We start from the raw sequence: 72089 nt of genomic DNA, 5'->3' as shown, positions 1-72089 counted from the left end.
TCAAAGAGCTCCTAGACTTCACAGCTTTCAACTTTCTTGCTCGGAAGTAAAATCCTCTAGAAAAATTCCTCTCTGGCAAACTGGAAATGGTAGCAGTGCATTTTCTCTGAACCAGGAAAAGTTGTAGGCAGGTAGAAACCAGATTTCTTTGCCAGCAGAAATGTAAGGACCACCCCCATGTTCGGTACCAGGTCCAGGTTGCCACGTCTCTGTTGCAAAGTGCACATGGAGGTGAGATCTAACCCTAGGATATGATCACTTGTTTTGTTTAAGGAAGTGTAAAGAGACATGTAATTTCAACACACAATTTTAACATGTAATTTCATTATGAGTATTAGTTTTAAAACTACTGATATTATTTATAATCATCATATTTTATATGCCAATTTGTTTTAAACTTTTGATTTTATCAGTATTTCAATGCTCTATTTTATCAGTATTACAATGCTCTATTTGATCTGTATTTTAAATCTATCTCTTATATACATTTGAAATCTGTATTTCACCTGTATTTTTAATAATATTTTTATGTAAACCAGTTTGCCAATTAAGCGATCTATAAATCCATTGGGCAAGCTGAAACAGACAGGACTATTGGAAGCGTTGAATTCCTCCCTAAGTGTTGAAAATTGTAGTATTCTGAATTGTTTGTGCACAGCTTGTGTTGAGCTGGAGTCTTTAAAATTGGTGGGTCAGAAGAAGTACTGGGGAGTTTCCATGATGCTCTGATGGTGCCTCCTTCATCACTCACTGTCCCACTGATATGAAGCGGTGTGATCAATGGAAATCATGCCTCCTGTTTGAAAGGAAGCTTACCCAGGTGAGAAGAAGAGACCCAGAAGATGACCTCCTGGAAGGACAAGTAACTCTGTCGCATTTCTGCATTGGATTGAATCATCTAAGAAAGGCTTCACTTCACTTTTGACTCTTGAAGGTGTCTGCCCATCCATTTATGGGCGAGAGTCGCCCCCTCCCCAGTTTTCACTAATCCCAAAGACCCATCAGCAGTAATTCATCCTTGGCTGCTAGATTTTATATGTGGCTTTAGCCAGAAGAGACCCAAAGAACAAGGCATGAAAGGTTAATAAGAAGGCAGAAAGCTTCCTCGAGTAATCATGAAGGAAAGCTAAGCAGCACTCGAGGCAGATGCTCGTTCGGAAGTGACACTGAACCCCCTCTGGAAGACTCGGCACTGTATCATGCAAAACAGAACACCCTTAATTTAGGATTTAATAGCTCCAAATCTCTGGTGGGTTGAGAGAGGGATATTAATGCTGCCACAATATTGGATTAGAGTGGAGGCAATGGAAATTTGTCTTACCTGTTGTATTGATTTAACTCGAGCAGATAATGGCCTGACATGAAACAGTGGAAATGAAAAGGAATCCGCCTAAGCCTGCAATCCCAATGCGATTCAGAGGATGTTGCAGCAAGGCTACCTGCAGGTCGGGGCTGGCTGCCGCATTATGGAGAAGTGTGGCCAGCGCCTCTGCAAGCCTGCGCCGGTAAGCTTTGCAATGAGAAGGCTACGTGCATAATTACAGGGATTGGCAGTAGGAGCAGAGTGGCTTCTGTTCTAGCTAAGGTAAAGGGCCATAAGCTAGAACAGAAGCCACTCTGCTTCATGTTAGAGTTGGACTCCTTCAGCGAAGTCCCTCTGTCACGCTACATTATCTTGTAGCGGCATGTTTTTATAGCGAGGGTGGGGCAGATGAAGTGGCCCCTCCCAACGGCAACACTGCCACTCCCTGGGAAATGACGACTTGGGGAACGGGAAGGACCTACATGATCCTTCTCTCTAACAAACATTACTTTTAGAATCATACATTTGGAAGGGACCTCCAAGGCCATCGAGACGAACCTTCTGCTCATGGGTGCCAACTTGAATAAAATATGGGGAGGGGTGGGTAAACCCCACCCCACATAGTCGATCACATGATGTGCTGCACACACCATTTGAATGGCAATGCCCATCAACTTCGGGGGCGGCCCCCTCAAATATTTTAGTGGGGAGGTCGAAGCCCCCTTGGCCCCTAGGAGTTGGCTCCTAGGCCTCTGCTGATGAAGGAACTCACCAATATGGCAAGCATGAGAGAGGGGGTCAACCAGCCTACCCAAAAAACCTCTAATGCGGGGGGGGGGGGTCTGCCACCTTTTGTGATAGTCCTGCTTCTTTGTCTCCTCCTGTTCCCAGATCCCTCCCATCACAGGACACCTCACAAAAGAAGTCCTTGCCCAGCTTCAGCCCTTCTGAGCGCTGCTGAAAAGTGCCATATAAATGTCATTCTCATGTAAATGCATTGTTTTCCGTGACCCGCACCGCTCAATGACTTCTGTTCCTACCAGTTTTACTAGGTGATCTCACATCTACTGCTGAACATGGTCTTTAAAAGGCTACCTCAATTTTAACTGGAGATCGCCTCTTTCCAAAATTCCATGGAGCAAGAGGTGCGGGGGATAAGCAGAGGTTGGCATCATGATTTTCCAGCAGTTTCATAGGGTACAAAAGTACGGCATGTGCGCTGCAAAATCCACACCATCTGCTACAGGGTTAGCCGTTTGGACTGAATGTGTGAAGCTCAGCAGGGAAGATTATACCATATGAGTGAATTGGGGCCACTGCTTCCTCATTTTTGATTTGATATATGGGTATTTATTTGTTTATTGCCTATATATCCCACCTAAGAACATCATAAGAGCCCGATGGATCGGACCAGCGGCCCATCTACCATCCTGTTCTCACACTGGCTAACCAGATGCTTGTGGAAAATCCTCAAGAAGGATTCGAACACAAGAGCCCTCTCTCCACCTGTGGTTTCCGGCAACTGGTATTCAGAAGTGTTGCAGCCTCCAACTTTGGAGACAGAGCATAGCCATCACCCTCCAAAGAGCTCAAGATGGTTCTGTTCCTCTGTGAGGTAGGTTAGGCTGAGAGACTGTGACTGGCCCAAGGTCGCCCAGTGAGTTTCGAGGTTTAACAGGATACGTGGGTTCATATGGGAGAGGGCAGTCCTTCCTAATTACAAGCAATAAGAGACAATTAAAGACCTCATTGTCCATTATCAAGAGTTGGACTAGTCAAAAACATAGAGAGAGGATCCTGTTTTGTATATCCAAAGAGCATGGTTACTACAGAATCCAACACAGAATTTGGAATCCCGAGAATGGGGGCAGTGTTGGTTGGGTTTTTTTTTAAAGGACTGGTTTTTTTAGGCCTTATAGAGAGCTATTTGAACATGATTAGGTGGTCTTGGTGAAACTAGGTAGCCAGTGCAGCTGTGACATATGAGTTACAACCAGGATGACCTGGCAAAATTCATTATTTGAAGTGGAGATTCAATTTCACAGTGGCTTTGATAAGAGGGGCTCCTGTACTCATGCGTCAAAGTCAATAAGACTTTTGTATTGGGTAAGAGAGTCTCATGGGCAACAGTGTCCGGGTCCTCGATTCCATCATCTCCCGTCTCTTTGTCAGATACTGTTCTGCTAAAAAGGCCAATCAGGAAAAGTTCTGCCAGTTTGCTCTAATAGGTTTTTTCCCTCTGATCTAACCTGACACCTTTGATGACAAGAAGGTGAACTGTGAAATGTCTTGAGAGTGCGATGGGATTATACTTCCTCCCACCAATCAAGCCAAAAATCCCCCTCCCCTTTGATGCTCTGATGTAGACTTGCCTGCTTTAATTCACATCTCCGAACCATAGGGAAATGATCCATGGCACAACTAGGTCACGACAAGCACAAGAAGAAATATGAGTGTGCCTGTGGAATTCTGCCAAAGCTGGAACTATTCATTTTGGGTCTGAGCTTTAGAGATGTTCAGCACTGGGTGAGAGATGAAGGTGCTCTCTGGCTTGTATCATCATATACAGGCCGGCTTGGAAAGCCAGCATTGTATAACCCTGGGAGACCAGGGTTCAAGCTATGAAGCTCCCCATGAGCCGCTCTCTCAGCCTAGCATAACTCACAGAATGGTTGTAATGATAAATGAGGAGGGGGAAGAACCATGTATACTATACTACTGTGTGCTCTGTAAAGAAAATGTGGGGTGTATATATTTATATACCTATATCCATATATATGTATTAAAAACTCAATAGTATTTTTCCTTTTGTGGGCAAACAAATTGGGCTTGCAGAGGAAAGCCTCCCAGTGGATTATGTCTCCAAACCAATTAGCATTAAGCTCATAGAGATGAGTGTTATATATATAAAATTACAAAACAGAGGTGTTGCAAACTTAAATGTTTCAGCTGATTGCCAGCCTTTTAACAAATTGATCTAATTTATCACCTCTTTTTATAAAGGAAAAAAGATATTCTGCTTTTTCACCCACTGGGACCTCCATGCAAATAGCAACAATATAAACAAGCCAACACAATTAATAAATAATGTCCCTAAAGGCAGATAGATTATTCAGATCTTTCTCACTGTTAGGCGATTCTGAATGTGCACCCTTGCTTTGTAAATTTAAAACAAGGCATTAGACCATGGGGATTCTAATAAAGAACAAACAAAAGACCCTACAGACCTCAAGACTGAAGTCAACCCATCCTTGGTAGAAAAGGCAAACACCACTCACTCCTCTTGTCAAACACCCAAGTGAAATAAAAACATCTCCATAAATCTTTTTGAAGTGCTGACAAAAAACTGACCTGGGAAATTTTCTGAAACAAGGCACTTCAAAACATGGGAATGGGCACTCTGTCCCACTGTGTCCCCATTTCACCACCTCTTTTTTTTTCCAGGTCCACAATAACTGTCCAAAACCCCATTGCTTTATTCAGGATTTGCCGTCTCATAACCAGTGTTGCTTGGGAATTCTAAGAAAGGTTTGGTCTGCCATCTTCATTCAAAATGGTGCCCAGTTGCATCCAAACAAACAGGAAAACCTGTTCCTTGATCTCAGAAATTTGCATGCAAAATTTTGTTATGAAAACACATAGCGAACAAACAACTTTCCAAAACATAGGCTATATCCTTATCAGTAGTTGTGTGTATGTGATGCTCTTTCAGGAATTAAAAAACACATCTACCCTACAAATATTATTGCATTTCTCTTCCTGTTTCAGGGGCTCTCTTCCAGAGAGGGTAGCACTTTCTTGAGGAATGCATTACGTATATATTGGAGAAATCCATCTGGTTGTGAATTCTCCTCTTGTATCAAACCAAGCGCATGCGTGGAGGGAGATTAAAACATAGCTGTATTTTGGTCTAGGCAACATATTCTCTTTCCATTTGGAAGAACAACAAAGCCAACTGTCAGCTGTGCAAATAATAGGACGTTTATTTTTGCAGCAATAAACATCTGAGAAGTTCTATCCAAGCAACCCAAACAATATTACAATTCAGTGCAAAAATAAGCACCCCACAGCCCTTTCCAGGAGAAAGGAAAATATGCTGATACATCTGCACAAGGGGGAAATTTAGACCGCTGCTTCCCTTTCCATCCACCATGGGCAGATCCCAGGAACAGGGATGTCTCAAGAGATCTGATGCCAGCACCTGAGAGAACAGAACACAGTTTTCCCCCCACCCCTTGTCCAGAGAACACATCTCCCCTGTCTAAACTCCCTTGTCAATTGAGATCACTGGATGGGACCCTGCTAATGATATCATCATCAAAAGAAAGCAGGCAATATCCAAACACCTCCAGGCACCACATTTCTGCTCACGCAGATAGTGCCTTCTTCTTTTGACCACTCCTTGTGCCTCACTAGCTGTCACTCTAGAAGACCCCTGTCTGGGGGAACTTGCTGGAAAGCCACCATATGCAAACCATATGCAAACAGCAAACAACAGTCAACATTTCAGCCAATGGCAGGCAGAAGTGGAGGTTGGGCTTCTTAGCAGCAACACCAAGGCTCAGGATTGAGTGACCAGAGGCAGCATAACATCACTATGATGTATGTGGCCCCCCTGTTTCGCCATACCATCACAAGTCGAAGGATGGATTCAATGATTCTTAGCTGCATTCTGGGATCTTTATGTGTTAATTGTTTCTTGTGGTTAGATTTTTTTAAAAAAAAAGATTTCCAGTTGCTCTAATCGTGACTGTTCTTTTTTTAGAAAAATAAATAAATTATAAGCTGCCTTCAGCTTGTGGGGAGGTAGCTAAATATTACAGTGGTACCTCAGTTTACAGCCACAATTGGTTTCGGAAGTCTGTACTTAAACTGAAGCGTACTTAACCTGAAGCGAACTTTTCCATTGAAAGTAATGGAAAGTGAATTACTCTGTTCCAGATGGGTCCGCGGTGTTTGTAAACTGAGGTGGTTGTAAACCGAGGTATGACTGTAAAAGTAAACAAATCAGTATTTTGTGCTATGCAGATAATGATAGATTTTCCCCATTTTCTTAGCTCATTGGATATTAATCAGGCTTTGATTGGTTCTCAGTCTCCAGGTCCTGTTTCTGATTGGCTGGGAGGACTAAATCGCTTTTCAGCCCAAAGCTTAGGCATGAGTATTTTGTTATCAGTCAATAACCTGTAAGTAAATGGAGACCACATACCAAGGAGCTGAAAACATCTCTGGAAAGCCTGGACCATGGATGGAAGACTTCCTTAGAGACTACATACCAATGAAGTCTTCCATCCATGCCCCAGACTTTCCAGAGACCTTTTCAGCTCCTTAGGTTTTTGTTGTTGTTGTTTTGGCTTTTACATTTGCATGGATACTGAGCCCAATTCAAAGGCATGGATAGTGGTTATTGTATTCCATCCAACATACCAGTCTCAATGACCTCATCCAGGTGAGCGGATGCCAATTGGCAATTGGTGGAACTCAGCCCACTGTGAGAAAGATGGAGGAAAGCAGAGAATGTGGTACACTGAACCAGGAGCAAAGAGGGAGCTTCCGATCAGAAACACCCAAAATGGATTTGGGAGGTGGACTGAAATAATTGTGTGGTGATTCGGTCTCTTGATGGTTTGTTACATTTGTATACCATGCTTCTTGCGATACAGCAGGGGTGGAGAACCTCAAACCCCAGGGGCCAAATGCCATGGCCCCTGGGCCTGTCTCTTTGGTCCTTGGGGGTCTCCCCAGGCAACACCCATCACTAGCATTACTTCACAACCTCCTTGAGTGTTTCTGCTTGTGTCCTTGAACTCTGATAATTATTCTTGCCTGCCTGGGTGGAGCACAGAGGGGTGTGTGTGAATGTCTGTGGAGATTAGCCTACCATGCAAAGCACATTCTATATACCATACAGCACATTCATTGCTCTGTCTGCTTTTGCCTTTGGCCCAATCCATCACTGGGAAGTTTGCCCAGAAAGTTTTCCCACCTCATCTATACACAGTTTTTTTCTGTAGAGGACCTGGTGCTTGTCCGGTGAAAGGAGTAAATCTTCCAGAGCTTTGGGCTCCCCAAAAGGATAAGAATAAATAACTGTGAACTACAACTGCTGAGCAATAGCAATAAAGTGCCTGCTTAGGGGGTCAAACCCTTAATCTGAGCAGAAAACTGATAGTACAGTTGCAATAGGGGTGCATGAAAATATGAGTTGGTTGTCTTAGGGTGTGCGAGTTTCTGTATGCATAACCTGAAATAATGAGCATTTTACATGTTTCTTTTTCATAGAATGGTAGAGTTGGAAAGGATCACAACAGTCATCTAGTTCAACCACTGCAACCTAGGAATCGTTTGCCCAACATGGGGCTCGAACCCACGATTCTGTTATTAATTGTCTCATGCTCCATCGATGATTTTTAACTATCACTAGAACTTGAGAGCAGGGGAAGTTTCCATACAGATTTGGAATTTGGGTATGTTGAAATCAGGGTATCAAAATTTCCTGATACCCTTCAGTTTGAGGAATTCAACAGATGGGGAACGTACGCAAAATTTCAGTTTGGCTCTTCTGCCCCTCACTTCGAAGATGCTTCTTCTTCTTCCACAGCAGTGGGAGGATGAAAAAGGCTGTTTGCTTCCATGCTGGAAAAGCAGGCTCTCAAAACCTGGTCTCTTGAGCCAGCATCCCAGAAGCTGTGCCTGTTCCCTCCCAATAAACCTTCCACAATAAACTGTGTGGGATTGGCTTTCAATTATGTAAGCATCGCCAGCCAAGTCAGCTTGCAGATAAATTATTTATGCCAAGTCGCTGAATGCACGGCTGCATGAACAATGTGTTCGCATTAATAAACCCAACTGCAAACTCAAAACAGATCTGAGGCAGGAAAATTGAAGCAAAAAAAGCCTACATACCACTAGATATAATGCCATCAAATTTCAATGGCATTGACTTTCCGCTTCTTGCATTTTTTCACATTAGTCTCCAGTGTGCTAAAATAAGGACTCATTTTGCTCTGCCTTATCTTTTGTTTGGTTTACAAGGGTTATGCAGAACACCGCAGTGGCTGTCTTCAACCAAGTGCCCTCCAGATGTTTTGAACTACAACTCCCATCAACCCTAGCTATTCTGGCTGGGGCTGATGGGAGTTGTAGTCCAAAATAACTGGATTGTTTTATTTTAATTTATTATTTATATGCTGCCCAGTTATTATTGATATGTTGACCCAGCCACTCTTGGTGGCTCTCAACAGAATATTAAAAACATAATAAAATATCAAACATTAAAAACTTCCTTATGCAGGGATGTCTTATAAAAGTCAGATAGTTGTTTATTTCTGTTTGGAACCAGTTTGGCTAAGACTTCCTTAGAGGAAATGAAGACTGGGGAGGCTGTAAATGTCTGGGATTTTGGTGCAAATACAAAGTTGCTGCTTTCCCCAATCAGTGCCCTGGACATGTTTTTTTTTTAATTTTGTTGTTGTTGTTTAGTCATTTAGTCGTGTCCGACTCTTCGTGACCCCATGGACCAGAGCACGCCAGGCACTCCTGTCTTCCATTGCCTCCCACAGTTTGGTCAAACTCATGTTGGTAGCTTCGAGAACACTGTTCAACCATCTCGTCCTCTGTCGTCCCCTTCTCCTAGTGCCCTCCATCTCTCCCAACATCAGGGTCTTTTCCAGGGAGTCTTCTTTTCTCATGAGGTGGCCAAAGTATTGGTGCCTCAGCTTCACGATCTGTCCTTCCAGGGAGCACTCAGGGCTGATTTCCTTCAGAATGGATAGGTTTGATCTTCTTGCAGTCCAGGGGACTCTCAAGAGTCTCCTCCAGCACCATAATTCAAAAGTATCAATTCTTCGGCGATCAGCCTTCTTTACGGTCCAGCTCTCACTTCCATACATCACTACTGGGAAAACCATAGCTTTAACTATACGGACCTTTGTCGGCAAGGTGATGTCTCTGCTTTTTAAGATGCTGTCTAGGGTTTTTTTATATACATTGTTTATATAATGTAAATAAATAAACATATTTATTTATTTTTAGTGTAGTGTAAATAAATATATTTCTTTATTTTAGTGTAAACTAAAAGAGACAATGAGATTTAAAAATGCAATAATGCCTACTGGTAAGAGCTTGATACTGCTGGTAATGGATATGCTTGTGTTTCTATTTTACTCATGTGCAAACTTGCATCTTACACATGTATTCAAAGAAAGCATGACATTGGGGGATCTCTAATCTAGAGACAGTTGTATGTCCCAGTGATTATTGCACTATGTAGCTACCGACTTAGAAATGCTAGTGTAGTCTTGCTTGCTTGGGAGAATTAGCAAGCACTGATGAATGTTAATATAAACACAGATCTCCAAATTCACAGTTATGCATGAATCTAGGGTGTTCCAGCACTCCAAAGCTCACCCTGGATGTTCCATCAGTTTTCATGGCAAATCAATGAGTGGTGTTTGGCTCTGCATAAAAGGGGATTGTTATTCATAATGTAATGACATAGTGTACGGTATGCTGATGTTACTCCTTCCAAATGACATCCCTGACCTTTAGCTACTATGGCAACATGTGTCATTCGAGGGCACTCTGGGGATGAAATGTTGGCTCCCTCCCTTCTTCTCTCCCCCACCCCTCTATCGTGGCAAATATTCATATTTTTCTATGGGGTGAGGAGGTGAGAAAAATGGGGGAAATCTGCTTTTTTTCCTATGAAAAAAAAACTTCTTTGAAATTTCAGCTGCACTCCATTAGGGACACTTGTCTGTTCGAGATGCTACAGCCCTATTCCTATTGGAAGCATTTGGCATGCTAGGGGATTCTACTGGAAATGGAAATTGGAGCAGAAATTGCTACAATTTGCATGTTCGCCTGAGGTGCAGGACAAAAATCACACAAGCCAATATGTGTGGTATTTTTATTATTATTATTATTATTATTATTATTATTATTATTATTATTAATCTGCAAACATTATGTAAATAATCTCATTGTTTTTTGCATTGTTGTTGACATTTCCCTTCTGCTGAAATGCACTGAAACTAATTCCGTAAGCTGGTAGCAAGACAAATAGTATACCGTATATTTTAGCAGAAACTGAACTGCAGTAGAAGAGAAACAGCGCTGAATGTGACAAAAACAGGATGGGGTGGAAATTGCTGCCTCCTTACATTGCTAGTAAGGATGACACCCCACACATTATGTGTGCCTGCCGCAGAAAGCATACAGATATTGATTCATTCTGAAACAACTGACCTCATAATGTCCTATCCAATGGTGGGCTGTGCACTATGCAGTGCTTTAGTGCTCAAGCATGCGTTATTTTACCTGCACATGAAACTAGAGGAGAGATATGCTGGGGTCTTCCCCTCCCCACCCACCAGATTTAACAAAATTCCAAGAAATGCAAAAAAATGAATTGGATACTTGAAAGTTAACCACTGTAGTTGCAGTGTGTGTGCTCACACTCACACTTTTTTTAAAATGGCAATTCAGAAATATTACCCCACTCAAAGCATCACAGAGCCAATAATTTACCTGGCGACGGGACCAAAAAATTGGGGCTGCCACAAGTGAAACTACCGAACTACAGAGAGCCATTAGAATAACCAGTCTAATAGTCCTGCATAACTGTCTTCCCCAGAGATGATTGCAGCCCACCTTGCTTCATACTGTGCCGTATCCAACTGGGAACATAGGGAGTTACCCTAACAGAATCACTGCATCCCTGTTCAGAGTTACAGCTCAATTTGACTCGGCTTGGGGGTGTCCATTCAGCAGCTATGGAACTAAAAGCCATTGGACATTTGGAAATCATATTCAAGGCAGTCAGGTTTCAAGGTGTTAACTTTACTAGCCATGCAAATCCCAGCATGAGAAATAGCTTCCATGCTTCTTTCCTAATGTGACTTCATTGCACCTGAAATTACATTGCAGAAATAGTATTTTGAACTCCCGTTTCCCAACGGAAAGCTTAGGTCAGGCAAAAGTAGCCTGGAGGGATACATTTGCCTGATTAAATCTGATATATTCTGAGTATCCTGCCTTGCTTTTAGCTTTTTCCTAGTCCATTTATTCTCGGCTAGTAATCAACCTCAGCAGCCACCTATTAGAATGATTACTGCTTTACAATATGTAACGTGTAATGCGTCGAGCTGACTGTTTCTTGCATATGAAATATAAGAGGGGAAACAGAAAGATTTTGACTTTGTCATTTACTGCATCCAATCACATCCAGGAAAATGCATTTTTCCGTGGGGGGAGAACCCCAGCCCACAAAAGTGAGCTGGTGGAGATTTGGGCCTGCAAGACCAGTTGAGCCAGGGATTTGATGGCTGTACACCACAGGCTAATCTTGATGTAACCTGAGTAGTGTCTGTTTCCCTGCCACTGCTTCGCCTGGCCAGGGTGAAGGCGGTCGTCTTCTTATATACCTGCGGGATTGACAAGGCATCTGACCCTCACCTGAATCTCATAACTCTCCTGATAGGTCATTTTCTCTGCAGCCACAGTGTGGAAATAAAGGATGAGATTGCCCACCAGACACCAGGCACTCTACTATTCAAATTAGGCCCCAGTGTTTTTGTTACAATCCCAATCTCAATTAAGTAATCAATTTTAATCTAGAATTTAAATTCTCAAAACTTTCTTATTTGTTAATTCGAGCAAGTATACTACTGCTCTCACTTCATTACAAACAGTATTTCTACCTGCAACACACTTGACCAAACCTGCTTCTCTTCCTTTCACATATATTTTGTTGCCATTTGGTAGCTGCCTCTGATTATCATTTAACTCTTGGGGGAACTAATTAGCACATCATGTGCATGGTAGTTGTTGAACCAATTAACCAACTAGAAGGATTACTTTTAATAGCACCAGTTTTCCTATAACTTGATATTGCTGGATAGTTTTGATGAACTGCAAAAGCATTTTTAGTTTGCCTTCTGGAACTTTTCTTTATTAGTGCCACTTTGACCTGGAGACTCCAATAGAGAGCATTCCATGTCAAGAAGGAGGGCAAGTGGGCACTCTATCAAATGACAGGGCAGGAGTTACAGGGCCTTTTCACTGGTGGTGCCCATTGTATGCCTCGCTTTTCCAAGACCTGTTCTCTTTTGGCCTGTATTTTGGAGCTTTATAATTTAGGAAGACTTTGGAAGAACTGGTTGACAAGTCTTATCAGTCGCTGACGTATGAGCAGATTTTATTTGCTGCTATTCTGGGCTTCTGGTGCATCATGGTTTACACCAGGGGTCCCCAAACTAAGGCCCGGGGGCTGGATGTGGCCCAATCACCTTTTAAATCCGGCCCTCAGAAGGTCCGGGAATCAGCATGTTTTTACATGAGTAGAATGTGTCCTTTTATTTAAAATGCATCTCTGGGTTATTTGTGGGGCCTGCCTGGTGTTTTTACATGAGTAGAATGTGTCCTTTTATTTAAAATGCATCTTGGGGTTATTTGTGGGGCATAGGAATTCGTTCATATTTTTTTCAACATAGAGTCCGGCCCCCCACAAGGTCTGAGGGACAATGGACCGGCCCCCTGCTGAAAAAGTTTGCTGACCCCTGGTTTACACCAGCGTTAATAGAGTTGGCAAGGATGCCAGAAGGGATACAGATTTTGCAGACTTTGGCTATGAACTGGGGTCCTAAAAAAATTAAAAAAATCAAGTTGTGCCCCACTGCTTCAAATTGGGCCCCACTGGCTAGCCCTGAGTCTCATAGTTGGTGGGCTTGAGTTGCCCTGCCCTTGCATGAAGTTTCCATTGGGTTTCCAATTTTGGGAGAGGGGAGACTGCGGCACTGGGGAGCAGGCAGGCTGATGAGGCCCCCTAGATTTAGAGGCCCAAGTATTCAAATTTAATAAATAAATAAATAAAAATATATAAACTGCAGCACAACTAAGGATCTCAGTGAGGATCTTGAACAAAGTAGACCATTTATATTTAATAAAGCATTTGTTGCATGTTAAGTACCCATGGCCTGTAAATAAAGCATCTATTGAAGTCTAATTATCTTAAGAGGTGCATCTAGCTCTTTGTGTAATTAATTGCACATTACACATTCAAATCAATGCATTTGCTAGTGGTAGCTCAGCAGACTGGCGATGAGTATTCTACTTATCAATTAAGTGCCATTGCTGTATCAAATTAATTAGATATCAGCGAATGTGTGAAACAGTTATTCATGTCTTGGGCAATATCAAATAAGTGACATTTTGGCAAGAGGTCCTTATGCTTGCAGCTGATCCAAATAGTATGTTTTTTGAGGGCAATTTCACACACACCCTCCCACAGTCCAAATTTCACACAAGTGCATTACTGTGCAGGTGCCATTATAGCAGGAGTATATGAGGCAGATATGAGGCTACAAGGACACCAGGAGCCCTGTTCAGTCACTGATTACCCGTTGCAATAGGAAGAGTGGCAATGTGCTGGCTGGGCCCATCCCCTCCATTGCATCCTTGAACTCAGCTCCGATGCCCTCTGCACACTGGAGTGCAAACACCCTTAGTAGGAAGCATCCTGACAGAGGTTGTGACAGAGAGGGTATACCCCCTGCTCTCTCACGTGATTCTACTCAGGGCCAGCCCAAGGCATTTTGCTGCCTGAGGGTGCTAAGATTGGTGGAGGTTGCTAAGATGTATAAGAGTAAGACTGAATCAGATAAGTGCTAGAAATGCAATGAGGTCGAGGGTACGTTCTTTCATATGTGATGGACCTGTAAAAGAGTAAAATATAATTGGGAAATAATTTATAATGAACTGGGGAAAAAATGTTTTAAAACACTTAAAAAAAAAAAACCCACCAGAGTCCTTTTTGTTGAGGGTAATTCAGATGGAAATTCTCAGGTGTCAAAGAAAGATTATTTATGTATGCCACTACAGTGATGCGGGTGGCGCTGTGGGTTAAACCACAGAGCCTAGGGCTTGCTGATCAGAAGGTGGTGGTTCAAATCCCTGTGACGGGTTGAGCTCCCGTTGCTCGGTCCCAGCTCCTGCCAACCTAGCAGTTCGAAAGCACATCAAAGTGCAAGTAGATTAATAGGTACTGCTACAGTGGGAAGGTAAACAGTGTTTCCGTGTGCTGCTCTGGTTTGCCAGAAGCGGCTTTGTCATGCTGGCCACATGACCTGGAAGCTGTACGCCGGCTCCCTCGGCCAATAACGTGATATGAGTGCTGCAACCCCAGAGTCGGTCACGACTGGACCTAATGGTCAGGGGTCCCTTTACCTTTACCTACAGTGACCCATGTTTTGTTGGCCCCAAATGGAAAATGAGTGAGGTCCCAACCAAAGAAGAATGACAACTTAAACTGATGGAATATGCGCAGCTTGCGGATCTAACTTATAGAATACGAGAAGAACATTCATTTAAAGAAGATTGGAAAATGTTTATTGAATATCTGGGGGGAAATTGCATACACTTGAACACTTTGGCAGCATTAAGATATCAACAATGGAAATAGGTTTTGATGGAAGTAATAATGGAATACTGAATGGTTTAGTTTATATAAAATACACAGGGATTTATGCTATGCAAAATGAACCATGGAAAGAGAGGAAGGGGAGTCATTGATATTTTAAGATTGAAAAGGCACTTTTTTGACACTTGAGATGTATATTTTAGGGACACGCCTAATTTCTGTAATTTTAATGTTGCTTTGAACTGCATTTAATGGTATTTTTTAATTGTTGCAACCAACCCTGGAACCTTAGACTGCAGGGTGGGTAATTAGAAATAATTACATAATTATAATTATTATAATGGGTAGGCACAGCTTGCTCCCCCAATCAAGGTGCATAGTCCCCAAGGCTGGCCAAGTTATTTTGGTACGGAGGTAGAAAAAAATCAAAGCACCTTTCCCTGGAAGTAAAGACAGAATAATAATAAACAACAACAATGTGCTGCCTTTTTGTGACATTCAGAATCAGCTGCCCGAGGCAACTGCCTCACTCTGCCTGATTGTAAGACTGGCACATATTCTGACCATGTGGTGGGATTGAGTGCAAAACTGGGTTGTAGGAAACAGAAAGGAAACCCAAGTCAGGAACAGCCTTAAGGAGGCTCTTGAACGTAGTAACAGAGGAAGAGTGTTCGATATCAGGTACAAGGGCATTCCAGGGGCAGGGAGCTGCAAGTTGAAAAGGATGCAGGCGGAGAACAGAAAAGGTCATCTTAGGTTTAACTAGGGGATTGGTGCTTATTGTTGGGAAAACATTTTCAGCCCAAGGTCAGTTGGAAACAGGGGACTGGATTTGATGGAGCATTGGTTCATTCTAGAAAGTTCTAACCTAGCATTTGTCCTGAAATGCTAATATTGTATGTGTAGGCAGTCTTTTCTTCAGGGGGAGGATTTCAAAGATTCAACCCATTATCTCCTGCTGTCTGAAATAATATAAACTAGCAGCAGATAAATCACATACCCTCCAACATTTCTCCAATGAAAATAGGGACATCCTATTCCATCATCGTTGTCACCATTGCTGTTGTTTTTATATTTATATCCCACCCATCTGACAGAGTTGCCCCAGCCACTTTGGGCAGCTTCCAACATATATAGAAACATAATAAAACATTAATTTTTTTTTAAACTTCCCTACACAGGGCTGCCTTCAGATGTCTTCTAAAGGTTGTATAGTTACTTATCTCCTTGGCTCAGGGATCACATAACTCCAACATTTCTCCAGTGAAAATAGGGACGCCCTACCATAACCGCCAACATTTCTCTGATGGAAATAGGGACACCCGAAGGAAAAGCGGGGCATTCTGGGATCAGATCAGAAACTGGGATGGCTTCTGTAAATCTTTGGACTGTCCCTGGAAAATAGGGACACTAGGAGGGTCTGCCATCACAGTAGCTGACCTACTCATCTGCTTTAGCTCTGAAGCACAGACAAAGGGCAGTTGGCGAGCCGCAAGCCAAACTCTAAATTAGTTCTTCTTTTATGCAGCACAGATGCTACCGTAATTCTTTAGGTCCTGGGGTCAGGGCCTATGCAACTAGAACGCTATGCAAATAATCCCTCAAAACTCTCTAGCAGTTTCTCGGGTGTGGGGCTCACCCTGAGCTGTGGCTGCTGTAGCACAAATTATTTCTTTTTTCCTAAGGTTTCATGGGGGGAGGCTGTTGCTATTACAAGTAGCAGAACTGGGTGACATTTGAGCCTGGCCAAAATTTTGATTCCACAGTGCTAGGCCTAGCATCATTCTGACACACACACTCTCTCTCTCCCTCCCCCTCCCTCTGTGGTGCTACAAATAACGGTGGTGAATATTTGGTTAAAAACCTGCAAAATTGCTTTCTTTTTAATAAAGGCATGAGGAACAACCTCAGAAATTTTCTCAGGGGGAAAACGTCCTCTGCGAAATTTCACATCAGGATTTCTGGGAATTTCAGATTATCCCCTTGGACCACTGGTCATAGCCTGGGGAGAGTCATAGCCTGGCATTTCTCAAGGGGCTATGGCACTTCTTTACTCGAGCATCCTTACCATGCTCCCCCCTTCTTTTGTTCCAGGAGTGTCCCTGCTAAGTTGTTCCTTTTCCCCATAAAGGTGTGGTAGGATGAGACCCCTGAAACTCATTTTCGCTGGTGACCTAATCAAGGCTTTGAACCCAAGTGTCCTAAGATGAAAGGCTATTGCACATATTTTTCATTTGAAAAGCCATTTGGAGAGCACATAGACCTTTTCCCCCTGAGAGGAGGTGTCAGATTGATGTACTGCAGCACAAAATGGGAGTGTAAATGTATGTGATGTTCATGGACTAGTGAATAGGGCTAGTTTACTATGAAATGAATTACTGGCAAAACAAATGGGTCAGCTCCTAAGCCAGACACTCTTTTTGCTTTTTGACTTTTCGAGGCAGCGTTAACCAAAGGAAGGCTCCGAAAGGTGTTGATTCCCGACACTTTTCTAATGATCCTGTCATTTCGCTGAAAAATGTTTTAAGTGCTGCTGAAGATTTGTTCTCATTTTTATTTAAAATGGAACAAGGACAGAGAAAAGAGCTCGAGAGGGATGGCAGGCTCAGAAATGGCTTATTGCTATATTGTCATAATGGGAAGAATTCATTTGGTTAAGGGCTTTGGGGGTAATAAACGCAGCCTCTAAATTAAAGCAGCCTTCAGAGTTAATAGCCGCAAAGACTTACTCCGGTTCTTTCTGTCACAACTCTTAAAGTGCAAATAAGCATGGGGCTGGTTTATTGCGTATGTGTTGCTAGCTCAGGACATGCCAGCTTCTTTCTAAATATGAAATGGTGCAGCTACCTGCATCTTCTGAAGCAATAACCTCTCAAGCACTTAAATGATGGAAACACCTCTGCGTGGTAGAAACCCACCACTGCCAGTATCCTATGACTGCTAGGATCTGCTATGCCTTGAAGCAGGATTTCCAGACACATCAGCATGATTGTGTCCCTTGTGGTGAACTACTTGAGGCTATCCACCTCCTGCTCAGATAGCCTCCTGATATGGCCGATCCATAAATATCTCTGAATATGGGGTAGATCGTGGGTAGGCAAACTAAGGCCCAAGGGCCGGATCTGGCTCAATCGCCTTCTAAATCCGGCCCACAGACGGTCCAGGAATCAGTGTGTTTTTACAGTAGAATGTGTTATTTTATTTAAAATGCATCTCTGGGTTTTTTTTGTGAGGCATAGGAATTCATTCACCCCCCCCCCCAAAAATAATCTGGCTCCCCACAAGGTCTGAGGGACAGTGGATCAGTCCCCTGCTGAAAAAGTTTGTTGACTCCTGGGGTAGATTGTTGCTTGGGCATACTAGCTCAGGCCTTTGTGTCTCAATGTTTTTCTTATATCCACCTCCACCCAGCTTATCTGTTGCCTTTTTTTACATCCAGTTCCCTTTGGATTTGAATTGACCAGTGAATGATGTGACAGGCCTGCATTTTGTCTTGATGACCAAGTTCCTGGGAGCTCCCTGAGGATGTTAGATCCTCATCCTACACATTTGGCTCTACCGTAGCTACCTATGGCCACTGCTCTGGGGGTACTCAAGGGTTCGCAGAACCGGCATCTTTTTATTCTAGAAGAAAAGCACTGGTTAAAAGTGTGGCACTTACTGTAACAACTTCATGGTGAGTACCGGCACATTTTTTTTCCTAGAAGCACTGCCTATGTCTCATGGCTAATATTGACCGGATCCCCTTGATTTCCAGAATCTCATCTGTTTACCAGTGGAGATTTATCAGGGATGCCTACTGCCTCAAGAAAATCCACTAGTATTTTCCATGATTTTTTTTTAAATATACACATATTGGTATGTGCTTATGCCCAATGTAGACATTTTTGCTCAGGAATTTCCAGTAATATAATTCATTTTTTAATATTAGTTTCACTAATATGTGCATTTTTATACTCACTTTACTCCCAAACCCCTCACATTTATTGCAATGTCCAATCTCCAGTTTCTCTCCCCACACCGCCAACTACTGGGCTCATTCACACACAGCAGCCGTCTTGCAGAGACAGAAGTTCCTCCTGCCCACACAGTAGCCTTGAGCTCTACACCTTTCCTTTCCTTCATTTTATCTGCATTAAATATGCTCTCAATGATTGACTCCCAGGAAGTTAGAAAAAATGTATAAGACAGGTACAAATATCTGTGGGAAGTATAAAGAAAAAGAAGGCACCTTTTATCATATGTGGTGGTCTTGTAAGGTAATAAAACCATTCTGGGAAATTATATGTAATGAGATGCGAAAAAAAATGTTTAAATTAACATTTGTTTTTAAAAAAAGAGAAAAAAAGAGGTTTTTTGTTAGGAATTATAGGTGCTGATATTCCAAGGGAGCAGAAAAGACTTTTTATGTATATGACGACAGCCGCATAGATGTTATTAGCTTATGATTTAAGGAAAAACTTAACCTTAAACGTAGGAATTGAGGGGAGAAAACTGGTCCGCCGTGCCCTCAATGGCCATGTGATTTGGTCCTCAGTCAGGAAAACTGTTGAGTCTCTTTTTCCAGAGGCTGAGAACTAGCACTGAACATGGAAGGTTTAAACATAGGAAACCCTATTAGAATTGCTTAGGCTTGAACGAGGTTTTCCAGCTCTCTGACCTACAGTTACAATAGTCAATTTAAACATTTGCTGTTGTAGGACAACAGCCACTCAGATGTTATTAGCCCAGAGATGGAAAGAAGATGAAGTCCCTACCAGAGAATTAAACTATAGGACTATGCCGAACTGGCAAAACTGACCGGAAAGCTCAGGAACCGAGAAGACCAAAACTTTAATAAAGAATGGGAGAAAATTATAATTTATCTTGGAGACCACTGTAAATCAGATAGAAACATTAGCAGGATTGCAAGACATTTGTAATGTAGCAAGTACTATGGAGACAATGATGTTATATAAAATAAAGATTATTGGAAAAGATGCAGTAGCAAAGGTTGAATATGTAAATGTGGATGTGAATGGTTGTATTGTTGTAATTATATAGGCCTACTTGTAAAATCAAATGAAAACTCTTTAAATAAATAAATAAATAAAATGCTCTCGGTGAGCCCTTTGTCCCTTACAGGACACCAGTCTCTGCAGCTGCCCCATGTCCCTCACAGTTCCTCATCAAATATAGATTTGGCCCTTTTCTTGCTTCAATCATCTTTGCAACTGAGCCTTCTGGTTGATCTGTTCTGGTAGATCTGGTCTTCCAGTGGGCTTTGTTATGGTCTTTTATGCAAAAGGCACAGGCCGGATCAGCTAGACATGAGCATTGCCTCAACTGAACTCAATGTGTGTTCACCCAACACACCTTCATGGCTGCACATTGCAAGGGAAGTCCAGCAGCAGGGGCCAAGGCCTTTCTCAGAGAACCTTGCTTACCGTTGCTGAATTTTTCATTGAGCAAGCTCTGGTCAGCTTCCAAGGAACCTCGGAGTCCCTACGAGCAAAAGTTGGAAGAAGATCATTGAGAGCACAGCTGCTTTTAACTGGGCTAGAGGCAGTTGGCTGCTGGGTGGCCACAAGTAAATAGAAAATTTAAGCCAGGCACATAACAGCTGGATCACAATATAGCAAACCCACACTGATTTAGAGATTTCTTTGTTTTGTAGTTTAGAAGCATTTAAGGTGTCTGAGGCTGAATTTTAATCAGTACAAAAGAAGGTGAGATCAAGGCACTGCACTGTGTGTGTGTGTGTGTGTGTGTGTTTCGCAGAAGGCAAACTGTGACCGTGAATAAATGTGTTGAGGAACAACACAGCACACCACATAATTCATCAGGAATAGAACCAAGAAGTTCTGGGATCTCCCTGTACTGCTTCTTTAGCCAAACTACAGTATATATGGGTCAGAAACAGACCGTTTTACCTCCACTAGGCCTGAAAAGGAAGCCGTTCCAGCCTTCTTCTTCTTCTTCTTCTTCTTCTTCTTCTTCTTCTTCTTCTTCTTCTTCTTCTTCTTCTTCTTCTTCTTCTTCTTCTTCTTTTTAAAAACCAAACAAACACACAACAATCTTTAAATCCTGCAACAATCCTTCCTGGTCTCCTCCTCTTCTTCTTTTTGTTGCCTCTGTATTTACAGTACTTGAAAACATTGCTCGCCTTTGAATATCTGGCTGTTTTTCTTTCCATGAAGTGTATGACTCATAATTGATGGCTTCATAACAAAAGTAGTTGTTTCCCAACTTGCTTCCAAATCCTTTAATATTGTTATTGAAACGCAAATGCCTCGTGGGAAATCATTGTGGATGCTTTCCACGCACTCACCGCTTCTCTGGTCTTTGGAGCTATTTTCTGTCGTTTGAAAGCAGGTCTCTAGCATTATCTTTAATGTGCCAGGCTACTATGTAGGTCTTCCGACTTGACGAAAGTCAAAGTGTATTTCAGTGCTTCATTTATAGAAATGAAAAGGAGAAGAATTGAGTGTAAAGCCTGCCCGAGACCCACATTCCCTGAGTTTTCCTTCTCCCCGGCTTCTGAATCTCAAGGCGAATTCACAGGCTTGCCTGATTCTTCAAATGCCTACCTATGTTCAACTTTGGGAGGTTTTCCGCTGACATGGCTTCTTCAGGTGTTGACATGTTTATTGTAGGTCCATTCCATGATCCAGAACAGGGTTCCAGATGTTCTGGGCTTAGCACGAAGCAGTCCACCACAGATTTCCAGTAAGCAGACAGTGGTAGGAGAAACTCTGGGGGGAAAGAACACTAGGTTCTACATTACAGTAAGCAAGCAAGGAACTCTAAAATAAACCTGCTCATCTAGTAAACATAAGAGTCCTGGAGTCCAGGTTCTTATTTCTAAGAGACCTGGTCCTTTGGATGAAACATATAAGTCAGAGGAGATCACTGTAAAGTGGAAACCTCCAGAGCCGCACTCTTGGGCCTGCTCGGTAGTGGTGCCCGCCCTGTGGAACGCCCTCCCACCAGATGTCAAAGAAATAAACAACAATCTGACTTTTAGAAGACATCTGAAGGCATCCCTGTTTAGGGAAGTTTTTAATGTTTGATGTTTTATCGCTTTTATTGTTGTTATTGTTGATATTCTGTTGATATTATGTTGGAAGTCGCCCAGAGTAGCTGGGGAAACCCAACCAGATGGGTGGGGTATAAATTATTATTATTATTATTATTATTATTATTATTATTATTATTATAGTACTGAACACCAGGGATGTGGAACTTACAACCCTCCAGAGGTTGGACTACAACTCCCATCATCCCTAGCCATTGGCCAAATTGACGGGTCCTAATGGGAATTGGAGTCCAGCAATACCTGGTTCACCATCCCTGCTTTAGAGGGAAGGGAGAAGAGGTAGCATTCTTCTTCCACGTCCCAATGTGTCAGTTCATTAGATCAATCTTTCTCCCCCCCCCGCCCCATAAAATGAGAGATGTATGAAAAGTGTATCAGATTATTTACACAGAAAGCAAGGAAAGGTTCCAATTTAAAAATTATATACAAGGATTCGAATTTATTGGCTTCATATCACGTTTTCCACTCCAGCAAAAAAGAGACCAGTGGGGGGGTGGGGAGAAGGTGACATATTTAAATCATTACAAATATATTCACTCCACATCTGATTCTAAAGACGTCCACAGGAGTGGATTCTGTTGGCCAGTCTCCATTCCAAAATTGTACAAAGGGCCGAGCAGTTTCCTTGAAATGTGTCTATACAATTATTTCTTCCTTTCCTAACACATTTATTTATGTATTTATTTATTTATTTATTTATTTATTTATTTATTTACAGGCCATCATCTTCTTGATAAAAAAAATGATATTCCACATGTCAGTCCTTTATTGAGCAATAGATGGTAAGAGCCTCTTTCCACTCTTTGGCTAATAACATAAAGGCTGCAGTTCGCATATTTACAACACACAAAACATGCTCTTTCCTGTTGTCCTTTCATCATTCCCAGTAAAAGGGTTGAGGGATTCAATTGAATCATATATCGCACTATATCTCTGGTACTCCTTCTGATGTCTGACCAATATTTTTTGACCCAAGGGCGTTCCTGCCAGATGTGAGCTAATATGCCTCTTCCTCTGTTACCTCTCCAGCATTTATTTTGACAGATTTGAAGACATACTTGCTATTCATACTGGTTTGTAATACTGTCTATACAATATTTTATAGAAATTCTTCATTGATGCAACATCTGCCAGATGTTTGATTGTTTTGCACACACATACTTCCACTTGTCTTCCATTATTGCAATATTCAATTATCTTTCTCAGTTTCATTTTACAGTCTTTTGGATTAGTTGGTCTGGCAGTATTTTGTATATTTTAGGCAGCAGCCCTTTGTCTTTCCCTAGTATGATAGCTTTTCAGAAAGTGCTAATGCCTCTCTGCATTTATTTCTCTTGCAATGTTCTGAAGGTAGAGTGATATCCAGCATTAGTTATACTCATCCATTAAAATCAATGAGTTTAAGTACTTAATTTCAATTGGTCTCTTCTGAATATATATTTATTATTTATTAAATTTGCATACTGCCCTTCATGTGAAGATCTCAGGGTGGTTCACATCATAAGAACATAATAGAAGATCATAAGAACATAATAGAACATCATAACAACAGCGTAAATCATATAATATAATTAATAAATCACCATAAAAATTCCTTCTAGCAGCACCTTTTATACCAAAATAAAAACTTAGTTGGTCTTTAAGGTGCTGCTGGAAGGATTTTTTTTATTAATAAATCACCAGTAAAACAATTATAGTATTAGCAAACCAGCAACTAAAAAAACAAGCTAAAGATTATAATTACAGCGTAACAGGTAGGTAGCCGTGTTGGTCTGGGTCGAAGTAAAATAAAAAAATTCCTTCAGTAGCACCTTAAAGACCAACTAAGTTTTTATTTTGGTATGAGCTTTCGTGTGCATGCACACTTCTTCAGATACAGCGTAAGTCATACTTCTTCAGATTACAGCGTAAGTCATATTATATGATTAACAAACCAATATTGCTAATATGTTTGCTTTTTCTGGAAAGTCTTCAGATATTCTGCCTATAGTGGAACTTGCTAGACTTGCTAGGACATTCACTTTTGCGAAATTCAGTATTAATCTTTATTCAGTACTAGCTCAGCAGCAAGCACAAGGTCCAGGAGTCAATATTTCAAGGTTCATGAGTAAACTAATCTGCTTTCTCCTCTCCGACATCTAGAGTTACAAGCAGAGGACCTCCCAGCTCAATCCCTGGGTGCCAACCTTCCAGCCCCCCACCTGCTGCTTCCTCTTCCTCCTCTTGTGTCTAGAGCTGCCAAATCATGTCAGGTCCTGGCAGAGCCCATGGCATTGGTAGACCTCCAGATTTGTTGGCCTACAACTCCCACCATCTCTGGCCATAGGCCATGCTGGCTGGTGCTGATGAGAAGTGGAGTCCCCCACTTCTGGGGGACCACTGGTTCTCCAGCAGTGCACCAGAAGGTGGACATCCATGTCAATGTGTTGACATCTCCTTTTTCGTCTAGTGAGCTGGGAAGAGGTGAACTTTGTCTCCGATTAAACTTTGAAGGCAACAGACAAACCAGGCCTATATTAGAATGCTGGTATAAATGCCGGCGAAAAGCCAGTTGCAAAAAGCTCTGTTCTATTTCCACGAGAAAACTAGCACAGCTCCCCACTTAATTGCTGTGTCCCTGATTCAGAGGGAAAGCTAGAAGTCATCTCACAAGCAGAGGTGGATGATTCTGACACTGACCACAATGTTCATACCTAGAGGGAGAATATGCTTCAGTGGCAGAGAGGAGAACAACAGCAAAATTTGTGTGTCGAGGCTTCCCAGAAAATTACCTTAAATAACTCACAACTGACAACAGAATTATGGTTTGGTTTTTGGCAAATAATTTAGGGCCACAACTTTATTAAATACACAATTTAATCCGAGTGTTGGCTTAGGCTTTTGGTTATTCACTCGTCCTTCCTAAAGAAGGACTATCCCCATCTGTCCATCCAGGACAGGACTCAATCAGCTGTCCCCTTAGGACAGGACTCACCTCATCTGCCCCACGTGGCAGGACTCACATCAGCTGTCACCATTGGACAGGACTCACCTCATCTGCCCACGTGGCAGGACTCACATCAGCTGTCACCATTGGACAGGACTCACCTCATCTGCCCACGTGGCAGGACTCACGTCAGCTGTCACCATAGGACAGGACTCACCACTGTCCGCTTGGACAGTTCCTGCTCCGACTTCCGCATGGAAGTCAAGTAAACATACCTGGGAGTGAGGAGGTGGCTGCGCCCAGTCATTCCCTCCTCACCTTCACCAAGAATGTTCCTCAAGGCTCTTGCTCTTAAAATTGGGCCCACCATTCCCGCCAATGGCGGGATGGTAAGGACAAGAGTGTAAGCCCCGAGATTCCTTTAACGGAATACTTCTATATGGAGCAAACGGAGGTGAGGGTAGGCATCCGTGTGCCACCCCCTCTACCAACCGATTAACCAACCAAAAGCCTAACCGCCAACCTAACAAGTTGTGACAATTTGCTAGCGCAGTAGGCGAAAACCAAGAGGCACAGCCAATCAGCCAATTGGAAAAATTCCTACTGACCCCTGAATACAGGCGGCCCCGAAGGCAATAGCAATGTCGTGCTAACCTGCAAGAAAGAAAGGGCGGGTGGGAGGGGTTCAAACGCCAGGCAAAAATGTGACCAGAAAATGGTGGACGCAGCTTTAAGAGGGGCCCCACCAACCAATCAGATCCAAGGAATTTGCATACACACGCCCCCCATTACTCAGCATGAGCTGTGGCCTTACACAAACCAAACCCTAAGCTAAATTTCTTAACAGCCCTACCACAATCCGCTTTATATTATATGATATAAAGCGCTTTGTGTGTCGAGGCTTCCCAGAAAATTACCTTAAATAACTCACAACTGACAACAGAATTATGGTTTGGTTTTTGGCAAATAATTTAGGGCCACAACTTTATTAAATACACAATTTAATCCGAGTGTTGGCTTAGGCTTTTGGTTATTCACTCGTCCTTCCTAAAGAAGGACTATCCCCATCTGTCCATCCAGGACAGGACTCAATCAGCTGTCCCCTTAGGACAGGACTCACCTCATCTGCCCCACGTGGCAGGACTCACATCAGCTGTCACCATTGGACAGGACTCACCTCATCTGCCCACGTGGCAGGACTCACATCAGCTGTCACCATTGGACAGGACTCACCTCATCTGCCCACGTGGCAGGACTCACGTCAGCTGTCACCATAGGACAGGACTCACCACTGTCCGCTTGGACAGTTCCTGCTCCGACTTCCGCATGGAAGTCAAGTAAACATACCTGGGAGTGAGGAGGTGGCTGCGCCCAGTCATTCCCTCCTCACCTTCACCAAGAATGTTCCTCAAGGCTCTTGCTCTTAAAATTGGGCCCACCATTCCCGCCAATGGCGGGATGGTAAGGACAAGAGTGTAAGCCCCGAGATTCCTTTAACGGAATACTTCTATATGGAGCAAACGGAGGTGAGGGTAGGCATCCGTGTGCCACCCCCTCTACCAACCGATTAACCAACCAAAAGCCTAACCGCCAATCAAGCCAGCCCTGGCTTGCCGCCAACACTCAGAGACCTAACCAACTTTTTAAACCCTCAGACACATCACGCAGCCAAATGTCATACCCATCAGGGGATAAGTGAACCCCATCATCCCGATATAAAAGCGGGGCTCTAACATTAATTGCGGGATGACGAATCAAACTCCCCCCGATTTCGTACACCCGTTTGGATGCTGCGCTGTTAACCCTCTTCCTAGCTCTTTCCCCAGCCAGAGGAGGAATATCACCCCGCCATTGCATCCTCTGCAACATTTGGGACCAAAAAACGACGGTATCAGGGAACCAAGTCCTTATCTCCAACAAATCTCGTAGGATAGCCAGGCGAAGAGATAACGGGTCCACAGCGGGGATGTCATTTTCTCCCAGCTGGATCACCAGGGCGGACGGGCACCCGAGCAAGAGGGCTTTGCGCCGCAGCAAAGGGAGAAGCTCCCCCCAGCGCATGCCCCTCTTGCCCATCCAGGTCACTTGGATGTTGGATGGAAGGCCAAGTCGAGGACCCAATGGCGTTTGGCCAGCGCGAAGGCCTGCCCAATGGACTATGGAATGTCCCACCATCCATATGTGCACGTCCGCGAGCCCTGGGAAAACATTGGAAAACAAACGACAAAGTTAGGAGCGCTTCCGAACATAAGATCTATACGCTGCAGATTTCCACCTGCCCAAATCCTTAATAGCATCAACCGAAATACCCCAGTGGGCCGCCGTAGTGGCGGCCCCAATGCGAAAGGAATGAGGAGCGTAATTAGCGGCCACGCAACCGCATGCCGCTATCACCTTCCTCATAACTCTAGTAAATTGCAGCCTAGTCATCGGGTTACCATCCTGATGCACAAACAAGGGGCCCTCCCCAGCTGGCCTTTCCGCCAAGAATTTGGCTACGTCCTTAACCGGGCAGGGGCCCGTCTGCCCCGTAGCAGGCAGTCGCATTACTGCTCCTTTACCAGCCTGGTCGGTCTTGGAACTCCGAATCGTGATTAACAATTCCGTTGGTGACAGACGTATGTCCTGGAGTAGCAAACCCCCTGGCACCCCCTGACGCATCTGACCCCCTACAATTTCACCAATTCTCAAAGCGCCAAAAAAGGCCACTGAGAAGGCGGCCGAAAACAAACGGGCCTCATATTTAGACCAACACACCACCCTAAGCTTCAATCTCATTTTAGTGAGAAGATCAAAAGAAATCGGGTTCCTGGTAGGGGAACGGGGAGGACAAAGCCTACCCCATCCCTCCATGGCCTTACGCACCACAAATTTGGCGCAAGGGTCCCTATTAAAAAAAAACAATTTCGAGAAAAATGAAATGGCCGCAGACTGGAGCTTTATGGTCCTGGCAGCCCTTCCCAGGTGAAACAGGTGTGCCAAATATTGAAGCACCTGGGAAGAAGAGGGGCGGGCCGCTCCCTCCACCGCGAGCGACTGACTGCGAAAAGTTAAAAAGTCAGTCCAAGCTTTTTGATAAGCCCGCAGGGTAGAGGGGGAAACAGAAGCAGCTACTCCCTGCAAGACTAGCAGCTGCCAAGGTTCCAAAGACGATCCGGGAAAATCTCCGGCTGATGTTGTGCGTCTGGAACCAGGGACCTGAAGCGCTCCATCTGAAATCGTGACAAAGCGTCAGCTATATCGTTGGCCACGCCCGGGACAAAACGCGCAGAGAAAATAATGTTAAAACGCAGGCACTGCAGCACGAATGCCCGCAGCAGAGCCGATACCCGAGTTGACTTAGAAGATTGTTTCGCAAGGACAGTCACCACAGCCTGGTTATCTGACCAAAAGCATACGCGGCGGTCCTTGAAGTCGTCAACCCAAATATGGACTGCAACTGCTATAGGAAAGAACTCAAGAAAAGTTAAATCCCGCGTGATTTCAGTGTCCCGCCAAGCAGGGGGCCATCTTTGTGCGCACCACCTGCCATTCCAAAACAAACCAAATCCCAGGGAACCCGCCGCATCGGAGTGCACTTGGAAATCGTTGTGCAGGTTTAAAACATCCTGCCACAAGGATACCCCATTGTATTCCTCCAGGAATACCAGCCACATCCTCATGTCAGCCTTCTCACCCTGCGATAAGCGCTCGAAGGCCGCACAGGCTACGGAGCAGCCCATTGGCATGGCCTTATCAAAATAATAGGCGCCTTCCAACTGAAAGCCCAGCAACCAAAAATCATGCGGATGAATTGGTAATAATCGGAAAGCCGATTCGATATCACATTTTGCCAACAAGGCCCCCGGCCCAAACTTTCTGATCATTTTAATTGCCTGGTCGAGAGAAGCGTATTTGACCGTACAAAGCTCCGGAGGGATCACGTCGTTCACGGACGTGTCCCTAGGGTGAGACAAATTATGAATGAGCCGAAACTCACCCGGAGCCTTCTTGGGGACGATTCCCAAGGGAGAGAGGTGCAGATTGGGAAAAGGCGGAGACGCAAAAGGACCAGCCATGCGCTGGAGGGCTATTTCTTTATTAACCTTCCGCCTTGCGACCTCGTGCATCTCTCTCACCGACTTCTGGTTCCTAGGATTCCTAGCCAGGGGAACCGAAGCTATCGGAATCCGGAACCCGAAGGAGAAACCATCCCGAAGATATGCAGCCGCCTCAATATTGGGATAGGAGGCTAACCAATGTTTAAGGGCCGGTAACTTAATGGGAGAAAAAGCTAACTGAAGCAATTCACTTTGATGTGGAAGCTGCGGGGGGAGCGGGGAGGGCAGGGGCGGAACCCCTTGGCGCCTGCCTGAATCCTCCCCGACCCCCACGAAAGGGCCGCCGGCCCGCATAGCAGTTAACAGCCGGGTGGCTACCGCCACACCGGTCACAAGTGTGCGCATAAATACACCGCGGGCGCTGACACATTCCTTTATTGAAATCCCAGCAGCGCAATTTAGGTGCCGCCTTAAAAGGCTGGGTCTTAGCCCTTTGCTGCTCGGCGGGTTTCCGTGAAACCGACGGAGCCACATACGTGGTCCAAAGGTCCAAGTCTTTCCTGTCAAAGCGGGCGGTGTCAATTTTTGACGCCCGCCTGCGAAATCTTTCATCATAAGCAATTGCGGCCGCTTCCCCTGCCATGTTATATGCTGACCTTACGATGGACTGGTACACGATAAGGTGTAGAGCCCTGCGGGGATATGCCGCTACTACTACCCCGGAAAAAACTTGATAACAATCGAGCCAACGCTCGAAAGTCCGCTCCACCTTTCTCCCCCTGCCTTTCTTCTTAGTACCAACGAGGGCGTTTTCTTGCTCAGGGACCACCTCCTCTGGTGGAGCTAAATCAAAAATGTCTACATATTTACCATCCAATATCCTAGACCTCAATTTAGAGGACAAGTGACTGCCCGGAATAATATCCCTAGTACTGTTGGTGGAAACCGTGGTTTCCGGGACCAACTCTCCGTCGAGACATTCTTGAACAGCTCCATAACGAGCACGATGCGAATTCGCTCGACGAGCCCAGGCCCAACGAGGAAGGCCAGAATCCACTTCCCCGTAAGCCCAGTACAACCCCATAGAGTGATCAGAACCCTCGGAGCTAGAGGACGAACCTGAGGTGGTCGAAGCCGAGGTATCGTCCTTGCGCCTCTTTGCCCGCCTCCTGGAACGACTTTTGTGACGACGTTTTCCGCCACTCGACGCTCTAGCCGGCACTGGGAGGGCTTCCTCGCCGGATGCCGACGAAAGCCCCTCGCGCCGCGAGGCGACGGCAAGAGTCTGGGATGGAGCAACGGGCGAAACAACAACATTAGAGGAGGCCCCCGTCCGCCCCCCCTGCCCTTGCCCACTTACTCTGCCCTTAGCCTGCCTCGCCCTCCTGGTGCGCCGAGGCTGCTTCCCCTCACTTCGTCGTTTGACGGGAGGGGGCGCCGGCACCACCATAGGAGTGGAAGAGGCATTCGGCATCAGAACACCAGAAGGCCCCACGAAGTCGTCATCCGACGAGTCAACTGGCCCAGACGTGGTGGTCTCAGGCAGTCCCAGAATGGTCGCCATGGGGGACAGAGGCTGCGACGCCGCCACCGTAGCTTGCCCGGGGTCCAGGGATACACCTGCAGAGGTAGAGGGGGCAGAAAGAGGGTCTGGGCCTTGCCGGTCTGGAGGCATGGCCGTAGTCGCCGCCTCCCGCCCTGCTTCCAGAGGTAAACCAGCAGAGGTCGAGGCGGCAGGATGAGAGGCCGGGTTCTGTAATAAGGCATCAAGCCCAGATCCAAGCTGGGCCAGGGCCTGTGGGTCACCAGCAATGCTAGCGATGAATGCTTCCACGCGACCCGCTGCCTGCGAGGCTGGCGAACGCAGCTTCTGCGAAGCGCCCTTAATGACCCTCTTAGATTTCCCTGAAGTGGATGGGTGGGCCGCCATCCTGAACTATTAACTACTTGGAATAACAAGCAAACACACGTGGAATCACACAGGGGTGCGTATTACCACTTTAACCACTAGGCGGCGTCACCCCACCCCTCAAATATTGGAGCCTTCCCAACCAATCTGCAAAACTAACTGCAAAATATTTGGGGACACCCAGGCCTCTGAAAGGCCCCAGGGAAATCAGTTAGACTTGTATTGCAGGCTGGTGTAGGCCGGACCCCGGCACACGCCCCGGCCCCCCCCCCTAAAAGGGGGGAGAGGGAAAATGCGCAGGCCAAAGCCAAACTCCCACCCACGCAACCAAATAGAATCCTTACCCAGAATACGTGAAAACTAAATTAACGTGAATTAAAATTAAATTGAATTAAACAATGGACATCAATTAAGCCAATTAAACAATGCAAGAAACCCAAAACGCAGGCCAAGCAATGTATTCCCTATCTATTGGGAAGGAACAGTATCAAAACTAACAAGGTGCGATAACCCCCTTGAGGCCAGCCGATGGCATAGAGAACCTAAAGTAGGCTGCAGTACTCAGGCCTCCAATTAAAGGCAAGGAGTAAAAGTTTTTTCCTTTCACTTAACCAAAGCAAGCCCACGCAGGTCAAAGCCAATTATAATCCAATTGAATCAATTAAGATTCCTAAATAAAAGGATATAAATTAAATCAAGTAATTAAAGGAAACCAATAAGTTAAAATGACCCAATAAGCTAGTCAGGCAACACAATAAAGTCAAAGCCTGTTCAAGGGACTTCAATATAGGCTGAGGGAAAAGGCAATTAAATTTGTAGGTGTAGTAACAACTCGTGGCCAGTAGATGGCGCCAAACGCCCAGAAACTGGCTGCAAGCACTCAAGCCTCGAAATAAACTGCAGCCAGGAAAAAATTTTTCCTCAGCTAAAACAGATGCAAACAGAAAACAAACGCTATACAGGACACAAAAACTAGAGGCCCCCCAGGTGAATCAAGTGAGGGGACCCCCTCCCAAGGTCCTAAAGACCCAGCAACCCCCCTCAAACCGCTCCCCCCAATGCACAAGCAGCAGCTCTCTGCTTAATAGCAAAGGGGGTTGCAAGCATTAAAATGGCGGACGCAACGTGCAAACCAGGCACAATAACGGCCTGGCGCCCTCCCAATGATGCACCCCCACCCCGCAGGCACCCCAGGGGGGGCGGCAAACGCCACAGCCCCCAATAAGCCAAATTAGAGGCCCCCAGCAGAGCGCAAGCAGCCTCAATGCTCCTCAGCCGGCAACAGCCCTATTAACCACCCACGTGGCTCCAGCCCAGCCCAGCCCAGCCCCAGCAGGAAAACGGCCAGGCAAGGAGCCAGGAGCCAAGGCTCCCTCAGGGTACCAAGGCCCCCTTGCCCACCAAGAGCCACAGCAGGCTAGCCAAGGCAAGCGGGGGGGGGGGAATTTAAAGAATTTAAAGGAATCTAAAGGGGGGTGCACCCTTTAAATAAAGTGGGATGCCTGTGCGGGGGGGGGGACTCCCAACGCCCCCAGCCGAGGCCGAGCCGTAGGGGAAGGGAGTGGGGAGGGAGGGGAGGGGGAGAATCAAAACGGAGCTAAATAAGGCAGTAAATGAAAGCTAAAAATCAAAAGCAAGCAATAAGCTGAATAAATCAGCAAATTAACTAAGCCAGATACAACCAGACTCCAGGAATCCAGGAACGCTCTCTTGCCAGACAGGAACCGATAGAAACACACAGTTCAAACGCCAGGCAAAAATGTGACCAGAAAATGGTGGACGCAGCTTTAAGAGGGGCCCCACCAACCAATCAGATCCAAGGAATTTGCATACACACGCCCCCCATTACTCAGCATGAGCTGTGGCCTTACACAAACCAAACCCTAAGCTAAATTTCTTAACAGCCCTACCACAATCCGCTTTATATTATATGATATAAAGCGCTTTATCTCTGTCACTCGCAATTAGAGAAGCTTGACTGAAAATCCTTGGACTGCGATGCTGCTTTATGTCCGGTCATCACACGTCATTTAACACATTATGTCCCAACTTTCCAACCTGAAAAGAAAATTTCAGGTACAATCCTGCTGGAGCTTTGTAGGCTCAATGTTTTCAAGTGGAAAGTTCAGCAAATACATATATTTCATGCAATGAAAACAATGGGACTGGAAATTGCTTCCCTTTAGCTAGATTGTGCCCAATTTTTAAATAAAAAAGTTAATCTTTAATATTGAGGACAATCAACATGTTTCATGGACCAATGTGTTTTGCTGCCAAACTGAACTTATTCTGAATGACCAAGCTCTATAATAGAATTGAGGCCATCAAGCAAGAAGGGATGTACAGTTACAGAACACACACCATGAATTATAATCTAAGTATCATCACCATGCGATAATGAATTCAAAAACATCAAAATTTGCAACCCTTCCCCAAGCAGCCCAGCAAGAGCTGATCATGTGCAGTGGTCAACAAGAGCTATGAAACATTTAGTATGAGGCTGTATAGACACTATGCATTTAAAGCATGGACCTCAAGAATCCTAGGATCAGTAGTTTGTGAAGTGTGCTGATAGCGCTGCAATGAATAAACTACAATTCCCAGGATTCTTTGGGCCTCACATAACCAACATACTTACTTCTAATTAATGCATGAATGGGTTAAGACCATAGAGTAAGCTGTCCTGCCAGGCTTAGCTAAGTCACACACCCTCACTGTGGGAGGAAGGGTTACTATATTATTTATTCTCCCACTTTTCCATCATGTGAACCAACCAGTGTTGGTAGCTCCAAGCCAAGACCACATGGTTTTAGCAAGCCATCTTTGTGTTTCTATGTAAAGAATTTAGAAACTCTTACTATTCTTGAAACTAAGTTATACTGCCTGTTTTTTTTTACTACAGTACTGTATGGAAAAGCACGCTAATCTGACCTTTGAAGAGTTCTTCTCTTTCCACGCTAAGGGAAGTGGAAAACTTTGGAAGAAACTTAGAAGAGGATATTTTAAAGCTGTAACAGTCTATATTTCCATGCTTTATTTTGCTGCATGTTTTGTGATTTTAAATCTCTTCTGGGTCTCTCTCTCTCACCAAGAATGTACTTGCTCCAAACATGGATTCCAGGGAATTCTCCTTTTATTCTGTAACCAAAATTACTAAAAACCAACAAAATGGCCCCACAAGGAAGAAGAAGAGTTTGGATTTGATATCCCACTTTATGACTACCCTAAGGAGTCTCAAAGCAGCTAAGAATCTCCTTTCCCTTCCTCCCCCATAGCAAACACTCTGTGAGGTGAGTGAGGCTGAGAGACTTCAGAGAAGTGTAACTAGCCCAAGGTCACCCAGCAGCCCAAGGTCACCCAGGAGCGGGGAAGCGAACCCCGTTCACCAGATTACGAGTCTACCGCTCTTAACCACTACACCACTATTGCTCTATAACTTCCAGAATCGACGGGAAGTCAAGGGGGTTACAGGGAACCTGCCCACCCTGTGGGATGCCCTCCCATCAGATGTCAATGAAATAAACAACTATCTGACTTTTAGAAGACACCTGAAGGCAACCCTGTATTGGAAATTTTAAATGCCTAATGTTTTACAATTTTTAATGTGCTGTAAGCCACCCACAGACGGGGTATAAATAAAATAATAATATCAATAATAACAATAACAATAATAATTGTTATTATTTGAACTCAGCTCCATGCATTTTCTCTTGCGAGTGAAAAGGGCGCATCTCCCTACTTCTGCACACCCCGTTTTTGCTTTTAAAAAGCTTCCTGTCCCTTCCCCCATCTGATTGCCTGCTATTGTATCTAATCCAGCTCTCAATCCTGCCATTTTTAAATGGTTTTAAGGTGCTCCTGACATCTTTATGTTCGGGTTTTAGTGAGTTCCCATCTGTATGATTCTTGGCTCGCATCGCGGGGTCAAGTCCCAGGCGCCTGCCATATTTCATGGGCTTTGCAGGTGCTGCCATGCTGGTGGAAACTAGAAACGCCAGCCTTCCCTGGGAAAACCTTTTGAAACAAGCCTCGAATGTTTTCATTCTTTCCCACCTGCCAAGATGTTTCCGTTCGGGTTGCAGCCAGAAAAACCATTACAGATGAAGATTAGATTAAAAGAAATAGATTTAGAGGCTAACAGGATGTCTTCCTTGGAGAGATCTCGATATTATAGTTTATATAAAGATTTATGCCTAGTATTTATGTGTGTGTGTGTGTTTTGCCCATATGGATAGTAAACACTGAAACAGGATGCAGTTTGCGGGAAGGGGAGACAAAAGGGTATCAGTGAGGGTGGAGAACATCTGGTTTGAGGTGTGTGTGTGTCGAGTGGGAATGGGAAGGAGCAGGCACAGAGCTCGAGGGCGCAACCACTTCATTTCTCGCATAGACTTTTTTCAAGTGCGTCAAATGTCTGTATGTAAAAGCTGTCTCTGCAGACACCGAGAACCATCTGTGGCAAGTTCTCGACCCCACCCCCCTTTGGTAGAATAATGACACATGACACAATTATTTAAGGTTAATGGGCTGGAAAAAGGCCACAAGATCTCCCGGCTGCGCCCTGCGCATGCCACACACCCCGGTCAACCTGATTGGCTGGCTAGGCGAGTGACACAGCCGGTAATCCCCCAATCACACAGGGCTGGCCTCCCACCCACTGCGCACATGAGGAGGTCATGAAAGCCCACACCACCACCTCCTCCTGAAGGCGGAAGTGGCTTTGTTAGATTTCTAGGCTTGTCTACAGATCCGTGAATGAAATGAAGCTGTACTTCTACAGTTCCCATTAGAGATGATGAATAGTTCTCTTTCTTTTCGTTTGAGTGGGTGTTGTGGGGAAGCTTGACTGATTATTATGGACTGTTTCCATGCATGCGCTGAGCCATCCCAGCTAAGGAAGGTACACATTTGATAGCAAAGTCTTTATTGAAAAAAAGAAGCACTTGCAGCAACTCCTGTGTTACTCTGCATGCCCCTCAAGTGTCCCTATTTTCCAGGGATTTCCCTGATGTAGAGAAGCTGTCGCAGTTTCTGATTTGATCCCGGAATGCCCCACTATTTCTTAGGGTGTCCCTATTTTCATTGAAGAAATGCTGGAGGGTATGGAGTTACCCGACCCGCAAGCCATCTGAAGGCAATCCTGTACAGAGAAGGTAAAGGTAAAGGGACCCCTGAACATTAAGCCCAGTCATGGACGACTCTGGGGTTGCGGCGCTCATCTCGCTTTACTGGCCGAGGGAGCCAGCGTACAGCTTCAGGGTCATGTGGCCAGCATGACTAAGCCGCTTCTGGCGAACCAGAGCAGCGCACGGAAATGCCATTTACCTTCTCGCCGGAGTGGTACCTATTTATCTACTTGCACTGGCATGCTTTCGAACTGCTAGGTTGGCAGGAGCAGGGACTGAGCAATGGGAGCTCACCTCGTTGCGGTGATTTGAACCGCCGACCTTCTGATCGGCAAGCCCTAGGCTCTGTGGTTTAACCCACAGTGCCACCCGCATACCACAGGGAAGGGGTGTGTGTGTGTCTGTGTGTTTTTATATGTGTTGAAAGCTGCCCAGTGTTCTAAGGCAAGCCAGTACGACGTGTGGGGTATGAATAGTAAAATTATCATCATGGAATGGGACGTTCCTATTTTCATCGGATAAATGTTGGAGGGTATGCAATTTTAGGCACTAGGCAGTTGTCCCTTAGTCCTCCACCCTGTGGAGCAGATGCAGCAAGAGGGAGACTTCACCTCTCTGCTGGCTTATGTACCTTATATACCTTCGCCCAAAAAGCTACACACCCACAAGCTGAGACTTCTCCTGCACAAAAGTCGATGCTGCTCTTCCTGTTTCAAGCCCCTCTTGGTTCTAGGGGAAAGTGGGGAAGGTGGGGAAGCTACGGACCCATTCCACACCTGAACCACCCCTTCCTCCTCTGCCACACCCTGCATGCCTCCCTCTGCCTTGGACTGCCCCAACTCTCCCTCCCCCTGCCTTTGCAGGTAGTGCCTAACCCCATCAATCACTGGTCCCCTATCCTGGGTCACTCCCTGGTCTCCTGCCTCCACTGCACACACTCAGGAGCCCTGTCATCAACTTGTGGGCAAGGCTGGGTACCAGTTTTTCTTCTCTGCTCCTTCCCTATCATGCCACTCAGCTATGGTGACTGAATAGTGAGAATCACCTGCCCCAAGTATGTGTAATATCTCCTAGCCTAACCTACTTCAATACATTGTTCTGAGGATAAATTGGGGGAAAGGGGCACACTTCATGTATACCACTTTCTTGTGTGGGGGTGGGTGGGTGGGGGTAGGATTAGGGATGAATGGACCAGTTTATTTCAAGCCTGTGTCAGTTTTGCATGATTTCGTTCATTAATCAATTCTACCACGTTTTTGCATTAACCAGGTAATATGTTAACTTGAAAAGCCTATATGAAAACTCACATTTAATTTCCTATTTAATCTCAATGTATGCATTTCTAAATGTATTTTATCCTAATATACACACTTTTAATGCATTTTTGCATATATATATATATATATATATATATATATATATATATATATGCTGGATACAGTTTTGTAAAATTCAAAGAAGCGCACTATCTGAATGATAGTTATGTCCCAGACTAAGAGGTATGAATTTGAGCACTTTGCTTAAAAAAGAATTTTCCTCTATCCCTAGCTAGAATGTAAATGTAATAAAATAAAGACATGTGAGATACTGTTCCTATCCCCCCCCCCCGGTCCTATATATTCTTGCTCTGGAGAAATTTTCATTGAACTTAAAAGTACATACTTCTGAGTAAACATGCATAGGATTATGCTGCAACGGACAGAAAGGAAGATTACAACATTAATTGTGTAAAGGGATTAATGTGGGTGTGTATATCGAGAAAAAGGAAAGAGAATGAAATGTGTACACAAATGTCTGTGTGTGCAGAGAGAAAAAGGAATTAAGGGATAAGTGAGGAAGCTGGTATGGAGGGGAGGGGGAATCTGAATTTGAATGCACCAGGCACCAAACACATTCATTTTTGCACAGGCTCATTTGTTGATTTCTGCAACCCTTTACTGGCTGAAGGAATGAACTTTAATGCCCGATCTTCAGCGCACATGCATGTGGAAAAAATGGCAGCCTCACGGGGCAGTGATTTGTATCTGCTTCATCCTTTCCTTGCTCAACACCTTTCTTGCTCACTGTGTGATGGTCAGTTCTGCTTCCTGCAAGTCAACTTGGCCATTTCCCCTCAAGAGCGCTATTGTACAGAAAGTGGGTGTTGTTTGGCAAGTAAAAGTGACCTGGGGTTGGATGGGGCAGGGGTGAGACATGCAGAAGGAAATTAAAAAGGGAACGGTTTACTGATTTCCATTCGCTGTGTGTTGTACAGAGAGCCAGAAGGAAGGAAGGAAGGAAACACAGGGAGGAAGTGAATAGGAATAGGTTGGAAAGCACAGCCTGGGGCAACCAGAGGCAAGTTCCCTCACTGCACACACAACCAAGAGAGGATGGTGGATGGTGTCGCCTTAGGCGACAGTATCCACAGGGGCAGCAGACCCCAATGTAGATCTTTATTCAGGGATGGCCCACCTATGAGGCAAGGTGAAGTAACTGTCTCGGGCAGCGTGATTCATTGGGGCAGCAGATTCCAAGGTCAATCTTCCTTCACTGCCTTGTTTCTGATTCATTCATGTTCATTTATTATATTTCTATGCCGCTTTTCACTCACACGAGTCACATGTAGCTCTTCCCTCACCCCTTCTTCCCTGGTCCACCTCGGGTGCTAAAATGTCTTGGGTCAGCCCTGCCATGGAGAAGCTCTATACAGTCAGCAAATACAAGACCTGGAGCTGACTGTAACTCAGATCATCAGCTTCTTATAGCAAAATTCCAGCTTAAACTGAAGAAAGTAGGAAAAACCACTGGGCCAGTAAGATACAATCTGAATCAAATCCCTTATGAATACACAGTGGAAGTGAGGAACAGGTTTAAGGATTTAGATTTGGTGGACAGAGTGCCTGAAGAACTATGGATGGAGGCTCGTAACATTATACAGGAGGCAGCAACGAAAACCATCCCAAGGAAAAGGAAATGCAAGAAAGCAAAATGGCTGTCCAACGAGGCCTTACAAATAGCGGAGGAGAGGAGGCAAGCAAAATGCAAGGCAGATAGGGAAAGATACAGGAAACTGAATGCAGATTTCCAAAAAACAGCAAGGAGAGACAAGAGGGTCTTCTTAAATGAGCAATGCAAAGAAATAGAGGAAAACAATAGAATGGGGAAAACCAGAGATCTGTTCAAGAAAATTGGAGATATGAAAGGAACATTTCGTACAAAGATTACCATAATCAAGGACAAAAATGGTAAGGACCTAACAGAAGCAGAAGACATCAAGAAGAGGTGGCAGGAATACACAGAGGAATTATACCAGAAAGATATGGAGGTCTCGTACACCCCAGGTAGTGTGGTTGCTGACCTTGAGCCAGACATCTTGGAGAGTGAAGTCAAATGGGCCTTAGAAAGCACTGCTAATAACAAGGCCAGTGGAAGTGATGATATTCCAGCTGAACTATTTAAAATTTTAAAAGATGATGCTGTTAAGGTGCTACACCCAATATGCCAGCAAGTTTGGAAAACTCAGCAATGGCCAGAGGATTGGAGAAGATCAGTCTACATCCCAATTCCAAAGAAGGGCAGTGCCAAAGAATGCTCCAACTACCGCACAATTGCGCTCATTTCACACGCTAGCAAGGTTATGCTTAAAATTCTACAAGGCAGGCTTAGGCAGTATGTGGACCGAGAACTCCCAGAAGTGCAAGCTGGATTTCGAAAGGGCAGAGGAACCAAAGACCAAATAGCAAACATGCGCTGGATTATGGAGAAAGCTAGAGTTCCAGAAAAACGTCTACTTCTGCTTCATTGACTATGCAAAAGCCTTTGACTGTGTCGACCACAGCAAACTTTGGCAAGTTCTTAAAGAAATGGGAGTGCCTGATCACCTCATCTGTCTCCTGAGAAATCTCTATGAGGGACAAGAAGCTACAGTTAGAACTGGATATGGAACAACTGATTGGTTCAAAATTGGGAAAGGAGTACGACAAGGTTGTATATTGTCTCCCTGCTTATTTAACTTATATGCAGAATTCATCATGCGAAAGGCTGGACTAGATGAATCCCAAGCCGGAATTAAGATTGCCGGAAGAAATATCAACAACCTCAGATATGCAGATGACACAACCTTGATGGCAGAAAGCGAGGAGGAATTAAAGAACCTTTTAACAAGGGTGAAAGAGGAGAGCGCAAAATATGGTCTGAAGCTCAACATCAAAAAGACCAAGATCATGGCCACTGGTCCCATCACCTCCTGGCAAATAGAAGGGGAAGAAATGGAGGCAGTGAGAGATTTTACTTTCTTGGGCTCCTTGATCACTGCAGATGGTGACAGCAGTCACGAAATTAAAAGACGCCTGCTTCTTGGGAGAAAAGCAATGACAAACCTAGACAGCATCTTAAAAAGCAGAGACATCACCTTGCCGACAAAGGTCCGTATAGTTAAAGCTATGGTTTTCCCAGTAGTGATGTATGGAAGTGAGAGCTGGACCATAAAGAAGGCTGATCGCCGAAGAATTGATGCTTTTGAATTATGGTGCTGGAGGAGACTCTTGAGAGTCCCATGGACTGCAAGAAGATCAAACCTATCCATTCTGAAGGAAATCAGCCCTGAGTGCTCCCTGGAAGGACAGATCGTGAAGCTGAGGCTCCAATACTTTGGCCACCTCATGAGAAGAGAAGAATCCTTGGAAAAGACCCTGATGTTGGGAAAGATTGAGGGCACTAGGAGAAGGGGACGACAGAGGACAAGATGGTTGGGCAGTGTTCTCGAAGCTACGAACATGAGTTTGACCAAACTGCGGGAGGCAGTGCAAGACAGGAGTGCCTGGTGTGCTATGGTCCATGGGGTCACGAAGAATCGGACACGACTAAACGACTAAACAACAACAACAACAGCCCTGCCATGTTATTTCTAAAAACATAAGAGCGTCAAGAAGAGTCTTGCTGGATCCAGCTAGTATCCCATCTAGTCCAGCTTCTTGTTCGCACAGTGGCCAACCAGATGTGTGTGGGGAGCCCACAAGCAGGACCTAGGCCCAAGAATGCTCTCCCTTTCTCCGGTTTCCAGAAACTGGCATTCCAACAGTGGAGGTAGAACATAGAAATCAGGCTGAGTAGCCACTGGCTATGCGAAGAACACCTTGAAATAATTATAAATCTCCACTAAAGGTAAGAGTGAATTTCATCCAGGAAAAAAAAAGCAATAATTATTTCTCTTTTAAAAGCATTATAACAGAGAGGACCTTGGAAGGTATTGCTGAAACAAACAAAAAAAGATGCAAAAAAACAAAACAAAACCCCCTCTGCCAATTTTCACAGCATTCATCCTGTGGACTTCATTTTTTAATTGTTTTCCTGTGTTTGTTTATTAGTTTTGGAATTAAACTCTGCCATGGCGACATCTCAACTCAGTTGCTCCCTCTGCCTATGGGGCTCGTGGAAATTTTGGCAGAAGTCTGTTAACATCTGTTCCTTTTATTTGGCTGTAAAAAAAAAAGTTGGAGGAGGGGAGACAGACTGCTGTTGAGGGACTCACTTTGGAGAACAATTTCACTTTGTCATGCAGCAATTATTTGTTATGAGTTTTGAATATTTTCCTGATTGAATAAGGTTTTATTTGTGTTTCTATATTTAAAAGGAGAGAGAAGAGAAGAGAGAGAAAGAGGAATTACTCTGGGAGTCAGTTCTGTAAGATGATAGGAGGGAAAGATCAGCTGAATTCCTTAATTGCAATTCTTTACAGTGCCAAGTCCAACCTTACCCATTAGGGATGCTCTGTGCACCACATGCCATTATTCTGCACCGTCTCCTGAGCATGATCCAGTGTTGCCACTGCCCCTTCCTCCTTACTTTTAAAAAGAGCTCTTTGCAGCACCAACTCCTCTCAGAGAATTCACTGCCCCCTTTCTCATTACTTACCCAGCATGCTACAGATATTGCCTCTGGTAGACCGGCACTTTCAATCTTCTTGGCTACTGTCAGGTCCAGGGGATGAAGAAAAACAAGTTGTTGTTGCTGCTAGGCAACTGCAGAGCCCACAGCATCCAGCAACTTCCCATTGTTGATGATTGGAGGATGAGTCCTGAGGTTGCCTAGCAACAGCAATATGCTTCCCCCTGCTCAGGCAGGGCAAGGTGGCCATTGTGCAGAGAAAGAGCAGCAGTCTCTCTGTAGGATCAATCGAGTCAAGAAATGCCAGTTGCTCTAGTTTCTATTATATGTATCTATTGTGGCCTTAGTGCCTAAGTTGAGAAATTTTGGGGGGCATCATAAAGTTTGAGGCTGAAGTTTGCTTCTCAACTAATTATGGGCAAAGACCAAACCCCAAGGAAGTTCAAGTGCAACTTGTAATCAATTGGTGGATACCACAACCCCCTTCCATTTCCGCTTGGCAATGGCAGCATTCTAGATGCCGAGGATTCTGGGAGATGTTGTTTTCTGAGTACCTGATGGCCATATTGAGGATTCATGTCCCCTATGCCTCCGTATTTCCTTACACCCTGGGGCATTGCTGTTGTAGCAACGTTCCGAACATCAGGGAAAGAGGAAATAATGGAAGTCTCTCTGATGCGGCTGTTGTTCCTGCCGCTGCTAGGTAAGTTTTGGGAAAGGGAAGGGAGCAACAGGGCGGGGGACCACAGCCTGCTAGAAGGGGCATTTGGAAACCACTTGGTTGGATACTTGCATTGACGACGAAACTCACAGAAATGACAGAGCGTGAGATAATAAAATGACAGTCTCCACCATTGTGGTTGCAACAGTATCCACATTTTAGAACTGGGCTTGGGGGCTTGTTTTCGAATTTTGGTGGGGAATAATTCATTTTAACAAAGTCAAGATGAAAGAACTTTGGCCATTGCCAGTACATGATGAACACCAGATTGTGGGGTGAAGAAGCTCAGACTTAGGGGTCAAATGCAGCCCTCTGAAACTCTATTTCCTCTGGACTCTCTCCTCAGCCACACCCCTGTCAGCAGCAGGTTAGCAAGAACTCACATGGTTGTCAGCGAAGTTAACTCTTTATTTGAAGAATCAAGACAGCTCAGGCAGCCAGTGCTAGTGAGCACAGCAATGCTTCCTGGGAGAACTTAAGACAGCAATGGCACACATCTGAGAGGTGCCAGGAATGAGTTCCTGTGAACTCCAGCTGGAAAAAAAAAAGCTCTATGGATAGCAATAAAAACATTCTCTGTGTTCCCATTGGACCAAGTTCAGTGCCCTGGCTTGCCCTGGCTCCTACTTCTTCCTGGTTGGATGACATTGTGTATGGTCATGGCACTATACAGCCAATTAGATTTGACTGTTTGACACCACTGAGAGGCCAAGGAAGAGCAATTTAGCTAGGGTTGCCATATTTCAAGCAGTGAAAATCCGAACAACTTTTTGACCAAAGTTATTGACCTGGGCTGCTATACATCCAGTTTTTCCCAGACGTTTAACAGATTTCCACCTGGACACTGCTGTCAACACAGACATATGACAACCCTAAATTTAGCAATGATGATGATAATGTTTTAGCTAGGAATGCAAAAAAGAATCCTCAAAAAGGGGAAAATTCTTCAGCATAAACAAAAATGTTTGCAAAATTAAATAAATCCTAGTATGTAGTAAGTTTGATTCAACTCTAATTAGGACCAGCGAATGTTGCATGTAAATTTTCAAGTCATGCAGAACTTGTCCTCAGACTAGATTGTTGCTAGAATTTGTATTTCAAGTGAGTAAAAGCCAAACAAAAACAGCTCTCAGAAGTGGGAAGCTGCAGAAGCAGGAGTTAAAATTAAAAAGGCTTATGTTCCTTCTACCACAGGCATTGGATTATCTCTGAAAGGTACAGGTGTGTGGGGGGGGGAGGTTGCTGCCATCACCTCCCCCAAATGCGGAAGGGTACTCCCTTAAGGAGTCCAGGGTGTTGCCAAGTCCGAAGCCGTGGTAGGTGAGGGTCAGAGGGCACGCCCCCTAGTGGTGGCCCCAGGATGAGCTCCTAGATGATGTGCATCGCAGGACTCATCCAATGGTGGTTAACCCTTCACAGACTGCCAGCAGAGCGGGCTGGAGTCGGATATAGTCGGTTAGATCCAATGCCTATGCCAATACCTCTCTACATCCGTAATCAATAAAGTTGTGGCCTTCTATGCCCATTAACCTTATGCAATGTGTCCTGTGTCTTTATTTCTCCCGGGGAGGCATCGGGGTATCGTCACACAACCTGCATCCACAAGGGACAACATTGATCCCGAAATCCAGCATCGCCTGGATTTCTCCCGATTGAAGTACAGAGTGTTCGAGGACTGGGACATTTGCAGGGAAACCAAAATGCTTGTTTACAAAGCTATTGTACTACCAACCTTACTATATGCTTGTGAAACATGGACCACTTATAAATGCCCTCTCCAACTCCTCGAAAGATTCCATCAACGGTGTCTCCAAAAATTTTTACACATCACTTGGGAAGACAGGCAAACTAATGCCAGTGTACTGGAAGAAGCAAAGATCACCGGTGTTGAAGCAATGATTCTTCAACATCAACTTCGTTGGACTGGTCATGTTGTGCAGATGCCTGATGATCGTCTTCCAAAGCAACTACTCTATTCCGAACTTAAAAATGGAAAGCGTAATGCTAGTGGTCAACAAAAGAGGTTTAAAGACTGTCTCAAGGCAAATCTTTAAAAAATGTAGTATAAACACTGACAACTGGGAAACACTGGCCTGTGAGCGCTCCAGCTGGAGAACAGCCTTTACCAAAGGTGTCATGGGCTTTGAAGACACTCAAACTCAGGACACAAGGGAAGAAACATGCTATGAGGAAGGCACACTTGGCAAATCCACACTGTGATCAACTCGGCCCGGAAACCAATGTCCCCACTGTGGAAGGAAGTGTGGATCCAGAATTGGCCTCCACAGTCACTTACAGACCCATTGTTAAAACCATGTTTATGGAAGGCAATCTTACTTGGCTACGAATGATCATCAAAGAAGAAGAAGCATAAAGTCACATTAAAATAGCATACAAAATGCATTATATCAGGGAAAATGGCTTGCATAAATTAGTCAAAACTGCATACAAAATGTATTTTATTTGGAGACACTTGTACTAAAATGCTGGTGGATTTTCACGAGAATAGGGGGGAAATGCAGATTGCTTTGTAAATGTGGAAAACCGAATTTAAGATTGGAAAAATCATAAACCGAGAGAACTGAGCTGGCAGATTCATCCGTGTCTATCTGGCAGCTCCCCTCCTCACTTTTCTCCCTACAGGTTTCCAGAAGGACTTTTCTGTTTCTGAGGATAGACGTATGTCTAGAGCAACTGGTGATGAAAGGGTTAAACACAAGCCTGCACACACACACACACACACACACACACACACACACACACACAAACACCCTGCTGCTTCTCTGCTTGAAAGTGTTCCCCAGTGAGTGGCACCTGAACTGATTAAGAAAATATCTGAGCGCCAGGTGAGCTGCACAGCAGGAGGGCTTGCAAATTTATTCTGGGTTCTGTTTGAGAAAGGCAATGTGGATTCCTCTTGTCTCCCTTTTCATGGTGAGCTCTGCAAAGCTATCCCTGGGAGGGGAAGCAACATGCTGCCATGCTGCCTCCACCATTGGGCTGTCGGGCTGCCAGTCCAAACTCTGAGAAGCTCCTATACCTTTAAGAGCTGCACAGATTGGAGTGCTATTTCCCCCATCACAGATATGCCCTGAGAGGAGACACTGCTGCAACCAGATATTTTGGTTCCTAGCCCCCACTTGAGGTGGTTGTTCTTGTTGTTGTTGTCATTGTTGTTGTTGTTGTTGTGTGCGATAGCTCATTCATACATGCAGGTCACCCACGATGTGCGTATACAGGTATATGTGAACCTGTCCTATGTTGATGTAGATCATGGGGTGGGTGGGTGCCTCTTTTTACCCACTAGGGTTTATCTTCCAGGAGAGAGGGAGAGTGGGGTGGGGGGTGGAGAGAGGCAGAGGAAATGGAAGGGGTTTCCTCCCATATTCAAGCCATGCTTCTTGTTGACTAGCGATACAATGCCATTCTGGTGACTCAGCCGCTGGAATGCAAATCACTTTGCAGTCTGCTTAAGCTACAAAAACATGCCTGTCAAGAGACGGAGGCGAGCTTTAATTGCTACTTCTGTCTGCTTATTTCTCCATAAAGATAGGTGTCAGGGTTCAGTCTTGTCTGCACCTCAAACCAGAGATCTGCTCAGAAAGGCGCTGCTGAAATTTGAAAGCCCAAACTCTGTGACCGGCATTTCCAGCATATTCCCTAGGTCCACAGGAGCAGAGGAAAGAGCAAGCCTGGCACCAGAGCCACCTCTGCAGTGCCTGGCTAGCTGTGCAACAGGATGAGTACATTTAATCCACACAACAGCCCTGTGAGGTAGGTTAGGCTGAGAGAATATAACTGGCCCAAGGTCAGCCAGTGAGCTTCGTGGCTGAGTAGGGATTCAAACCCAGATCTCCCAGGTCTTAGTCTGACACTCTAAGCACTAAGCCACACTGGTTCTCGATACTTAGAATGCAAATCCCGTCAGGCTCTGTTGTGGAGTAGTAACACAAATTAGTGATGTATCCAAACCGGCACTTCTCAAATGCCCTCCGCCACTGCCATCAGAAGAGGCTTCCAATTTTCTGCCTCCTCCTCCGAGCACTTTGGAGTATTATTATTATTTATTAATTTCAGTGGGTGCAGGATTTCGAGCTTATTTTATAGCTGAGAGGGGGCAGAGGGTGGTGTGGGTGTTTTAATTCCCACTAAACATTCCTCCAGCATTCTGCAGCCTCCTCATTCTGCAGCCTGCCCTTCCTGATCTGAAAAAGCCCCATGGGAAGAGTAACCTCATGATGTCTTACCCTGGACTTGAACGGTGGGATCCTGGGAAGGCTACAGAGGGCAGACCGCTGGTGAGATGATTTGTGGAACAAAATGAAGGATCTGCACAAACACCCCTCAGTCATCTCAGAGGCAAGGTAAGCGCAGCAAAAACCCTGCACGAACCTTTAGGAATTTCAACAACATTTTCTTCCCCCTTGGGATAATTTTCTAAGCTTTTCTTCTTGAAGGATAGAAAACGGGGAAGGGGGTGGGTGGGGGAGAATGCCGGAGACATTTTCTGCGCAGCGCTGCCACAAATACCAACACACTTCTTCCTGCTTAATGAATAGTCACCCTCCCTTCCTATTCAATTAAAACAATGAAGAACCCGGTCTTCTGCAAAGATAGCAGCCTAGTGACGTATCTGGAAATATCTGCCTTCCAATTCTCCTGCGGGTCATCAGAAAGGTTTATTTGAGCAGTTAGAGGCCCCATGTGACTTTTAGATGAATAACATATCTTCCTTTTCCATTAATAAAAGAAAAGAGGCAAGGCTGATCACTTTGTGGTTAAAAATGTTGATCCAGATGGTGGCAGAGACATGGGGAGCTCCCCGTTTATTGAGAATCCATCCTCATTTGTTTGCCGGTAGATCAGGTGATGATGGCTATTTAATGAGCATTCATTCTCATTTGCATGCAGGGAAGTTAGATGACGTTGTGCCCAAGCAAGTGTTATTATCCCACACTTTCCATTGTGTTTCACTATCACTTTCCTTACAGCCATCAGTTATTTTTTGTTGTGCAAGATCTCCCAATCAACAAGTATTGTGAAATCTTTATTTTTCAGCGGTAGAAGGAGGTGTAAGCTGAATTTGCCAGCATGTTGTTGAAAGTAGTGGTGGTCTAGAAGGACCCTTGAAGACACTGCTGCTCCTTGTCTCTTTCTCCCTCTTTTTGATAATGTTGAGCATAAACCAGCCTGTGACACCCGCACCATAAATTCAAGGCATGTCAGGCTTTGGAGACTCAGCTTCCTCTCCTGTGGCAGTAGATAAGAAGACCAAAGAAAGGAACCTCTTACTAGTTAGAAACTTGAATAATCACAGCAAGAGAACAAATAATACACCCCCCTTCCATCCCTATTCATCTATGTCACTCATACATCTTGTAATATGAGCTTGTACCCCCTGTGCTTTCTGTTCTGCCACTTTCTGAGCTCTCTGTGACTTTGGAGAAAGGGGTGGTGGTGGAATGCTGTCCAGAGACTGTGAATCTGTTAACCCTCTCCCTTCCAGTGTTTCTTCGCGTAGCTGTTCCCCATCCAGTATTTCCCAGCTTCTGCCTTCTGAACTATGCCCCTCTGCAAACCACTGCTCCAAATCTATACTGTCTGCCTGCTCCTGGGAAGATCCAGGAGCAGGCTCCCACTATTCCTCCTCAGTGCATCCCTGCTCAGCACAGTCCCTGACAAGGCACTGCAGCAAATACCATTCTCCAGGCATAGAGGATGCAGGAAATGTAGTTTGTTAAGGGGGATTGTAGCTCCACAAAGTCAGCACACTTAGCAAACTACAGTTCCCAGGCTTCTCCATGACTGTTTAAGAGGTATAATAGTGCTTTGAATGTATGGTGTGGATGTGACCACGAGGTCAGACGCTGTGCTTTTCTGTCTTTGCCTCTGGGTGTGGGGAAACACGCGGGTTGGTGGTGTTATCTGGTAGCAGCTGGTTGTCTTTTATAATATATGGTATTACCCTTAGAAGCATGGGATCATGGGGATGGGAGGAAAATGAAGGCCAATTATCCCAGCTAAAGATTACTTTCATCATCATAATGTTAATCATTCAGGGGCGGGGGCGGGCAGAGAACAAAGAGCCGTTATCCCAAGGGAAAGATCCACTGTGGTGTAGCAGATGGCCTGCAGAATTTGGGTGAGGTGTATCCAGATCTCTCTAGGTTTGAAGTGCACCGTGTAGTCAGGACCGAGTTGTTATCTCTCATCTCATCTCAATCAACTTCAAAATGGGTATTTATTATGGGATCCCCATGCACGCAAGTTTTTTTTGTAGTCTCCACGTAATGGCATCATCGAAATGTCAGCCCTTGTATATTGTTTTTCCTCGTTTACCTTCTCTGGAAAGAATTTGAGTACTTCCTCCTTGCCCCTCTCCCAGCTCTCTCCATCCCACATACATGGTCCTCTGCTAACAGCAGCATTCCTCCAGAGCAGCAAGCTGCGTGGTTGATGGGGATAACTGGGGGTGGGAGGAGAGAGAGCTTGGAGCCAGGTTGTTCTCCAGTTTAATATCTGGGGTGTAGAAGAACTTTGGGGGCTGCAGTGTTTGCCTCACATTTGAAGCAAACGCCATTAACTGCCAAAATCCGTATTTCTGAGCAGAGGAATGTAAAACTCAGTGAAACGCTGTCTCTGTAAATTCTGTGCCCAGGGCGGCTGTCTACCAGTTCCATTTGGTACTCCGTTTGAGACCACTGTGCCACCAGAGTGGTACATGTGCTGGTTCTCCCACTTGGACTACTGCAATATGCTCTGCATGGGGTGACATTTGAGGGTGACTCAGAAACGACAATCCACAATGTGGCACCTAGTGTTGATACTGACCTCTAAAGCCCTAAACAGCCTCAGTCTTGTATAACTGAAGGAGCGTCTCCACCCCCATCGTTCATCCCAGACACTGAGGAACAGCTCCAATGGCCTTCTAGCCCTTCCCTCAGTGCAAGACGTGAAGCTACAGGGAACCAGGCAGAGGGCCTTCCCAGTAGTGGCACCCACCCTGTGGAACACCCTCCCAACAGATAAATAGGAGATAAATAGGTATACAACTTTTAGAAGACACCTGAAGGCAGCCCTGTATGGAGAAGTTTTAAATGTTTGATGTTCTATTTTGCTTTTATATTTGCTGGACGCCACCCAGAGCGGCTAGGGCAACCCAGTCAGATGGGCAGGGTACAAATAATAAAAATATTAATACTATAATTATTATTCTGTATTTGGTAACTTTAGTCACTTTTTTAGATTGTTGGCTTATTCTGTTAAAATATCCTTCCCTTCTCAACAGCCCTTATTTGATATCATCATACAGCCACATCCAATTGTGTTGACCCAACTGATTTTATCACCTGGCAGCCAGATGATGTCATTGCATCAGGTACAGTGAGATGACATCACTGGAGCATCATCATTGGGTGCCTCCTTGCTTTCTCCTCAGGCACTGTCGACTTACCACTAGAAGCCTAAAACTTTGCCAATATAATTGTTTTCCACATTACTCCTAGCTAAATTGACATTAAAATGTATTTCCTTCCTTGGTGTATTAAATCCAAACAGATAGCTTTCCTGCTTTGCCTGCCTGCCTGCTTTGGTGAAGGGAGGAGCTCTTAGGCTGCTTTCTGCTCCTTTCGCTTTAAATCAGAGGCCCAGCTGAAAATTATTTTATTTATAACAGCAGCGGAGACACCTGCTCCTGACATGTGAGACCATTTGGATGACACAACTGGCGACCAACAATAGTAACAGCACTCTCAGGGCTTTCATTAGAAGCCATGTGATGCTGCTGCAGCCTTGCCAAGTCAAACATAATAATTCCACCCACTGAGAAATAAATATTCCCCAGAGAGCAAGTGAGAGCATGAGAGAGGGAAAGGAGGCTGGCAAAGAGAGATTCTAGTTGTTTACAGGAAAGGAATGGCATCTAAATATCTCTGTGTATTCGTTTCTCTATATACCTATCATCTATGAACTATACAGCCAGATAAGACAAATGTTGTGCTCTCAGTTCCAGTGGTTGTCTGTGCCTCCTGTCTATAAAATCCAGTTCTCTGTCACATGCCAGAAATACGTGTTTGTGACCAAGAAATGGGCTATGCAGATGTGAGGCATTCTCAGATTACAATGCCCTCCCTTTAATTTCTGTGAGGCAAAATAAATGGGACTGCAGTCTGAGCAGAGCTGCCAAGTCTCCCGGTTTCCCTGGGAAATCCCCGTTTTTCCAGCTGTTCCTAGCTGAAAAAAATGGATTTTTTTGTTTTTTCCTGGTTTATTCTGGCATGGCGGCCATTTTGGAACTGGGTGGAGCATGCTCAGAAGCGACTTTTGATGCTGCTCTGCCCAGTTCCAAAATGGCTGCAGTGCGACTTCCGGTCTGCTATTTCCGGCCCGGTCCCTTATTTCTCTGACAGCAACTTGGCAGGTATGAGTCTGAGGCACCATTGACAGAGGGGTGTACCTGCCAATGAGCTGCCATGTTTTCCCATATTGCCTCTGTCGAATGTTGCTACACGGTGTTGCTCCAGATATAGTGTGTGTGTTTGTGGGGCAGGGGGGGAGGGGAGATGGTGTCTGTCTTGTAGGCCCCCACCAATGCGAAAGAACATCCTGTTATGTAGGGCTCCTGACTGCTGGTTTAAGGGGTGTGGGAGAGAGCAAGAGACAGCGGTCGCTTCTCTCGTCTCGGTGCTCAGCCTGAAAATTTAAGAACTCTGTCTCACAAATTTAGAGGAAAATTACTCTGAAGAATCCTCAGATCAGCACTTCTACACACCAACATACCATCAGCATATCTTTGACACCTAGGCAATCCACTGGCCACTGCTTCCACAACTCTGTTTCCTTCGGTGCTGGAAAAGAGCTCTGAGACTTAGGCATGCGTATATCCAGGTATCTCACTGGGCTTGGTCCCCGCCATGGCATTATTAGTTTAAGCACAATAGTCCGAGACAACCTATCCATCTTGGTTCTAAAGAGCTCAGCCAATATTAGCCTCAGACCTTGAAAAACAGTTCAGCTGCCAGTCCAGAGACTGCCAGTCATTCTAGGCATAAATGTTGCTCATTTTTGTTGCCGCTGCCACTAAATCCTCTAGTGCTTCACAGTGTCAATTATTATTTAAGCAGTTTGTATCCTGCTTTCCCAACCATTCCTTCAAGGGCAATCTGGTCATTAGCATAGTAGGGTATGTGGCATTCTCATGAGCGGACAGGTAATTTACAGGAAAAGCTAAATGTTAGGCTTCAAAGTGATGCCTCTTAGTGCCCGTCAGTTGACTGGCACTGAGAGACATTGGCTATGAAGTCCGTTTGCAAATAGTTTCAACACAAACCACTTGCAACTGGACTCAACATGCTGGCGGACACACCGTCACCTGTCTTACACCCAGTATCATGTACAATGTCAGGAGTGGGGCAGTCAGGTGTGGTTTGGGGGAAATAGCCTCACAGGCCAAATTAAGACCCCTGATTAGGCCCAAAGGTTGCCCACCGTGGGTTACAGAGACTTGAGAGACAGGTAAGGTTATTGATGAGTGCTTGCCCCTAAGTAAAATGAACAATTCTTTTTCAAATTAACAACTGGCCTCCTGACAGTTCTAACAGCACTGGTTTTCTTTCCTACAGGCTTCTCAGATTAGTAGATCTACAGTGCACTTCTAGGGAAGAAAGAGAACTGCACAAATGGAAATATATAAAAAATAAAAATGCAATTGCTAACCCCCTTGTGAGTATCTATACATGGAGGTTACTGCAGTGGAAATGAGAATAAGTATGTCTATGAATAGAAAAACAAAACAAATGAACAACTAAATTAGATCTGGGGAAATTGTCTGCAGCAAACAGCATAATGCCTCTTACTCTTAACGCCTTGTTTGTTATTGCCGCTTTGATTTCTATTAATCTGTTATGTTGAATAGTTCAACAAACATTTTGAATCATGGATTGCCTACAAATAGTGTTCACCACATTTGCTGTTAGTGGTAACCTCTGGATGTTGCCATAGCAACATGTCTGCTTCCTGTTTATATTGTGGTAAAAAATAAAAATAAAAGCGGAAGACCTAAGTGCCAAATGCCCATGCAAAGGGTGGGAACAATTCATTTAGCAAGTGGAGTGGAGAGAAAACAATAAATAACAATTATTTGCCAGGTATCTTTTAGGATGGTACTTGCAGAATTTGCTGCCACAATATCGAGATCAAATAACAGGCACAAACAACATGAGCTTCTCCCAAGGGTATTCCAACTGTCCACTGCCAGAATGCTGGACTACGCAGAGTTGGGTGCCATCTAGGAAGACACTCCAATTCCATACAAGGCCTGTGTTGCAAACCAGCCCTTAGTGACACAGGGCATTAAAAATCATAAGATAAAGAAGTGGCTTTATTCACTGCTCACACAGTGTATATGAAATTTCCAAACAAATGCACATAAAGGACTGAACTGATCTCGGGGTACAGATTCATGCCACCCAACATTTCTCTGATAAAAATGGAGAGGTCCTAAGGAAAAGCAGGGCATTCTGGGATCAAATCAGAAACCAGGAGGGTTTCTGTAAATCTGGGACTGTCCCTGGAAAACAGGGACACTTGGAGGGTCTGCAGATTCCTTATCCTAAGTTACTTTTTAAAAGCAACTTCCTAACCTGAAGGTTCGTGGACAATGTGCTGGTGAAATCTCAGTTAGTTGAATAAGATTGTGTGGGGCTAAGCAAAAAGATCTCAAGTAAGGAATTTTGGCCCAGGGTGTTTGGCAGGCCAGAGGAGTTTGGCAGGGGGGGGGAAAGAGATTGTTTGTAAGCTTAAAGGGGGTTTATTGGGGTTGGGAAGGGGGGGGGAAACCCACCCACGGGTTTTTGGATAACAGGAAATAACTTTATGCAATGACAAAAGGCCCCAATTGTCCTTCTGAGGCAACCATACCCCTCCTCCACAGTCTTTCTGAGCAGGGTTGAAACTAGGCTCTATTTCACCTGGGTAAAAGACCCAGTTTGCCCCCCCCCTCATGCGCATTTGCACACACACAGAGGCTGAAGGCGTCACATGGGGCAAAAAACCTGGCTAGCCCAGTAGCTACGGCACTGCTGAGAGGGCATTATGGGGCATTGTTCTGAGATGGTCTGTTGCCAGGAGGAGTTGCATGGCAAGGTCCCGAACCCTCCCGGGAGGTGGAATAAAGACACATGAAACAGTATTTTAGGTTAATGGGTGAAAAAGACCACAACTTTATTGGTTACAGAATGTGAGTGGTATTAGCTTAGGCATTGGAAATCACACGACTATATCTGACTCCTGCCCATCTACAGGAGTCTTGGAAGGGTTAACCACCAGTAGGGGGAGCCCTGCTGATGCACATCAACTAGGAACTTCCCCAGGGTCACTGCTAGGGGTTGTGCCATGGCCCTAGTCCCCTGTCTGCGGCTTCAGAGGGAGACCACTCCCCCCATATTCCTTTAACTGAATACCCTTGAAGTAGGAGAGGTAGGTGATGGCCACTACCTCCCCTCACCTTCAACCTAATACTCCAATGCCTAACCGCCAAACCTTACAAAGTTGTGACGATTTGCTATGAGGCAGGCGGAAAAAACCCAATGGCCAGTGCCAATTTGCCAAGTGGAAAAATTCCTACCAGGCCCCTTGGACAACCAAGGCGACCAACTGAGGTCCATAGCAAGGCCAAGAAATAAAAGAGCCTAACCTAAGGGAGGGAGGGAGGGAGAACTGACCGAGCAGGGAGAAAAACAAGGGCGAGTCCTCGACCGCAGGCAGTTTAAATAGCCCATGCCACGCCTCCAGACTGTCCGAATTGGACAGCCTAAGGATGACATGGCTGAGGACCATCCAATGGCGCAGGGGTGATTTCGCCCTGTGTGCGTGGGGAGGGCTTGCTCCCAGCCCGCAACATCATCTCCCTGGGAACGGGAAATAGCTTCCCTGCACCAATTAAAGTAGCAAACCAAAGTTTGAAGTCTAAAAGAAAAATGAAAAAGTCCTTGCCACCACTGCTACTGCCAAGGAGCTGGGTGGCAAATTTGTGGGGAAGATTTTTTTACTGTGCACTAAGCTTTTGGAGGTTTAGGGGAGCTTCAGTGCCTTGTACCTCCACCTTCCCATAAGCAGCAAGGCTGGAAAAAATTGTGTGAAACTGTATCCATTGCAGAACGAATTTTGTAAAATAAGAGGCAGTGTGTAGTGTTGCTGGATTTGCATGATTTATGGAGATTGCAGGGTCCAGCTTTGCAGAGTGCAGGGTTACCCCGGTGATTAAGCTTGATTATTTTATATTAGCATCAAGGACACCTGACCCTTGAGCATTTCTTCCCCACCTTCCTTAAGAGCTGGTTTATTTCCTCAGCTCTGGCATCATGAGGGAGCGATGCCAGCTTCCCCCCCAGGAGAGACGGTTGGAATCCACTTGTCAGTGGCACTCGCTTATCTTTAAGATTTCTGCCTTGGGACCTTACTTTGCCAAGCGACTCTTGGAAGCTCAAGCAAATCCAAACAAGAACTAAAAATAATGCATCACCAGGGACACATTAGTATCTGAGCGCCACGCTTCATTCCCTCTGAGGAATCATTGGGGATTTAAATGATCAGTGCTGCATGGTCACAAGTGGCTGGAACTTTAATACTTGAGATAAATGGCTCCCCAGTTCTAGTGAGGATCTTGCTTAGTGTATGAAGCGCCTCCTTCAGGAGTCCAATGGAATGAAACAAAATTGGACTAATATGTACAACAGAAAGCGGCTGATAAGTGCCTTGGTTAACTCTGATTCTGGTGCTAATGAGATTGGTTCCAGGCTTTCCATGATCATCTTTTCCTTGCTTCGTAAACACTGAGTGCAGCAATGCACCTGCAAAATAGCTGCTTCAATCCTTTCCATGTTTGAAACAATGTCAGCTTGTTTTGAAAGGGAATCCTTGGCTTTTCCACTCAAATAAGTGGGATGTCGCTGCAATTTTGAATACAGCTACCTGAACACACTGGAAGTCATTCTGCGTAGATGTGTATAAGGTTGTGCTGTTGCAACTTTAACTATGCCTGGATGTAAGTTTTACAGGACTAAAGAAACAGGGGTAGCTGAAAACACATTTTTTTTCCATTAATTTTTTTAAAAACAAACATACCATATCTCACGGGTCACAGCAGAACATGGGGATTTATTACAATTTTTGTCCACTTAGAAAATTATGTGCAAGCAGGCATGCAAGTCTACCTGTGTGTGTTCCTTGCAGTGAGACCAGGGCTTCTTTTTGCAGCTGGAAGTTGCCGAAACTCAGTTCCGGCACCTCTCAGATGGCTGCCATTGCCATTATAAGAGAGCAAGGGAGGTATTCCTGGTGAGTTCCAGCACCGCGTTTTCTAGAAAAACAACACAGAGTGAGACACATTGTCTAAGCCCTTTCCACGTGCTGTTTCAAACGAATGCCGCCATGCCTTAAACTCCAAACATGGGCCGCAAGCCTTGGTGTATCAATGAAAAGCTCTGCCATCTTGCTAGGTAAGTGACGATTTGGGGGTGGCAAATGCTCTTCTGCTCAAAATTCAACGTGGATAAGACCAGCAAATCTGAGCTGGTTTCCTCTACAAAGAAAGAAAGGTCATTTCACTGACTAATTCAGTCAGATCACCGTGGAAAATAAAGAATCGTCTTGAACTGAGGATGGAGCCATAGGGCATAGCAGAACCGAATGGATTTTCCACCGTGGTGGCTCGAGATCAAAAAGCTGAATGTTTTTAATTTGGGGAGTGAGGGTTACGTGCGGTTTACAAGGGGAAGGGGAGATCAAAGCCGTGTGTATCAGGTGGCCCCAGAGGGACTTTTAAATTATACCGGGGACTGGAGTAATTTGTGTGATGCTTTTAATTTCCTGTGCTACCAGTTGAAGTGTTTTAATTTTTTTGCATCCTTTGGCTTAACAAAAAAAGCAATCTATTTAGTATCTTTTGACCAGGAAAAGCCGGAGAGGCAGGAAGATCGCAGAGAAAACTTCTCTTAAATGGTAGTTGGACCATACCAGCTCCTGTTATAACTCTATGAAAATGAGTATGTCATGGAGTCTAGAGCCATGGTGCTCCCTTGGCTGCGCCGTAGAAGGACCCATATGCCTAGACAAATGGGTTAGACTCAGAGCCCCAGGGTATGAGGCCAACTTGCTTCCATCAGGAAAGTGCAGGCTTCTCCATGGCTTTCCTAGTTTGGATTGGATCTAGATGTGTGCAGCCGATTCTCCACCTCCACAGCCCAGTTTCCAATTTGTTTGTCAGAAATATGTCAGCTGGTAGTTTAGTAGTCTGTGTAACAACTTCCCATTTTCTAAACTCTTTTTTTAAAAACAACAACAACAACAACAACAACAACAACAACAACAACCTGAAGTTTCCTTGCAGCCAAAACACAGAGTTAGGTGGCATCTCTCCTGACCACTTGCACCGACCAGTCCGTTAGCTATCTTAGCTTGCCTAAGCTGTTGTGCTATTTATCCTAGCTTTGCTTATGTACTGTTCTGGTTTGAATATTAAAGTTTATTCCAGAAAATGTGATCTGAGTTCGAGTCCTGAATCCTGCTGGAACCAGGACAAACTCTTGGGGTGAGTTCTACCTGCCACAGTTACCTGCCCAGACTCATGACAGACTGTGCTTGGCTTAGCCTATCTTGACGTTTGCTCTATCAGATCCACACCCTCCAACATTTCTCCAATGAAAATAGGAATGTTGTATATAATAATAATAATCATCATCATCATCATCATCATCATCCCTGTGGCAAGTTACACCGGTAAAGGGTCCCCGGACGTTTGACGGTCTATTGACCCAATACCTCCCTTGCCTATTTCTTCCCTTTGCTGCCACCAACCAGTATATCTGTGTACTGGTACACAATTGATTTGAACTCAGTCAGTTGAACAGTGAACAAAACAATTAAGTTTATTTATTGTGCAGATCTTACAAGCATATCAATTCTTATTGGTTTCTCAGTTATGTTTACTTTAAGCTTAACCGTTAGTCTTAGTTCTCCCCCTGTTCTCCCTGACTGACATTCTCTTCTTAACTCTTATAGATTCTGCCCCACCACTCACCTCACTAGCTTCTCTAACCCTCTATTTCAAAATCCTCTCTACCTCTCTCATCAAATCCACCTCAACTCCTTTTATCTCCCCCTCCTGTCTGCCTGCTTCTCCTTATATACCCCTGCTTCTGCCTGGAGAGCTCCCATTGGCCGTTTACCTCCCTAGCAACTTAACTCTTGCTAGACCCTCTAGAGGTGAAACACCACACTCCCCCACCTGACAGGGTTGCCCCAGCCACTCTGGACAGCTTCCAACATATATAAAAACATAAAAAGCATAAAAGACTTCCATATACAGTCAAACCTTGGTTGTCGAACGTAATCTGTTCCGGAAGCCTGTTCCACTTCCGAAATGTTCGACAACTGAGGTGCAGCTTCTGATTGGCTGCAGGAGCTTCCTGCACTCAATTGGAAGATGTGTCATACATTCAGCTTCCAAAAAATGTTCAGAAACTGGAACACTTACTTCGGGGGTTTTCGGTGTTCGGGAGCCAAAATGTACCAAAACAAAGGCATTTGGGAACCGAGGTTTGACTGTACAGGGCTGCTTTCAGATGTCTTCTAAAAGTTGTATAGTTACTTATTACGTTGGCTCAGGGGTCATGCAATTCCATACCCTCCAACTTGGAGGGTCTGCAGATCTGACTCAGGTCTGCAGAACATGACCACGCCCTTCCATCAGGTGTCACTGTTTCAGCCTGGCCTTCCCCTGGATATGCCCCCCGGGCCCCTCTTATAGGGAATAATAATAATAATAATAATAATAATAATAATAATAATAATAATTTATACCCCGCCCATCTGGCTGGGTTTCCCCAGCCACTCTGGGTGGCTTCCAACAAAATATTAAAATACAATGGTCTGTTAAACGTTAAAAGCTTCCCTAAACAGGGCTGCCTTCAGATGTCTTCTAAAAGTCTGGTAGATGTTTTTCCCTAGGGTAGTGGGGCAGGCACAGCTTTAGTGCCAGAAGTGGAAAGCTTACTGGGTTTGCACAAGCGAATGAGAAATCCACCTCAGGGGGCTGGCCCTGAGCTGTCTGTTCACACTGATGATGGCGTCTCCATGTCCTGGGTGATGGAGGAGGTGACAGCACACACTCTTTCCGGCGCACCTCCGGGTTGGAAAAGCAATGGAAATAGCTTGTGTGCATGCGCACAGGCCTCCTCTGACCCAGAAGTGTGCCGGAAATGATGGCACACTTCCAGCGCTTTTCTGACTCGGAAGTGGGCAGCCGCACCGTGCTGTGCCAGTAAGAGCAGGCAGCGGCAGTGGGCGGCGGGGGTCGTTGTGGGCCGCATAAATGAGCCTCGCGGGCCGCATCCGGCACCCAAGCCGTAGTTTGGGGAATAGTTCTGAGGTAGGGGATAATGGTTCCTAGCCTTCTGAGTCTTCCTCTGAGCCAGAGGGAGAATTGAGGCTAGAGGACACGAGAGGAGGAAAATGGGGACAGAACCAGAGTTAGCTGGCTCTGCTTACCATTAGCTCCACATAATGTGACCCCTGTCCTACTCCATACCCTCCAGTGAAAATAGGGACGTCCCATTCCATAATGGTAATTTTACTATTTATACCCCACAAATCTTACTGGGTTGCCCCAGCCACTCTGGGCGGCTTCCAACATATATAAAAACACAATAAAATTTTAAACTAAAAAAAAAAATCCTTATGGCTTGGCGGGTCAGATAACTCCATACCCTCCAACATTTATCCCATGAAAATAGGGACACCCTAATGACATTCGGGGATAAAATCAGGAACCAGGACAGTTTCTGCAAATCAGGGATGTCCCTGGAAAATAGGGTCACTTGGAGGGTCTAATACTCCCTACCCTACCAATAACAACTACCTGACATTTAGAAAATACCTAAAGGCAGCCCTGTTTAGGGAAGTTTTTAATCTGTGATATTTGATGTACCCTGTTTATCCAAAAATAAGACGTAGCCATAAAATAAGCCGTAGCAGGATTTTTAAGCATTCAAGGAAAATAAGACATAGTGATAGGCGCAGCAGCAATGCTGGCCGCAGCAGGAGGAGGAGGAGGGAAAAAAATAGGACATCCCCTGAAAATAAGCCATAGTGTGTTTTTTGAGGAAAAATAAATATGACAGTGTCTTATTTTCAGAGAAACACGGTATTTTAATGTTTGTTGGAAGCTGCCCAGAGTGGCAGGGGAAGCCCAGCCAGATGGGCGGGGTATAAATAAACAACAACAACAACAACAACAACAACAATGGGCATCATCTGCCACTGTGTTGAAGGCTGCTCTGTTGGTGCTTTATATTTTAGTTATCTTATTGATGTTTCGCCTGTTATTTAATGTACTTTATATCTTTGTTTTAGAGCTGTATTTTAAAGTTAGCCACTTTGTAGGCTGTGAAATGTGTGTGTGTAAGAAATATTAATTATAGATTCTACATAAAATCTAAATCTTTTGCGCAACATTTTTTTTCCATACGGAGGGTTGGCCTACCCAAGAGGCAAGGTGAGGTGACTGTGTCAGGCAGCAGGATCCACGGGGGATGTCAATCTTTCCTCCCCTTTTCCCCCTTTACCCCCTTCTTCGCTGGTAGGGAGGGGAATGCCATTTTGGGGTCTGCCTAAGGAGTCAACATGTATTGGGCAGGCCCTGTCACACTGGTAATATTCTCGTTATGCAAACTAAAGATTTAAGGGGGGGGGACTGGTCTGCCATGCCCTCAATGACCATGTGATTTGGTCCTCAATCAGGAAAGCTGTTGAGTCCCTTTTTCTGGAGCAGGCATCCCCAAACTGCGGCCCTCCAGATGTTTTGGACTACAATTCCCATAATCCCTGACCACTGGTCCTCTTAGCTAGGGATCATGGGAGTTGTAGGCCAAAACATCTGGAGGGCCGCAGTTTGGGGATGCCTGTTCTAGAGGCTCAGAACAAGCACTGAGCATAGGAAACCGTGTTAGACTTCCTTAGGCTTTCCAGCTCTCTGACCTACAGTTACAATAGTCAACTTAAACATTTACTGTTGTAGCTATATATTTTTATTGGGAAAAGAAAAAGAAAATCCTTGTACTGCAAAGGCTACATAATCAAGAATTCAGCTGCTGCCCTCAGATTTACAAGTACCTTTATGTAAACACAATACAAAGAGAAAGGCTCTCTTTAACGACTTACCCTTTAATAACAAGACTGTACATGCTCTTAGAATATCTCATAGGAGAATCATGGCAAATGCAACCTCATTCTTGGTGGACACCATGTGGTCAGAGTTCAGTTTAAGTTCAAGGATTCTGCTGTACTGAAATATGGCATGGTTACATCTTACTTTGCTTTGAGTTTATGGCTTCATTACCTCAGGCCAAGGATCCACAACTTTCTTTTTTCTTTTTTGCTGGCAGACATATGAACAAATTGGCTTGATGGCTTTCTGCAAGCTTTGAAATTTATTCATTTTTCAGTTTCAGTTTTTCACGGTGGTTCGGCTTTTTGAGCCATGCGATGCAGGCAAATGCTGTGTTCTACTATAAAAGAGACTGATATTAAACAAGAGTGGGTGAAAACATTTCCCTGGAATACTGCTGCACTGCTATTGGGGTGGGGGTGGGAGAACCAGATTTGCAAAAAATAAAATAAAAAAATGTTTATATTCTTTACTGGAGAGCAGAAAATTCAAAATTTCAAGCGCACAGAAATAAGACACAAAAATAAGAAACAAGAAATAGTAAACAGAACAGAACAAACAACACCCAAAAGATATTGTGTACGTTACAAAAACAAAACACCCAGACCATAACTGTACATGGTATTTATAAAAACGAATTCCAAATATCATTAAATTTGTCCATCGCAAGATTCGCAAAAAATATTTATGAACTTTGAGTAGGGTTCACTCACAGCAGTGATTCAGGAAAAACTGCAGAAAGGCTGACAAGCTGTTCAGTGCTTACCCATCAAATGTGCATTTTAGACACATTTTAACCGTTAAATACTGTTGCCTCAGTCCTTCGGTCTCCAAGCAGCAAGATACTCCAGAGGTGCTAGCACTGACCAGGGTTTGGTTTCCTTGAAATGAATGTCATTGAAGACTCCAATTTCTTTAAGATACATGGTTTTATTTATGCATGTATATATACCCTCAGCACAAGATGGAAACGTTCACAGCATTAACACTCCAACAGATTTTGCCTCCCCATTAGGGTTTAGGGGAGGGGGTCCCCAAAGCCATAGCCTTGGATTCAGTACAGAGATAAGTTTGATGTCATTTCCAATACTGTGAGGTGCTGATGGTGTTGTAGACAGATGTTAATGAAGATGTAAATGAAGAGACAGGGTGCCGGCGTTTTCCACCTGTTTCGCCCTGGCAGTCCTGTTGACTGGGGTTTGCAGATAACTCACTCCCACGATAATTTCTGGGCTTCTCCAGTGGTTCTTGAAGTTCAGATACATATACAGTGGTACCTCGGTTTATGAACACAATTGGTTCCGGAAGTCTGTTCATAAACTGAAGCGTTCATAAACTGAAGCAAACTTTCCCATTGAAAGTAATGGAAAGTGGATTAATCCGTTCCAGATGGGTCCGCGGAGTACTCAACCTGAAGCGTACTTAACCCGAAGCATGGGTGTAATTGGTTCCGGAAGTCTGTTCATAAACTGAAGCGTTCATAAACTGAAGTGAACTTTCCCATTGAAAGTAATGGAAAGTGAATTAATCCGTTCCAGATGGGTCCACGGCGTTCGTAAACCGAAAATTCGTAAACCGAGGTGTTCATAAACCGAGGTTCCACTGTATTGATATTCAGTTTCATGAAGAATACTATTTCTTGGCTAAAGCTGAAGAACTGAATTTACTTAGTTCCTTCTAACTACAATCTTGCTAACACAAACTCACAGGCTCAGTTCGAACCCACAGGCATCATACCAAGCAGCCCCTCAGTCCCATATCAATACATATTATATTGCATGATTTTTTGGTGAATTGAGACCGCATTGTAAAATGTGGAAGAGTGCAATCTGATAGGGAGTTGTGATTTGATTTGCAAGCAAGCATGGGACCATTGAATGGGGTTGGTCTGCTGCAAATAAATTCCTCTTTCATCCCTATTTCAATGTATTTAAATGCAAGTAATTTCTGCTGGCAGTTATATTGGTGCTGGGGTATGACCACGTTCTTCCGGTCCTGAATGCTTATGACTGCTAATTTGCCCTGGTATTATTGAAATTCAAAAATGTGTTCGCTGTGGAAAACAGAAGTGCAGTTCTGGAATCATAATTCAAAAACACAGTGCTACTGGGAGCGGGGAGAGGGGGGGATTTCTCTCCTTAAAGTTTAAAAACCACTAAACTCTCTCATTTGTTTAAAGAAGAACTTACTAGTCTGAAACCTTTAAGTCTATTGCCAGCCTACAGCAATATTCCTTTAGCTGGGTTATGAAAACCTGAAGAAAGAAAGAAAAAAAAAGGAATGGCAAAAAATTAATTAAACATAGATTAAAAACATAATTACATATTTTATTAATTGCACTTTAAAGATGCCCTTGAGAAGAATCCAGAGGGCATTAGTCAACAGTAAAAGGCTTAAATTTAAATTTCCTTGCTAGTCATTTTTAAATCTCATTTGAATTTAGTTTTAGTTTTTTTATTTATTTTGGATTAAATTTATATCATTATCACACCGTACCAGAAAATGGTTACACCTTTTATTTAAAGTGACTGATCATTAGAAATGCATTTGCAATTCACTGTAATAACACTGATTAAAATGAATTCATTTGGAATTAATGGGGCTGCCACAGAGAGTGCTCATCCTAGCTAGAAAAGCAGCACAGCTCAAATCAACATGAGTTAAAAATAAGAGGCAGTTCTCAGCTTGTTAATAAACTTTCCAAAAGGAAATATAGCTGGTTGACTTCGCTCCTTGTGGGTCACATGCCAACCTAAACTAAAGCAATGAATGGTGGCCTAATTCACACATGCCCTCAACTGTGCGGTTCTGCTTGCCCAAAACCATGTGGTATGTTTACAATGGTGACCTGCTTCATTCACACCAAACTTTCCACGCCAGCGTTGCCCCTCCCTGTTCACTTCTGACTTTGGTGAGATAACATTCTGAGTGATAACAGAGTGGAACACAGTAGTTAGCAAAACACAGATTGGTGGCCTTGACCTGAAGCCTTTGCCACATCAGAGTGGTTTCATGTATGTGCAGGCCATACTGGGATGTATTGGGATATAAGAGCATGTATTGGGATATAAGAGATTGTGGATGGGACAGGCAAGGCCATGGAAAACCTTGAAGGTCAGAACAAGGAGCCAGAGTGCCAGCTTGGCCCCACGACCGTGGGTGCCCAAGGCCGTGGGTGCCATGCAGCGTGCATGGCCCTGGCGCCGAAATTCTTGGGTGCCCAGCCCCTTCATGGGGATTTTGTTGGTGCTTGGGTACCCGGGGCCCAGGAAGTTGGCACCTGTAGCTGGGAGTGGATCAGAAACCAGTGGAGGGATTTTCTAAGGAGCATTATGTAGGGATGCTTGAGGAATTATACAAAACGGGATGCAAATTGCATACCCCTCCAACATTTTGGGAGGGCAATTCTGGGCACCGCCACCCCGCTGACCATGTCACTCACCCCCTCCCTGCTGCTGATCCCTCCCTCAGCTGCCTGCTTGCCCCCTCCCTCCCCCTCCTACCTTTGTGCATTGACCTCCTCCTTTGCAGCTCTCATTTTCCTACTCATATTGAAATACTGCCCCACAATGAGGCCAAACTTAGATTCACAAAGTTTTAAGGGGTATGCATACCCCTGTGTACCCCCAAATAAAAAACACAGGGTACACCCAATAAATATATCCTAATCTAAATGGCCAATGTTGAAGGTTCCCAGAATTCTTTGGGGAAACAAATTCTTTGTTGGCACCAGGGACCCCGAACCTTCGGCCCTCCAGATGTTTTGGACTACAATTCCCATCATCCCTGACCACTGGTCCTGTTAGCTAGGGATCATGGGAGTTGTAGGCCAAAACATCTGGAGGGCCGCACATTGGGGATGCCTGGTTTACACCATTTCCAGCTCATGCCTTTTTATGACGAGATGAGTCAGATCCAAAGCAGCCCTCAGACTGATGCCAGATCCAAAATCTCAGCCTGAAGAGTCTAGTGAAAATTTCAGTTAGGCCCTCATATACTGAGAAGTAGATCTCCTAGGATTGTTAGATAGCCCTTTTTTTCTTGTTTTAAAGGATCGTGCCATATAACGTTTGTCTCTCTTTTCTGATGGCACAATTTCTGTGGCTGAAATCTGGCAGCTCCTGAAATGTGGAGAGGCAGTAATAGATTTTCCCTTATTGGTGCAACAGTAGCAGCCTTTCCATATATTTTTCAGTTCCATTTGTCTCCTGCCAAGCCGCTCTAAGACCCATTTCATGGCCAGGGCCTCCAGCTGTTTTTTCTTGGGGGGTGGGGAAAGAGAGAAGATTTTTATCTTGGTAGTTAAGGTTTTACTTGGTCCATTGTAAATTGTGATTTAATCTTTTAAAAATCTCTCTTCCTCTCTCTTAGTATTTGTACAGCAGCAAAGAGGGGAGAAATGCAAAACTTTCCTGTTTTAATATTTTGTTTTCAAACAGCAACAACCATGTTTGGGTTTTTATGAAAGTCTGATTGCACAATTTGTGCTTAAAAGGAAGAGGTGTGTGTGTGTGTGTGTGTGTGTGTGTGTGTGTGTGTGTGTGGCAAATTGAATCTGAACATACAAATTAAAATCCAGCCCACCAATTTAGGAAGTAATATAAACCTGTATTAGCTATTGTGTTGTGCCAGAAAGTGAAGCCCCTTCTCTCCTTCCCTTCCCTGTATAACCAGCTAGCAAATGAGGAAAAATAAGTGTAACCAGGAAAAGCTGTCTGATGCGGACATGAGAGGCAATCAAAAACAGACTTCTAAGTACTGGTCACTGTATTCTGAGGAGAGTTCACAGGGAGGGATGGAGGAGAATTTCAAAGGAACACTGATTGATTTTGCCTCTTTAGGGTCAGGGAAAGGACTGAGAGTTTTTGAAATAAAAATGCTGATACCTGGACAAAGCTTCCGGGGCAGGGTGGAGCCAAGCTCATACCCTCCAACATTTCTGTGATGGAAATAGGGACATCCTATTTCATCATCACCATCATTTTATTATTTACTAGCTGGCCCAGCCGCACGTTGCTGTGGCTCATCCCTGTGACTGCCCCCACCCTGTTCTGACCCATGACCTATTCTGCCCCCTCCCCCACCCCCACTCATCCCTGTGACTCCCCCAACTCTGTCCCGACCCATGACCTATCCTGCCCCCTCAGCCCAGTCTGCAAAGGCGAGCCGAAATGCTGTGAAGAGGGAAGCTTTCCTAGCTGCAGTACCAGTGTAGCCATCGCTAGAGGGTGCTGTTTTGCAACCTCTCCTGTGCTCCCAGCATCCCCGGCTGTCTGAGTTTTGTGTTCGGGAACAGTGGGTTTTACCTGCTTTACCTGCCATAGGTGTGACATCTATCTACGCAAACGGTGTGCAAACCCTCGCATATCCGCATGTGACGCTGTGTCCAAATTTGAACACAATCGGTCAAGTGGTTTCGGTGAAAAGTGGAGACTAACAAACATGTCCCTTTTACATTTATATATATATTTCATTTATATATATATACTCCACCCATCTGACTGGTTTGCCCCAGCCACTCTGGGCAGCTGCCAACATATATAAAAACATAACAAACCATTCAACATTCAACTAAACTTCCATATTCAGGGCTGCCTTCAGATGTCTTCTAAAGGTTGCATAGTTACTTATAGCCTTGGCTTGGAGATTGCATAACTCCATACCCTCCAACATTTCTCTGATGAAAATAGGGACATCCTAAGGAAAAGCGGGACATTCTGGGATCAAATCAGACACCGGGATGGCTTCTGTAAATCTGGATCTGTCCCTGGAAAATAGGGAAACTTGATAGGTCTGAGTGGTTGGATTACCCCTTCCCACAAGTTCAGGTGCAGAGCCCCACACTAAAGCTGTACAGGTGAGAGATGGATCAAGTGATGTGGGGGGAATAGCCTTGATCCTTGCTTTTCTAGCAGCAGACTCCAAAGGATGGGGAAGCTTGTTTTAAAAGGGAGCTTCAGAAAGCACTTTTCCTTAAGCCCCCAGCCCAGCCCAGCAGGATGGCAAGGCTTGGCAAGGGCTTCTCCTCAAGATCTGGAGGACTTTGACTGTCTCTAAAACAACCAGGGTCATTTTGAAGTGTTTCCAACCTGTCTCTAAAGCCCCATCTGCACTAGACTGGTATAACACTGCCGAAGCATCCATGATTGATGACCATCCAACCTCTGTTTAAAAACCTCCAAGGAAGGAGATTTCACCACCTTCCAAGCAAGTCAAATTGCTCTTACCATCCGAAAGTTCTTGCATGTCTTCCGTCTTCCATGTGGCAGCCCTTTATATATTTGAAGATGGCTATAATCTCTCCTCTCAGTCTCCTCTTTTCCAGGCTAAACACACCCAGTTGTAGCAACTTTAAAGGACCATCCTGTTGTTGTTGTTGTTTAGTCGTTTAGTCGTGTCCGACTCTTCGTGACCCCATGGACCATAGCATGCCAGGCACTCCTGTCTTGCACTGCCTCCCGCAGTTTGGTCAAACTCATGTTCGTAGCTTCGAGAACACTGTCCAACCATCTCGTCCTCTGTCGTCCCCTTCTCCTAGTGCCCTCAATCTTTCCCAACATCAGGGTCTTTTCCAGGGAGTCTTCTCTTCTCATGAGGTGGCCAAAGTATTGGAGCCTCAGCTTCACGATCTGTCCTTCCAGTGAGCACTCTGGGCTGATTTCCTTAAGAATGGATAGATTTGATCTTCTTGCAGTCCAGGGGACTCTCAAGAGTCTCCTCCAGCACCATAATTCAAAAGCATCAATTCTTCGTCGTGGCGGATCAATGCCTTGTCGTGGCAAAGGGGCTTGAATAACTCAGAGAAGCTATGAGCTATGCCATGCAGGGCCACCCAAGATGGACAGGTCATGGTGGAGAGTTTTGACTAAACGTGATCCACCTGGAGAAGGAACTGGCAAGCCACTCCAGTATCCCTGCCAAGAAAACTCCATGGACAAAGACAACAGGCATATAAAAAGGACCATCCTAGGGGAGACAACTAGACCCCTGTGACGATATGAACAAGTTTCTCCTGTAGCCGTGAATCAACACTTTCCCTTCCCAACACCTGCAGTTGAAGAAGAAAATACTTGGGCAAGAAGCCCAGTTAGGAGCAGGGACTGTACAAAAACAATCGTCTCTGGTATGGAGAAACAAATGTCTCTGGGGGGGACGCAGAAAAGAGAGAAACTCTGAGACTAAGCTGCTAGCCAGAGCTGCAGCTGTTTATAAAAGAGAAAATGTATCTTTCATTCATTTTTGAAGTGCTATTGCTGACAGATTTTCCTTGCAGCTCATCCATACCCTACTGCTCTGCCAAAGTTTTTCCAGCCTCCCATTTTCTCTTGATCGCTACTCCTTCCCCTTCAACTTACCATTTTCCTCTCCCGGAGTGTTCATTCTCCAAGCCCTTACACCCATTGATTTTTAGAAATGTTGGCAGCATTTCACCATTTAAAAGAATTATCACAACCCATTCTCCTTTTCATAGGAATCTGTGCTTTGCCATTAGAGGAAAAATTCAAGAGGTTGGGAGGCAGGAGGCAGAAAGAAAAGTGGCTCGCATAACATGGTTGGGAGATCAAGAGGGAAATTTAAAATTCAACTTCCTTGGGCCAGCATGCCTACCGGTAGCCTTGCCATACGTCAGGGAAAACCTGGATATATGTCAACACAATGGAAAAAGATACAGGTAGGTAGCCGTGTTGGTCTGCCGTAGTCGAAATAAAATAAAAAAATTCCTTCCAGTAGCACCTTAAAAAGAGGGTACCATCATCGGATGGAGCAAGAGTCTTAAAAGTAGTTTTTTTAAAACAAAAAAACAAAAAAGTCCCCAGTTTTATAGATCATCCTGAAGCCAGTGATGGTAAATTCTATCCCCTAGCATAACATGGCGTTGATTAATGTATATTATAATCATCACAGCATCTGCAGATGCCTATTAATGATGTAACTAACTGTGTTGAAAAGACTGTCAAAGTGCAGGAACAGTGATTCCACATACAGTTTGACGCTCTTGTCTTTCATATATTAGACTTTTTATACTTCATAGGCTGTGACTTCAGTTTTGCTGCCAATCAAATCTCTCTCTGTCTCTCTGTCTCTGTCTCTCTGTCTCTCTCTGTCTCTCTCTGTCTCTCTCTGTCTCTCTCTCTCTCTCTCTCTCTCTCTCTCTCTCTCTCTCTCTCTCTCTCTCTCTCTCTCTCTCTCTCTCTGCAACATCAAATGTGTTCTGAGCAGCCTACTCAGCAGTCTCTAAAAAACTGGACTGCTTCTTGAAATAGTTATTTAAAATGGCAGAGCAAAGCAAGAAAAGGAATGATCAATTTCTCCACCCAAGTATGAGCCCTTGCAGAAGACACATCAAGATTGTCCATACTGTTTTAAGTGTTGTGAACCTTGTCTCAGCAGCAAAACAAATTGCTATTTGGCCACATACATAGATTTTTACAGTTGAATGTCTTTATTTGGGCAAGAAAAGAAAACAGGTCAGCACATGGTTCATTTTAAGGTTTTCTGGAGAAAAGTTCAGGTCCTTCCATTTTCATGTCACCTTTTGAACTTTTTAAATAGCCTGGACGATAATTTGCGAACATTTTCATGTGCACCTCTGCTAATATACACATTTTGCGAAGAAATCTCTCTCTCTCTCTCTCTCTCTCTCTCTCTCTCTGTGTGTGTGTGTGTGTGTGTGTGTGTGTAACTTTTTGGGTACGTTATCTTTCATAATGTGTAGTTTTTGTATGAATTTTGGTTGTTGTTGGAGAACTGCCTTGCAAAATACTGAGAAATGCAAATGTTGAAGGACAGTGTGGTTTGGTTCATGTATTGGTTCAGGATGCACAAATTCGGTAGACTGAGCACATTTCTCCCTTATTCAGATTATAAGGCCTAAGAACCTCAAGCCAGGTTTGTTGAGAGGTATCTCTGCGGAAGGACTTTGACAGTGTAGTCTTATGCATGTTTATGTAAGTCCCTTAAGTTGCAGGCATCAGAATCTTTTTCTAGCTCTTTGTTCCAAATCATTGGCTCCACTTCTCAGGTGGAAGTTCACCACCACTTTCCATTCCCACCCCTCTGGGTTTACTGTACTGTCCCAGCTGAGGAAAAATGGATGCAGTCAGTCCCCCTCCTTGTTCCATTAGACTGCCTCACTTGAAAGCAAAAGGGGGGAAGATCATCTCCTTGTGGACTCAACAAGCTGAAGCAACTGCTTTCTTTTCCTTTTCTGTTACCTCTGATTCCCTCACTACATTCAGGCTTTTCTTCCAAGCATCTGTATTGGCTCTAAGGGACTGGACCTCCTCACCCATGCACACAGATCCAGCATGTTTCTAGTCCTCAGGGAAATAAAAATTGGATGGCTTTAAAAGAGGATTAGACAAATTCACGGAGAATAAGGCTATCAGTGGGTACTAGCCATGATGGCAATGCTCTGACTCCACAGTCAGAGACCGTACACTTCTCGATACCACTTGCTGACAACTGTAGGAGGGGAGAGTGCTTCTACAGACATCTGGCTGGACACTGTGGGAACAGGATGGTGGACCAGGTGGGCCATTCACTGTTTTCTAATCTACATTTTCCAGAACAATGTGAGAATTAAAACACAGCCATACTGTGAAAGTCACACTTATCAGAATTTTGCAACGCACTTCTCCAACAGATATTTGCAAGAATGCATACACATTACGTAAAAGTGGACATGAAAATGAATATATTAGGGAAAATAAGATACCCAAAAATGCACTCTGTTAGCAGAAATTGCTTGCAAAAATGTGTACATTAGTCCCCCCCAAATGGGCTTGTTAGGAGAAATTTGGACCAAAAAAATGCCAAAAGAATTTCGCGAGTGTTTTTGAAATTAAAATTCATATATTGCTGCAGAAATATGGAGAGCCAAATATAACAGTGGAAAAATGAGAAACGGGAGAACTAAAATGAACAGAGCCTTCTGTTCCTAGGCCCAATACAAATGACATAATGCTATTCAGCACCGCAGAATTAAACTGATTACAGCTGGAATCCTATACTCAGGGCCGGCTCTAGGGGTAGGCTGGGTGGCGCGGGGCGCCAGGGCGCCGGGCCGGCAGGGGGCGCCACGCGGCGGAGCAGTGCAGCAACCACGCTGCGCACTGCGCCCGCCCACCAGCCGCGGCAAGAAACGGGGCGGGGGCGCCGGAGCGATCTGCGCACCACGGTGCCAGGGCGCCCGACATGCTTAAGACGGCCCTGCCTATACACATAACTTACCTGGAACTAAGTTCCATGGAACTTCAGAGCAGACATATATAGGATTTCACTGTACAGTAAATTCTGAAATAAAAACAATAAAATAATCCCAATTGTAAAAGAGCTAAAAATGCAGGAACCTTCCTGTTAAAAGGATGGTTTCACAAGTATACTGATTTACTTCCTCTGATTGCTCATCCCCTAAGCATGAGCTACAACAGCAGAAATTGTTATAGAAAATTGGAAGAACGGTAACTTTTCTAGACTTATTTACTAGTTAGGTTTAAGAACCCTTGTGTTAAGTCAAAGAGTTATTACTCTTGTAGCTGCATGACAGATAAGTGGAGGAAATAGTTCTATTTAGCAATGGCCCTTGGGGACAACATATTCAGTTATGTATATTTGGGGCAACATACACACAGTCAAAATTCCTACCAAGCAACTCTGAAGGCTTATGATTAACTGTGCAATCGTGACTTTTTATTTCAAAAACGTGCATCTACCTGGTAGATTCCACCACTAAACAGATGAATAACTTAACAGTCAAGCAGAGACAGAGCTGGCCCACCGATGAGGTGGAATGAAGCTCCCGCCTCAGGCAGCAGGAGGTGGCTTCCCGGCTGCCCCACCAGTTCTGTCATTGGAATGCCCCCCTCTTGCCAGTGAAAAGGAGCACAATGTTGCTACTCATCCTGCCCCCCACGTGGAGAAAATGAGCAGCAACATGAAATTCAGTGAGAGGGAGGCACAAGGGGGGCACAATGGAGGAAGAAAGGAGGGAAATGAGATTGGCAGAGAAAACAAAAATTATCATTCAGGTAAAGCAGCCATGGCCCACAGTTTTGATGACTAACTTTCTTTTCAGATCATACTGAGAGAAAAGAGTAGGTTTACACGTGCAGCTACTGGTCCAAAATATCACAAATGGAGGGAAGGGGTGTTTGGAAATGCCCAAGCAATTATAAGCCAAGCACCGAAATCTAAATGTCACCTTATCTCATATTGGCTCAAGGCCAGCTTTTTCATGGACCAGTTTCTTCCTTCCCCACATTTCCCTCAAACATGCCATTTTTTTGTGGGGGTGGGGTGGGGGGGAGAAGCAGGGAGGCTAAAAGCTGAGAGTTCTTTGAGGTTGTTCCAGTATTTACTTCATGAATTCTGGATAGTGTGTTTTTTGTTTTCCTCCTGATTTGTTGACCCAGAGGAACCATTTTTAAAAGACGGTACTTCCCAGAGCATGAGGACTGAAGAATGCTTGGAAGC

The 72089-nt window shown here is 44.6% G+C and overlaps 1 protein-coding gene across 2 annotated transcripts; it reads right to left on the bottom strand.

The window, feature by feature from the left end:
• Positions 1-24544: 24544 nt before the first annotated feature.
• LOC132592178 (uncharacterized) lies at positions 24545-32623 on the bottom strand. 2 transcript variants are annotated; one of them, XM_060275012.1, is made up of 2 exons: positions 29887-32151; positions 24545-26925 (listed from the first exon to the last, which is right to left on the bottom strand). In XM_060275012.1, the coding sequence occupies exons 1-2, from the start codon at positions 30695-30697 to the stop codon at positions 26351-26353; spliced, it is 1386 nt and encodes a 461-aa protein (XP_060130995.1). In that variant the 5' UTR covers positions 30698-32151; the 3' UTR covers positions 24545-26350. The 2 variants fall into 2 exon arrangements, with proteins under 2 accessions (XP_060130995.1, XP_060130996.1); XM_060275013.1 differs by adding an exon at positions 32356-32623 and having other exon boundaries at positions 26431-30387.
• Positions 32624-72089: the final 39466 nt, after the last annotated feature.

The sequence above is a fragment of the Zootoca vivipara genome, chromosome 5 (assembly GCF_963506605.1).
Source record: "Zootoca vivipara chromosome 5, rZooViv1.1, whole genome shotgun sequence".
In the NCBI taxonomy this organism is placed as follows: Eukaryota; Metazoa; Chordata; class Lepidosauria; order Squamata; family Lacertidae; genus Zootoca; species Zootoca vivipara.
The sequence above is the reverse complement of the archived record's forward strand: the minus strand, read 5'-3'. Positions and strand labels throughout refer to the sequence as shown.

What these genes read in the sequence shown, in the direction of transcription:
- LOC132592178 (XM_060275012.1), bottom strand. Translation starts at nt 30,697, where the DNA reads ATGGCGGCCCACCCATCCACTTCAGGGAAATCTAAGAGGGTCATTAAG. An exon ending in CTCGGCTTCGACCACCTCAG is followed by an intron (nt 26,926 to 29,886) that starts GTTCGTCCTCTA and finishes ATGTTTTCCCAG; the next exon opens with GGCTCGCGGACGTGCACATA.